This window comes from Ahaetulla prasina, chromosome 4 (assembly GCF_028640845.1).
Source record: "Ahaetulla prasina isolate Xishuangbanna chromosome 4, ASM2864084v1, whole genome shotgun sequence".
NCBI classification, from domain to species: Eukaryota; Metazoa; Chordata; class Lepidosauria; order Squamata; family Colubridae; genus Ahaetulla; species Ahaetulla prasina.
In genome coordinates, this window is record NC_080542.1 from 120,657,539 (window position 1) to 120,729,627 (window position 72,089).

Sequence of the window (72,089 nt, forward strand, 5' to 3'; positions counted from 1 at the left end):
GTTAGAGCTGCCTTGGGTTTTTGCCTGCATGGATGTTGCTTGCTTGGAGGGGGTTGGGGGGACAATTAGATGAGCAAAGAGATGCCAAAGTGGCCTCAGGAGAGGCTAGGCGAGGCAAGGAGTGGTGGGATGGGAGGTGCAAGCTGTGAGGTAGGGCCAGGCATGATGATTCAGCTGATTCGCCTAACTGCACACAAAGTAACTACTGGTTCAACTGAACTGGTGCAAACTGGCTGAATTCCACCACTGCTGTGTTGTAGTCTTCTAGTTTTCTGTTTATTACATCATATCCTAAGTGGGCAATATTGGATGTAAACAGAACACTACATCAAAGGAGACCATGATTACATCAGAGGCCATATAAAATATAAGCTTTGTAGTTGTGTCAAAAATTATGTGAATGATGTGATTGTGGTGTTCAAGGGTAGAGTCAGGAATCTTAAGATTGTGACATCATTTAGCTAGATTGTAGGTAGGAGTATCTACAATAGGTCTGAGGGGGGCTCCTATTTTGTGTATATTGGGGAGTCCATAAAATCTTGTGCGACAGCATCTATCCTTTCTTTTTCATCCATTCCTTTTCTATTATACAGTTACTTTGTTTAAGTTGCGTCGGCAGATAACCGCCCGGCCGCCCTGTTTCGGGTGACCCGCTCCCTCCTTCATCAGGAGGTGCGGGATGACCCTCTGCAGGGACGTGCCGAGGAGTTTAGTGGTTATCTATACGATAAAATTGCTCAGCTCCGGGATGGTCTGGACCGAAATTGAGATGATCCAAGCGAGGGAGAGGAGGCACGTCTTGTCGAATCTGTTTGGGATGAGTTTGACCCTGTGGCTCCTGAGGACGTGGACAGGTTGTTGGGGAGGCTTCACGCCACTACATGTTTACTGGACCCGTGTCCTTCCTGGCTGGTACTGGCCACTCAGGAGGTGACACGAGGCTGGCTCCAGGGGATTATCAACGCTTCTTTGTTGGAAGGGGTTTTCCCTGCCGCCTTGAAAGAGGTGGTGGTGAGGCCCCTCCTCAAGAAGCCTTCCCTGGACCCAGCTATTTTGGGTAATTATCGTCCAGTCTCCAACCTTCACTTCGTTGCGAAGGTTGTAGAGAGTGCTGTGGGGCGACAGCTACCCCAATACCTGGATGAAGCCGTCTATCTAGACCCATTCCAGTCCGGCTTCTGACCCGGATACAGCACGGAGACAGCTTTGGTCGCATTGGTGGATGATCTCTGGAGGGCCAGGGCCAGGGGTTACTCCTCTGCCCTGGTCCTATTAGACCTCTCAGCGGCTTTTGATACCATCGACCATGGTATCTTGCTGTGCCGGTTGGGGGGATTGGGAGTGGGAGGCACCATGTTCCGGTGGTTCTCCTCCTATCTCTCTGAGCGGTCGCAGACGGTGTTGACAGGGGGGCAGAGGTCGACCGCGAGGTGCCTCACTTGTGGGGTGCCGCAGGGGTCGATCCTCTCGCCCCTTCTGTTCAACATCTATATGAAGCCGTTGGGTGAGATCATCAGTGGCTTTGGGGTGAGATACCAGCTGTACGCTGATGACACCCAGCTGTACTTTTCCACCCCGGGCCACCCCAGTGAAGTTGTCGAAGTGCTGTCCCGGTGTTTGGATGCCGTACGGGTCTGGATGGGGAGAAACAGGCTCAAGCTTAATCCCTCCAAGACGGAGTGGCTGTGGATGCCGGCACCCCGATTCAGTCAGCTGCAGCCGCGGCTGACTGTTGGAGGCGAGTTATTGGCCCCAAAGGATAGGGTGCGCAACTTAGGTGTCCTCCTGGATGAACGGCTGTCGTTTGAAGATCATTTGACGGCCGTCTCCAGGAGGGCCTTCCACCAGGTTCGCCTGGTTCGGCAGTTGCGCCCCTTGTGCACAGTCACTCATGCGCTCGTTACCTCTCGCTTGGATTATTGTAATGCTCTCTACATGGGGCTCCCCGTGAGGTGCACTCGGAGGCTTCAGTTAGTCCAGAATGCAGCTGCGCGGGTGATAGAGGGAGCTACGCGTAGCTCCCATGTAACACCGCTCCTGCGCAGACTGCACTGGCTACCTGTGGCCTTTCGAGTGCACTTTAAGGTTTTGGTTACTACCTTCAAAGCGCTCCATGGCTTAGGGCCTGGGTACTTACAGGACCGCCTGCTGTTACCGCATGCCTCCCACCGACCCGTACGCTCTCACAGAGAGGGACTTCTCAGGGTGCCGTCCGCCAAGCAATGTCGGCTGGCGGCCCCCAGGGGAAGGTCCTTCTCTGTGGGGGCTCCCACACTCTGGAACGGGCTTCCCCCGGGTTTACGCCAAATACCTGACCTTCGGACCTTCCGCCGCGAACTGAAGACACATCTTTTCATTCGCGCGGGGCTGGCTTAAATTTTATCGATTTTAAATTTTATCGATTTTAAATTTTTTAATATTAATTTTAATGGGGTTTTAGTTTTATATATTTTAAAGTTTTTTAGGCCAATTATAAAATAAGTTTTTTAATTTGTATTTTAAATTGTATATTGTATTGTTTGTTTTTACTTTTGGCTGTACACCGCCCTGAGTCCTTCGGGAGAAAGGCGGTATAAAAATCGAATTAATAATAATAATAATAATAATAATAATAATAATAATAATAATAATAATAATAATAATAATAATAATTAATAATAATAATAATAATAATAATAATAATAATAATAATAATAATAATAATAATAATAATAATAATAATAATAGTAGTAGTAGTAATAATAATAATAATAAAAATAAGAAGAATAAGAAGAAGAAGAAGAAGAAGAAGAAGAAGAAGAAGAAGAAGAAGAAGAAGAAGAAGAAGAAGAAGAAGAAACAGCTGCGATCACACATTGCTCCCAGAAGCACGAAGCTGAAGCCTGAAGATGACGAATGAGACTTCATCAAAACGTCGCCAAGACATTTCCAATTTTACACGGGAGAAAACCCGAACAACCAAAGACCTATACACAAACACCCGTGAAAACCTCAGAAAACAAATATATATATATATATATATATAATTTATTTTTATCAAGTACATATTAGATAATACATATAAGTATAAGCATGAATTGAATACATAAAATGAACACAAATAAAGGGAACATTAGGACAGGGACAGTAGGCATGCTGGTGCTCTTATGCACGCCCCTTACAGACCTCTTACGAATGGGGTGAGGGCAACAGTGGACAGTCTTAGGTTAAAATTTTGGGGCTTTGGGGAAGAACCCACAGAGTCAGGTAGTGGCATTGATCACTCTGTTGCTGAAGTCGTATTTTCTGCAATCGAGTTTGGAGCAGTTCACTTTAAGTTTATCTATTGTGTGCTTGTGTATTGTTGTGATTGAAGCTGAAATAGGATTGACAGGTAGGAGACATTGTAGCAGATAATTTTATGGGTTATCCTTAGGTTATACCGAAGCAGCATAGTTCTAAGTTTTCCAAGCCCAGAATTTCAAGTCTGATGGCATAAGATATTTTGTTGCGAGCAGAGGAGTGGAGGACTCTTCTTAATGAAATATTTTTGGACACGCTCAATTTTATTAATGTCCAAAATGCAGTGCAGGTTCCAGACAGATAAGCTATATTTGAGAACTGGTCTAGCAAATGTTTTGTATGCTCTGGTTAGTAGTGTAATATTACTGGAGAAGAAGCTATGCAAGATTAGGTTTACTCTTAATGCCTTTTTGGCAATGTTGTTACAGTGGGCTTTGGCACTTAGATTATTAGATATGAGCACCCCAAGGTCCATGACAGAGGGAGGATCATCTACAAGATCCACTCAGCTTGTATTTTATGTTCTGATTTTTTTTGCCAATGTGTAGGACAGAGCATTTGTTGGTTGAGATTTGGAGTTGCCAATTTTTTGATCATTCCGACACAAAGTCAAGGTCTTTTTGAAGGGTAGCAGCATTGTCATTGGTGTTAAATAGTTTTTCATCATCGGCGAAGAGAATGCAGTTGCTTATAATATGATCACAAAGGCCATTTTTGTATAGTATGAAGAGTGTTGGTCCTAGAACGCTGCCTTGGGGGACACCGCTATTACCAGGTGCAGGATTTGATAGGGCACTCCCTATTTTGAACACTTCTTGTCTGTTTGACAGAAACGCGGCTATCCAATTATGTAAGGGTCCGGAGATGCCATAGGATTTTAGTTTTAGAAGTAGTTTGCATGTACCACTGAATCAAAGGCTTTACAGAAGTCTATGTAAATTGCTTCTATTGCTTTGCCCTAATCAAGATTTGTAGTCCATGTGTTTTTGTAGTGTAGAAGCTGTAGATTACAGGATATTTTTTTTCTAAAATTTTGAAATGAGATAGAATGCGATACCATCAGGAGAGGCCAGGAGGATGGGGCAAGGGATGGCAAGAGAGCAGCAGAGCTGCTGTTGGCCAAGTTCGAAAAGCAGACCCTCCCTCTTTTTCATTCCTTCCTTCCCTCCCTCCCACTCCCTCTCGGTATATTAAAGAAACCATTCTTTAAAAAAACAAATTAACTTTAATTTGAAAGTACACTAAACAGAATATATTTTAACTCAGTAACTATAATAAATTCAATATTTTCATATCATGGATCTGGCCAATATATATTGTTAATAAGGTCTAATTTTTTCCAAATACTTTGAAGTATTAATTTATGAACAGTGTGATTCAAAACCTTGAATTTTAAATGCATTGTATCCAATGGGCCTTATCCACAGCAAGGTGCCAGTTATATTTGTTAATTTAATTCTTTGTTGTCTGCAAGAGATTGTGAATCCTTATGAAGAATAATCACATTGTCTTTATACAAAGAATTGTCAAATCCAGCAGAGACTTGTTGTGGTCTGTTTCTTCTTCTATAGAAAATATAGGCTGCGATTCCTGCACCGATAACTATGAAGATAATTGGGATAACTAATCCCACAGCTGTGCTATGTGTTGGTAGAGGTGCCACTCTTTTCTGCGCTAAATACCAAAGAGAAGAAAAAAGCACTGAATATAAGTTATATTATGATAAACTTATTTGTTAATAAGTTTGTTTATTATTTGTTTAAAACAAAACTTATTTGTTTTAAAATTGAGAAAAAAACGAAGAGAGATTGCATCCTATCTAGTAGTCTAATAAAGGCAGAGCTAACAAGACTCAACTACCAATCCCAGGAATTTGTGAACTGTAACTCAGTAAAAGGAAGTAACTGTAATGCACAATCTTTTCCCATTCATTTCAGATCCCAAAGGAAAGTGATACGCGTTGCCTGTGGAAGATAAGGACTGAATTGACAGTCTTTTGATGTAAAGCTCAATGTTAGAAATGTGAGTTTTTCCACAGCAAAACCAGTTACAAATTACTATGGCTATCATTTATTGCTAATTCTTTATTTGGGAACTGAAAATAATCACAATTAACTGAAAAATAATCATAAATATTCTGTCACACTAACTCAGTGTTTCTCAATTGTGACAACTTGAAGAGGTATGGACTTCAATTCCCAGAATTCTGGAAGTTGAAGTCCACACCTCTTCAAGTTGTCACAATTGAGAAACTCTGCGGACTAACTGAAGAAGGACTTTCAAGACTTGGTTTCATAAATATCATCCAAGTGATCTCATCTATGGCAGGGGAAATTAGGAATACAATTTTGGACTTTTGACAGTGTGGGAAACAAAATCCGTTAGACATTTAATGAGATTTTATATTATCTTTTGCTGGCTTATTTTTTTTTATCTCCCTGCCCCCCTCTTTCTTTCTTTCTATTCTGCAATAAAACATGTTAGAGAGCTGTCATTTTATTTTATTTTTTCTAATGTATAATGGTAATTTGATGATATACTGTATCTATAAAAATATAGTGGTTTATGATTGACAGGAATGATATTTGGGTAGCAGCTGCCAAAATCTCAAAGTTGACTAGAATAATATTATTTCTGATCCATTCTGAGAAGAAAAGAAAATGGCAACTGGCAGCCACCTCAAGGATCTTCATGGCCTCTATTCTATTAATATAGAAAAATTATGTAAAACAAATTAACTATTGTTACTTAACAATTTAGTAGAGATGAAGTAAATCTTTCCAACGATGTTGAATACATGCTGTTGTCATCTAAATCTTTTAATCTACAAAAATATGTCTATCTATATTTGAGCTATTAGAATATTCAGCTCACAACTTTGGAAACTTTATTACTTAACTTCAAAAATAACATTCTTACCACTTTTAAAATTACTTTCTTACCTGTTTGTGTAGTGTTTACAGCTGATTCTTCAATAACTAGAAAATAATTAAATACGTTTTCAGTACATAACAACTGTATATGTATTACTGCACACCACTAAGATAACAATGAAGAAGGATTTGCAAAGCAAATTTAAAAAATGAATTCTATGAATCACAGCATATTTTTATAGTGAACCTTTATGATTCTTGAAGAAAGAATTATACACTATAGGACAATGTCAGGGTTTTCCCCCAGAAATATTTGGTTTTTCATTAACAGTTGATATTGTTTGATATGAATCTGAATTCATGGGATATTCATTAGCTTAGTGAAACTTCATGACTGTATTTAAAGCATCTTTCAGAAATGTTAAAGAATGAAAGTAATATTTTAGTCTATAGGTAGAATAGATAACGAAAAATACAAAATGTCAGAAGTAATAACAGATACAAAGCAATCCAAAGTTTCCTACTTTCAACATTTGCCTAAAATTTTATGAACTAAACTTTGGGTAGCCTCATCTTTGGCTATTGATAATAATTTTATTCAATTCTGTGTCCTGTGAGTACAGGATCAATTTTATTAATGCTATAAAACAGATGACATAATAATTAAGAGGCAGCAAATGATGCAAAATAAATTTGTTTAAACTTTTTTCAATTGCTAAAATTATAATTATCAATTTTAAAATATGATATTCAATCACTTTTGAATGTCCTTTTTATTCCTACTATTTTATTTCAGATAACATATTATTCGAAACAGAAAACAGAAGCTGCAGTATTTTAGGAAACTGTAATTTAATGCAGAGATCCCCACTTTTGGGGCATGGCCAACTACCGGGCCTTGAGCCATTCAGAACCAGGCCATGGAAGTGGTGGGCTAACATGTACACCCAAATGCACCCAAATGCATCCCTCCTTGCATGAGCGAATGGCGGCAGAAATGGAGTTATGTGTGTGCACATGCTTGCTTGCCACTCATGTGGAACCAACTACTCTCTCCCCCTTCTGGCCAGTCTGCAAAGCCAGAAAAGTTGGGGAACTCTGTTTTAATGTCTATTTAGTACACAAATAATGTTTTCAATCTAATATTATGGTAATGATAATAATAAGGCTTACTTTTGTTTCTTTTACAAATAAATGATCTTGATGTATAAGAACCACAGTAGCCTTCAAACCAAAATCCAGATTTACTATTCACATAAATGCATCTGTTACTTAAGGACTCGATTCTATCATTTTCTCCGTGATCATCCGGTTTATTCCAGTTGACAAAAGCAATGTTACTTTTATCTTGCCATATCCATTCTCCTAAAGTTAAAATAAATATATAGCATAATGATTAAAAAGAAAAAGAACTGCACTGTGATGAAAAGATATATCCTATAGCTTTTCCCCCTAAAATTCCTGTAAACTCTGAAAAATTGGCCATCCATAGACATATAGACATAAACATCATCCACATACTGTGCAATAGAGACAATTGACAAGCTAACAAAAACACCAAAACCCTTCCCAACAGCAATCAGTGCCTAGATTAACACCAAGATTAATAATAAACACACAACCAAAAACCCTCAAGACCAGTCCCACTAATTCTGATAGGACAAGCCATTAGAATATAAACTGAGAGCAAACCCCATCCTTAGTAGCACTGATTGTGTTACCTATTTTGGGTAAAATGAAAGGTCTGCTAGAAAACAACCAAATTTTCTCATTTTAACTCTGAGCTACAAATATATAACTTTATCAAGAGCCTCTGTTATATTATTTCTGTTTCTGGATGTTGTTCTTTCCAGAACTGGACATTCTTTTTAGATATCTTCTCTTGGGCTTAATTTGTGATATCAGTTCATTTTTTGTTTTACAAAGGGTACATTAATTTCACCAGGCAACGCTGCAGCAGTTGACTCTGTCTGCTGAATCCTGAGTCCTATAGTCCATTTGTCACGAGATAGCCAGGAACTTTACAACTAAATATGCAACGGTCTTTTTTTGTCCAGGGTGATGACTGATCTGGTATGGGTTTCTGTAAATCACATCTCACCATATTTTTTATGGGAGAGGTCTGATGAGACCTGTCTCGCATGACTGAATATCTGGCATACCTCTCATCTTCTCCAGCACACAAACCCCACAATCATGTCAAGATAATGTTTCACTGGGGGGATTATTATTACTAGCTACATAGATAAATATTAGTTAAATAATTACCTTCCTGATTAGTGTATAAGCCTATCCAAAACTCCATAGAGCCAAGTAAATCCATTTCTTCCTTTAAAAAATGTAATTCAGCTGAGTCTTTGATTGAAGTTAAGGCACCACCTATGAAACATGAGATGATCAAAGAAGCTCATTAACAGATTCGATTCCCACCCCACCAAAACTGGGGCAATTTCACAAGGCATAACCAATGAGTCATTGTCATCACAAGCAATAATTTCAGGTTTGAATCTCTTAAAGAAGAAATTAGTCCTCTGTTTCTAAAACCTATTAGATGTGTGTATTGCTTATTATGTTTATAGTGAAACACCACTGCAGCTTATCCTTGAGTATAATGATACAGAAGTTAAACCTAATAATTTAAGCAAACATTATGCAAAAATAGTATTCTACACAATGTACAGAAAAACAAACTTCTGTTCTAAATCTTCCAAAATGTTTGAGAGGCCCCACCGCAAAGAGAAAGAAAAAAGAAAATGATCAAGTCTTCCAAAGTAGCTGATATTTCAAAATATTCTATTTTTATAAGATGCTTTAAAAAGAGTTAGAATTACTGCTTTCTAATATAATATATGCAATTCTTCTTTTAAAACAATATTGAAATAAATCCATTTTTATATCATCTGCAATTTGGAGAACAAATGTGTCATTATCTATAGAAAGAAAACAAAATTATGGTGAACAATACAAGATAAGTACCCAGGCACATTCTATGTTTTGATGATCAAAGTATTTCTCTTGATTCACTCTCTGAAGGTGAACAGCAGTTATTTGAAGTCTCAACACAGATGTGTCATAGAATCATAAAATAAAAGTGCTGGAATGGACCTTAGAAATCTTCAGGTCCAATTGCCTGCCCAAATTTTATATCATTCTGGACAAATAAATGTATAATATTTTCTCCTCCAACAATGGAGCACCTAAACTTTGGGAGGCAAGCTGTTCCAATGGTTAATTGTTCTCACTGCTGTCCTTAGGATCTTTCTCTAGCAAACTTACACTCATTGCTTCTAGTCCTAACTTCAGGTGCTTTGAAGAATAAGTCAACCCCGTCATCTCTGAGACTGCCCCACTAGTACTGGAAGACAGCTATCATGTCACCCCTTATCTTTCTTTTTGTTGGGCTAGACATACCTATTTCCCTTAATTGTCCATCAATTTAAGGTTACATCAAGGTCTTCTTGAGCTCAGCTAAGTATATGAGAACATGCCCAGAAGATTCTACCAGGGCTGCTAGTAAGATAAAGCTGCTACCTCTTTGCTTTCTGAGCTGTCATGTGCAAATGTTTTCTAGGCATGTCCAGACATATTGAAGACCCTTAAACAACTATACCAAGAGTCAATTGACTACACTTGCTATGTGGCTTCAAGAAATGAATCTAATGGTAAATGCTCATCCCTATCTTTTCTTTATAATAAATAACTTTCTAGTACCATGGAATTGAAAGAAAGTTTCTGTGTGGTGAAATACATAGCTTTTCATCCCATCAGATTATTTTTCTCAGTGGAAATCTTACTTTTAGTAATTATTTTCAGTGCATGTGAAAAATAGAAAAGTATTTATTTCTGTTTGTATTATACCCATTCTATAGGGCATCTTCCTACATTCTCAGTTTGTTCTTTCAAGAGCTTTATATGGAATATGATATGATAAAAAATGGAATTGCTGGCTGAATATGACACATATTTGTTTATTCAAATCATTGTAAATTTAGACACTAGCAAGATTTCCCTAGTATGGAAAATTTCTGTTATTATTATGTAGCTCAAAATGATACTAACCTTGTTGGCTACACATCAAGGCTGCTCGTGGCCAAGATTCCCCTGAAATGTAAAATTTATAGCAATGATCTCCAAAAGGAATCCAAGGTTCATGTCTGTTTTTGGGAGTTTGGCATTTTCCTGCTGATTGTGGCCTCTCAGTTGGTATTATACCTGTTAACAAACAAGTTTTCATTATTAAAAAAATCCATACATTAGTAACTAGCCACTAAGAACAATATTAGTAATATTAATAAAAAAAAAGTTGTAACATTAATAAATAAACAATAATTACAATTACAATTCAATTTTTAATTGAAAATAATTAGGCATATACTATTTTTTTTAAATTTAGCTTATCACTTTTAACATGCCACTTCTTACTAATTTGGCACTAACTGAAATTAAAATATAAACTCTATTAAAATAGACATATTAATTTACTTACCACTATATCTCTCACAAACAGAGAAGTGCTTTTCACTGCAGTTTCCTGTTTTCCAATAACCATCAATATCTAGGTAGACACAGGCTGTCTTATACCTTGGTTCTTCAGCAGCCCAGTTAGTATACGCTAGCCTCCATTTACTTGCCCACTTGTACCCAGGATCATGCTAAAACCAAAATGCATAAGGGAATAATTACAGGAAATGCAAAGAAAAGTATTATTCATTTAATTTTGCTATAACTAGTCCTAACTTAATAACTTTAACTGGGACAGGAATTGAAGCAAAGCGCTCATTAGGTGAAAATCATGTGAAGTATTAGTACCACTTTATAAAGCCTTTATAAGATTATACTTGGAATATTGCATCCAGTTTTGGTCACCACAATATAAAAGAGATGTTGAGGTTCTAGAAAGAGTGCAGAGAAGAGTAACACAGATGATTAGGGGACTGGAGGCTAAAACATGTGAAGAATGTTTGCAGGAATTGAGTATGTCTTGTCTAGTGAAATGAAGGACTAGGAGTAATATGATAGTGGTGTTCCAATATTTGAGAGCCTGCTGTAAAAAAGATGGGGCGGGATCAACTATTCACCAAAGCACCTAAAAGAAGGACAAGAAATATTATATGGAAACTAATCAAGGAGAGAAGCAACCTAGAAATAAGGATAGGTTTTCTGACAGTTGGAATAATTAATCAGTGGAGCTTTGCTTCAGAAGTTTTGGATCGTTTGGGATGTTCCATTGCTGGAGATTTTTAAGAAGAGATTGAACAGCCATTTGTCTGAAATGGTACAGTCTCCTGCTTGAGCAAGGGTTGGACAAGAAGACCTTCCAACTCTGTTATTCTGTATTCATGTGAAGACATCACTCAGCAGCAGCAGTTCTGACAATCCTAGTTGTGGTCATTAGTGAGACTGCATCATTGTTAGGCAGCAACCTCATATTTTTCCTACCCTGCCACATGCATCTCTGTTTCTACTCCTCACATACACTCTCTCCCTCTATTCTGCCATTTTGACTATCCTGCACTCATCCATTATGCCATTACCTACCCTCTCCAGATCAGCTTCACAGAAGGCCAACAACTGCCCCAGCCAGATGGACCTTATCAGCAGCAGAATGAAGAAAAGGAAAGGTCTGCTGGGATAGTGAAGGGTAGCAGGGATAGATGTGGGCAGGGGTGGAGCCCAGGGCCAAAAGGGCAGGGAGAGATACAGAGGTAGGGTGATGTTGAAGTACTTTCTGTCATCTGAAAAGAAGGCAGGCTGCCAAGAACATGAATTTTGATTACGTGACCATGGGGATACTGCAATGGACATAACTTTGAGGACCGGCCATAACTACCATTGAGCACTATCATAACTTCAAATGGTCGCTGAATGAACGGTTGCTAAGTGAAAACTACCTGTATCCTGTTTTCATTGCCAACTGAACTCCATGTCCTCTTCCTTAACTGTGAGAAAAAGCCACCCAGAGCTGCTTAAAATAGGAACAATATAAATCTTTTACAGAAATAAATCAATTCTGTGAAAGCACTTAGTCTTCAAGGTTCATTTAGAAAATTGTCACATATATGTCATGTCAGGGACCTCATTTAGTGACTGTGGACACTTATAGCAGAGATGAAAAAGGAACTTCATCAGTCATCTTTGCATTTACAACCTTTGCAGATCAATAAAAACCAAGGAAAGCTGAAGTAAGTTCATAAGCAGAGTTGCAATTTCACTTAGTGGCCTCTTTGTTTAACAATAGAGTTGCCAGTCTCAAATATGGTTGCTAAATAAAGACCTCCTCTACCCATAACACTTTCTACTCTTAGAAATCCCATTCTTGAATTCTTTATGTATATGACAATTTTTCCAAGTGGACAATTTTAAATATGGGGCTCCATTGTGAACGTATAGATTCTGTTCTTACCACTTCGCTGCTTAATCCAATCCATACAGGCTCCTTGTTTCTGAGCACTTGCAGCCATATGAATGATTCTGCATAGGGGTCTGCAATGGTGGCAAGTTTTGAATTTTCAGATTCACATTTCTTCCTTGCTTCTTCCCATGTCATCTTGGAACCAACCATAGAGTAGCTGCTATTTCCGTAACTGATATAGTGAGATGCTGGAACTGTTGCTTCAAAGTAAGGTTCAGGACCTTAAAAAAAATCAGTCAAGATCACACAAGTTCTGCTCCTTTTTTTTATTCTGAAAACCCTTAATATTTAATTTCAAACTTTTCTTAAAATATCCTCTCAGTTCCATACCATGACCAAACTTTATACAAAAAAATCAAGAGCACATTAAACAAATTGGCACAGTGAGTCAGTTTAAGGAGATCTTGGGTATAATATAAATGTATATTTTTAGTTATCCCAAATATGTGAACTTATGAACTCAGTACATCCGTTGAATACCTTTTGCTCAAATAACTGATTCAATGCTACTAAAAGCCTTTATACTGGGCTTCAAATAGTTGGCATCACAATTATGTTTGTTAATTCACTTTATTTAAATACTTCCTGAAGTTGATGGTATTGATTTAAATTTACAATTTCCAAACATTCCTGCACAATATATTTTCTTGGTTACCATAACTGGCTTGTTGCAATCTTATTTGGATCAAACATGTTTGTTCACCCAGGTTTTTCTTTTTATATCTACAATTTTTATTAAAACTTTTTAAAAAGATGATAAAATATAACACAAGCTAACATAAAGTAGGGAAGAAAAAAGAAAAGAAAAGTAATCAAGCAAAAATAAAAATTCAAAAAAAGAAAAAAGCTGAAAAAAGAAACAAAAAAAAAGAAAAAAAGAAAGAAAGAATCCAATGTTCTTTGTAGCAGTTATAACTAGATATATCGAAGTAGTTATATGCTTAACCTCTCTGACTGTCCTAAATTGCATCATATTGATCTTCTTCCTAGAATCTATAATGATCAAAATCATAGCTCACAAATTCACTTTTTTCAAATTCTGATACTGATCTGTAGAAGATTATCTAACTCAGAGTTCCCCAACATTTCTGGTTTTGTGGACTGGTCGGGAGGATGGGTCATGCAAGCACCAGTAAGCATGCGCGCATGCAGCTCCATTTGTGTGAGCAGTGTGCATGCATACCTGCTGTGTGCCCATGCTCACCTGCTGCTCACACAAGTGATGTTGCAAATATGCGTGCACACACTCGCTGCCATTTTCATGGTCCAATTGCAAACCTCTCACAACCAACTCGTGGGCCATGGCCCATAGGTTGGGGACCCCTGAAATAAATTACAAGTCCTTATTCTCAGAAACTGAATTATTTTCCAAGATTTCTACAAACATACCAGTATTTTTTTGGCAGATGTAGGTCATCTTAGTAGAACAGGATCCAACTCTCCAATATCCTGCAAGCCTTTCAGGTTTTGTCACCATAAAAACGCAGTCACCCTATAATGTTTTTGCATAGCAAGAAAGCCAATATAGTCACTGATATCATGATTGGAATAGTCTTTATGGAACCCTTCCTTTATAATCTCAAAAGAAAAGAAATGTGTTTTTCTGTTTCTGGTAACTATAGAAGATGATCGCCATGTCAGGATCTGTCACTTGCCATTATGTCCTATAGAGTCTAGCACAGAAGCATCCTGAAGCGATACAATAGAAACCTATTGGGCTTCCATGAAATCTTTTCTTCAAAGGAAGATGCTGCCACTGACTATGGTATAGAATGGAAGGGATAGAAGGAAGTCAGTGGTCAATAGTTTCAATGAATCTTTATAGTCAGGGTACTTCATGAATGTTAGCGAATAACATGCTAAGGTTGTGCAGAATATATGCCATTTCAGGCAAAGGAACCATTTAGACAGCAATCTCTTCTTTGCTCGTGTCACCAAGCTTTGACCTTTGGGATACTGTACACAACTCATTGCATACATCAAAGGTAAGCAGCCATGAGAATCAATTCACTTCTGTGAATTTGAAGGCTCTAGCAAGATTTATGAATCAGGCATTCTAAACCCAACAGGGTCCTTTCTTCTCCATACTTATTTTAATTTTATATATTTGTATTTTTTACTTCTATAGATTTTTTATTTTAAATTTCATTTTATTGGATCTTTTTTTTTCTTTAACCGAGTGTTGGCAATAGTAAAATTCTCCAAAACATAATATTCATGGCATATTTTTCATTCATAAAAAGAGCAACAGGAGTAAGAATTTTTTTCAGTATTATATCACCCTCTACTGATGAGGAGAAAGCACAACAGACTTTTCTTATTTAATAAACAGAAAAGATCTGAAATAGTATCTGTTTTATTGATTTATTCATTCATTCATTAAATTTATATGGCCAGTCATATAACAAAAAAGGACTCCTTTCCATATAGATTTTATATAATTGCAGGAATTCAACATTAAGGAGATTAATGTGTAATTCCTACACATTTGTGGGGAATTAGAACAGAAAAAAACCCAAAAATTGGACTTACATGGTATGAACGAGGTGACCCTTTAGCCCAATTTGTAAAATAGACTCCACTCCCATCAGTCCAGAGGAAACGTCCGTTCCAATTCTTGTCAGTCAATCCAGTCCAAGTATTACCACTAGCACTTTTTAATTGCACTGTGAGAAAAGCTAAGGGTAGAAATACAGATATATTTTACAAAAATGTATTGTCAGACTCATGACCAATTAAATTTTGTTCCAACTTTTCAAACGTTTACTTTGATTACGTTAGATTTTAAAAAGTACCTCAGGATATCAGAACTCTGCTCACATACAATATTTATGACAGCCATTTCTATGTTCCCATCTTAAGAACGTCCCAGGTGATCATCCATAAGGCCTTTCATGGCATAGGGCTTGGCTATCTGAGGAACCTGCTATATCCAATTTCTGCCTGCCAGATATATTCTGGCAGGAGGATTCCTTCCTTTTGGATACTAGAAGGTACCAAGACCATTAACAGAACAAAACAGAACAGAATAAAAGGAGGATGGCAGAAGAAAAGATGCACAATTTAAACTGCTGCCATAAATTGAGTTATCCAGATTGTAGCTTTCATGTTCCTGATGTTTTAAGAGGCAAAACCCATGCCTATTCCTCTTGGTTGCCAGTATTTGGAGTAAAAGTTGTTCATATGCTGATTAGCTAAACTATGGGATAAGTAATTTTTTTCTTCTGATTAGTTGGCAGATTAGTTGGCATACATTTAGAAGAGTTGCTAACTTTATTACAATTGTTTCTGCCATCAGATGCTCAATTTTTAAATAAACTTGGCATTTTAGCTATGTTGGTCATGTTATGGTTGCCCACTCTAGCAGACACTGAGTGGCTCCATCAAAAAAAATAAAATAAAAACAGCACAGCACAGCACATGAAACAGCACAGACATATCCACCCAAAACAATGAACAATAGCAATAACATGAAACCACAGCACCTGCCCCACAAATTCATGAACCAGGCTTGGGATGAGAATTAGGTCTGAAGGGCTCTGGTCTGAGTGTTGTCAGTAGTTCTGACAAGCTGCTGTTCCACAGCGGTTAGATGGAGGGTGGGCTGCAATACAGCGGGCAAACTTCCTCCACAGGATGACATTTAATAGAAGGGATCTGGAATGAATCCTCCCAATAGAATGTGCTTGGCAAGCAGAAACCATCGGATCCAGGCAATTCCACAGATAGCCAAGCACCATGCCATGATAGGCTTTATAGATCCCCAAGCACTTAAACCACACCTGGAAGCTTATTGGCAACCTATCTAGAAATGTCTTTGATCAAATGGGGCCAAATGACTAAACAGCCATAACTACTTAGTCATATCAGAATTGAACTGAAATCTGTGTTGCCCCACCCAGGCTCAACAGGCCTCCAGATACTGGTCAGCACATCAACAGCTTTTCCTACCTAGAGCAAGGTTGAAATATAATGCTACCAAAATGTACTGACAATGAACCCTGAGCCAATGAATGAGCTCACTTCATCATATAACCCATATGTTTTATGTAAGTTTCAGTTTATAGCTTCCAGATAACTTTTGGGGAAAGGTTGGTTCTTCATTAATTTGACCATTGAATGCAATAAATAAATATATACTGTATTTTTTGGAATATAAGATGCTCTGGAGTATAAGAAGCACCTTAGTTTTTGGGGAGGAAAATAAGAAAAAAAAACTACCTCTGCCTACCAGCATCCATCAATATTTATCTGGATAGTATACTGTCAGTGTGTGAGAGAGTTGAGGGATGTTTGGAAACTAAAACAGTATTTGCTGTGTGAGCAACAAGGAAGGAAACAGCAAGGATCCTGGATGTGGCTTAGCTCAACTGTTCTAAAGCTGAATGCTGTGCTAATCTCTGAAACTAAAACTGAAATTCATCTCCTCTGCTTGTGTTTTGCTTGTATTTACTACCATGTTGAAAAACCTGCTTTTGGTATTGTATATTTACTTCATGTGTAATATTACATATACAGAGAAGTTTCTTGTGGTCTGCCAGCAGCCTGTGGAGCTGGCAGTGGAGTCGGACAGTGAGGAGGCTGGGGAGGACAATGGGCCAGTCCTGGAGTCAGGGGAAGGCCTGGACGAGGGCTCTACGTCGGAGGCAGAGATGAGGCCATGGCCATCTGGAAGCGATGCGTGGACTCCAGAGTCTCCAGAGGCGGATAGCAGAGAGGCAGAGGAACAGGAGGAGCCTGTTCCTAGTGCATGCATGCAAAGAGCTGCCAGAAGGCAAGCACAGGTAAAGCAAAAAGGGCGACTCAGGAGTAAGGCCAGGAGATGATTGGTCCCTCCCAGAAGACTTAAAAGAGCAGTAGCAGCTTTTGGGATCTTTGTAGGAAAGAAACATTACTACATTTTGTTTCTTGTCAGCGTCTCTTGCTTCTGAACTTCATGAGTTCTTGCCAAGAAAAGCGTTTGGCAGGGTGCCAAAGAAGACAAAGGTTGGTTATAAAGCCGAAGGACTGTTTATGAAGAATTTGTTTTGGGATTAATTTGGACTGTTTGAATAAAATATGCTTGTTTAAGACTGATTGTGTCTGGTAATAACTACTTGGGCCTAGGTCACAACAAAGTTATTGAATCCTGCTGAATCAGTTATTTGTGTGTGCTTTCTGGATGTGATTGCTGCTGCAAACTCTGACAGTCCTTGCAGCAAATAGCGAACAGCCAGATCAGCTTCAGCACTTTACTGTAGCCTGATTTAGCATGAGCAGCTATTGGCAGGTGGATCAGTCTCCCAGAATACCCACAATCAGTTGTTCCAGGCTGCAGGGATTGCCACAGATCATTGCCTCCTCTGTGACTTGCATTTTTGGCTTCATTAGGTGTATAAGACGCACCCAAATTTTCACCCTCTTTTAGGGGGAAAAAGTACATCTTATACTCTGAAAAATACAGTAAGTGCTGCCCCAAAAATGAATATTTTATCAAACTCTGCTTTGAAACAATCCAGTTACACATTTGTAACTGCTTTAAACTCATACTTAACTCATATATTATTACCGATGCACACTTTTTATATTATTGTAAAATTACTTTGAAATCTTATTGCCTTTATATTTTCAGCATGGCAACCTTTGAATTGGAAATGAGATAAGAAGGGAATGAAGCCAGGGAGAATGAGCATATCCTAAGGATTCTGGCAACATTTTTGTATCAAGATTTGAAAAGCATCTAGAAGCTCCAGTTGGTTCAGAATGCAGCAACTCACATTGTTTTGAGAGGCCTTAGTATGCACATGTGTCACCTCTCCTTTGGGAACCTCACCAGTTGCTGATTTGCTTCTGGATATAATTCAATGTTCTGGTTATCACCCTTAAAGCTCTTCATGGCTTGGAACTAGGTTATCTGAGGGACTGTCTCTTGCCAGTCACATCCACACAACTCATTAGAGGGGGGAGGTATTGTGCAGGTCCCATCCCCTAAGCAGATACATCTGGTGAGACCCAGAAGAAGGGCCTTCTACATGGTAGCTCCTTCCCTCGGGACTCTTTCTTGAGGCCCTGAATATGAGGTTTTTCTGGGATGAACTCCATCCCAGAGTGGGATGGAGTTCATTAGATGGCTCATTTGAGTGTGTGTTGTCACTGAGGGTGGGTGGGTGGGGTAATTATTTTATTTTATTATTACTTTATTATTTTTAGTTTTTCTACATTGTGTTTTTATTGTCTATAAACTACCTAGAGTAATTGTAAGCAAATAGGTAGCTATATAAATTTAAGTAATTAAGTAAGCAAGTAAGTAATAAATATCTTTCACCTTTTTCCAAGTGGCAAAAGATTATATATGCTGGAGTTAGAAAGAAGATTGGGCATAGAATTTTTTATAATTAAAGTAAGAAATGGATTTTAAATTGGTTTTAAGAAGTGATTGTACCTTGAACAGCTTTGTCTGGTATACTAGCCAGGTTTCCTCCTAGGTACCTGCAGTGATCACGTGCATCGCTCCAGTTTTTCTTTTCCTCTTCTATGAAGCCAAACATTTGGAAGCACTAGAAGGATAAGAAGGGATTAATTAATCCCTTGGTTAATTAATTAATTAATTAATCAATTGATCAATCAATCAAAGCAGGATTAATTAAATAAAAGAATAGAAACGACCAACATAAAATCATCAATCATGAAATAAAATCATAATTTTTTAGCAGAACTTATTAAGTAATTCTGTTCTAATAAAATTAAATACTCCACTTTTTTGGGGGAAAAATATAAGCAATAATAAAAGTTAACATTTTTTCTTGGTTATATGCATCCTTATCTATTCTTTGTGATGTAATTGACTTCTTAATATTTTTATATTAATGATAGTTATACAGCCAAGTTTGTAGCTGCCATCCTAGTTTTGATAATACCCAGGAGAGAGGGATTGATGAAAAAAGAAAGTGCCCAAGTCTTTCAAAATTTTGGTGGCCTGCCTTGGAGATACCATTCAAGGATACAAGACTTTTCAAATGACATTACTTATGGATATGTCCCCCAACATTGTAACTTACAGCAAGACCTTGACACACTATATAATCTGTCGCATAGTCACTGTTCAAAGTTATGAGAGGCCCACAAAAAGGTAATTATGATTCAGATTCAATGTTTCGATGGATGTCTCCCTCCCATAGTCATGTGTTCAGATTTTGGGCATTTGGTAATGAGTCCACACTTACAGACATTTGCAGTGTTCCACAGTTACAAGGCCAAAATGTATTACTTTTTTTTTTTTTTTTTGCTGAAAACTGAAGTTTATTTCTGTTTTCCATGAAAAAATTGCCCATTGCAGACAGTGGGTTTATTTAATGACAATGGCATTTGCTTAATGATAGCTACATTCACTTTACAACTGTCACATTTACTAAACAATTTCTGCATTAAAAAAGTTGTAAAATCAAGTTGATCACATGATAACCTGCTTAATGATCAGCACTACTTATGACAGTAATTCCTTTTATAGTTGTAGATTGAGGACTATATTATAACATTATATATTATTATTATATTATATAAATAATATAATAAATATTAATAAAGGGAAAACATTTAAAATTCCATTTACATTCATGGAAGCAAAAGTAAAAATGGCATTTACCTGAAATGTTAAATCTATTTCTAAGAATCATGACATGTTTTTTTACTGGTAACATACATATTTTTCACTTTTACTGTTACAGATATTTCTGTTTTGTGGCACAGTTACTCTGTTCAAATATTGTACCTAATACAATAGACGTAATGTAGGACATGAAGATATTTTTCCCTGGATTACGTGTGTTCACTGAGAGGTCTGAAAAGAACATTGGCTACCTGTGGCAAAATTCATGTATTTTGAATACATACAGGTATTCCTCAACTTGCAACAGTTCATTTAAAGACTGTTCAAAGTTACAACAGTACTGAAAAAATAACTTACAATATGACCATTTTTCATTCTTATGACCATTGCAGCATCCCCATGGTCACAAGATTTATATTTGGATGCTTGGCAACTAACTCAACTAACTCAACGAACTGTGATGTCCTTTTGCGACCTTCTGACAAGCAAAGTCAATGGGGAAACCAGATTCATTTAACAATTGTGTTACTAATTTAAGAACTGTAGTGATTCACTTAACAAATGTGGTAAGAAAAGTCATAAAATGGGGCAAAACTCACTTTAACAAAGTTTTCACTTAGCAACATACATTTTGGGCTGAATTGTGCTTGTAAGTTGAGGACCACCTGTATTGCCTCTAAGATATTTGAATAAGGAAAGGATCCTTTCTCAATATATTTACAATTGCTATATTAGTTACCTTGTCATTAAACCAAAGCCAGCCTTCACTGCACCCTTTTGGAGTTGCAGGTAATGTGGGCGCTGCAGTTGAACGAACAGAGCTATTGTGTCTCTCACAGATGAAGCTTTTCTCAGCACCACAATTTATATCATTCCATACACCTGGTCAAAGAAATTATATTGTCATCTGGGAAGATTAAATTATTCTTAAAATAAATAGCAACAGCTCATATATAATAACATATCATATATAATAACATATCATATTATCTATCTATCTATCTATCTATCTATCTATCTATCTATCTATCTGTTTTCTGAGGTTTTCGCGGGTGTTTGTATGTAGGTCTTTGGTTATTCGAGTTTTCTCCCATGTAAAATTGGAAGTGTCTTGGCGACATTGACAAACGAGTCCCTAACACGAGGAATGACAGCAGACCCACACTCACGAGGTCCACACAGGATGTCACCACCACACATCCACCCAGAAAGCAGAACCAAACCCACACTGATGATGAAGCACGACCAAGGACCAGAAGCCAGACTGCAGCTGCAACATTAGCCATTTCAATCCCCTCCAATCCATACATGCAGCAGACTGACACCCACTATGAAGATGTAGCACGACCACGACCTCAAATCCAAACAACAGCAATGCAGCTCACCAGCTCAAATCCCCCTGCAACTCAGACTAATCTGAGCACAAACAAGCCCCCACCCAAACAGGACACACCCCCAGCCAATCAAAGCACAGCCAAGCTCCCACTCAATCAGTTCAAACCCCCACTAGTAGTTAAAAAGGAAGAAACAGCTGCAATCACACATTGCTCCCAGAAGACCCGTTCCAGTCCGGCTTCCGACCCGGATACAGCACGGAGACAGCTTTGGTCGCATTGGTGGATGATCTCTGGAGGGCCAGGGACAGGGGTTATTCCTCTGCCCTGGTCCTATTAGACATCTCAGCGGCGTTCGATACCATCGACCATGGTATCTTGCTGCGCCGGTTGGGGGGATTGGGAGTGGGAGGCACCGTATATCGGTGGTTCTCCTCCTATCTCTCCGACCGGACGCAGACGGTGTTGACGGGGGGGCAGAGGTCGACCGCGAGGTGCCTCACTTGTGGGGTCCCTCAGGGGTCGATTCTCTCGCCCCTGCTGTTCAACATCTACATGAAGCCGTTGGGTGAGATCATCAGTGGTTTCGGGGTGAGATACCAGCAGTACGCTGATGACACCCAGCTGTACTTTTCCACCCCGGGCCACCCCAATGAAGTTGTTGAAGTGCTGTCCCGGTGTTTGGAAGCCGTACGGGTCTGGATGGGGAGAAACAGGCTCAAGCTTAATCCCTCCAAGACGGAGTGGCTGTGGATGCCGGCATCCCGATTCAGTCAGCTGCAGCCGCAGCTGGCTGTCGGAGGCGAGTTATTGGCCCCAAAGGATAGGGTGCGCAACTTAGGTGTCCTCCTGGATGATCGGCTGTCGTTTGAAGATCATTTGACGGCCGTCTCCAGGAGGGCCTTCCACCAGGTTCGCCTGGTTCGGCAGTTGCGCCCCTTCCTTGATCGGGATGCCTTATGCACAGTCACTCATGCGCTCGTTACCTCTCGCTTGGATTACTGTAATGCTCTCTACATGGGGCTCCCCTTGAAGTGCACTCGGAGGCTTCAGTTAGTCCAGAATGCAGCTGCGCGGGTGATAGAGGGAGCTACGCGTAGCTCCCATGTAACACCGCTCCTGCGCAGACTGCACTGGCTGCCTGTGGCCTTTCGAGTGCACTTTAAGATGTTGGTTACGACCTTTAAAGTGCTCCATGGCTTAGGGCCTGGGTACTTACGGGAAGTGGAAGGGGAAGGGGAAGGGCCTTCTCTGTGGGGGCTCCCACACTCTGGAACGAGCTTCCCCCGGGTTTACGTCAAATACCTGACCTTCGGACATTCCGTCGCAAACTGAAGACACATCTCTTTACTCGCGCGGGGCTGGCTTAAATTGGATTTTTAATGTGAAATTTTATTAATTTTTTAAATGGGGTTTTTAGTTTACGGTAATTTTAATTTCAGGCTAATTTTAAATAAGTTTTTTAAATGGTATTTTAACCTGTATATTTGTATTGTTGGTTTTATCTTGCCTGTACACCGCCCTGAGTCCTTCAGGAGAAGGGCGGTATAAAAATCAAATAAATAAATAAATAAAATAAATAAAGCACGAAGCTGAAGCCTGAAGATGACGAATGAGACTTCGTCGAAACGTTGCCAAGACACTTCCAATTTTACATGGGAGAAAACCCGAATAACCAAAGACCTACATATATATATGTAACCTCAGAAAACATATATATAATAATATATATATTATATATTATATTATATTATATATATATATATATATATATAATATTATATATATAATATATATATAATAACATATCATATATAATAACATATAATAATATATCATAACAAGTGGTCAAAATTGGCAATGCTCTATCAAATCCTGTTCCTGTCAAGAGTGGTGTTCCTCAAGGCAGCGTTCTTGGGCCAATACTCTTCATACTATACATAAATGATCTTTGTGACCATATCTCAAGTAATTGTGTTCTTTTTGCTGACGATGTCAAACTATTTAACACCACAGACAATACATTTACCATTCAAAAAGACCTTGATCATCTAACCGCTTGGTCCAAAACTTGGCAACTCCAAATCTCAAGCAGCTAATGCTCAGTCTTACATATTGGAAAAAAGAACCCAAACACTAAGTACATACTTGATGGACATTACCTTGCAGATGACGCCCTGTTAAAGACTTGGAGTTTTCATATCAAATGATCTAAGTGCCAAAGCCCACTGCAACTACATAGCAAAAAAGGCTCTAAGAGTTGTAAACCTAATCTTGCGTAGCTTCTTTTCCAAAAACACTACGCTACTAACCAGAGCATATAAAACATTTGCTAGACCAATTCTTGAATACAGCTCGACTGTCTGGAACCCTCACCACATATTTGACATCAATACAATTGAGCGTGTTCAGAAATATTTTACAAGAAGAGTTCTTCATTCCTCTGAAAACAACAAAATACCTTATCCCACTAGACTTGAAATCCTAGACTTAGAAAACTTGGAACTTCGTCGCCTTCGACAAGACCTAAGTTTAACTCATAGAATCATCTATTGTAATGTCCTTCCTGTTAAAGACTACTTCAGCTTTAATTGCAATAATACAAGAACAACCAATAACTTAATGTTAACCGCTTTAATCTAGATTGCAGAAAATATGACTTCTGTAACAGAATCATCAGTGCTGGGAACACTTTACTGACTCTGTGGTCTCTTCCCATAATTCCAAAAGCTTTAACCAAAAACTTTCTACTATTGACCTCACCCCATTCCTAAGAGGACCATAAGGGGCATGCATAAGAGCACAAACGTGCCTACTGTTCCTGTCCTATTGTTTTTCTTTTTCTCCTTCATATATATATATATATATATTTATATATATATATAAATATAAATATAAATATAAATATATATATGCTTATTCCTCCTAATATTTACTCTTACATATGTTTATACACTATATAATCTTTTCTGTATGATACTTATATATATTGTTGTGACAAAATAAATAAATAAATAAATAAATGTTGCAATTGAAATAATGAGGATGAGAACAATAATGGAAAGTGCAACAGTACATACTGGAATCCTACGGTATTTGTGATACAATAGAAGCAGTTCTCACTTATTGACCACTCATTCAGGAACCAATTAAAATTGCAATGATGTTAAAAAAGATTTAGGACCAGTCATCAAAGTGACAGCCATTGCCACATCTCTATGATTATATGGTTGTGATGCAGGGACAGGGTAGTTGACATATGTTTAAGTCTGTTTCAATGTCCCATGGTCACTTGATTGTCATTTATGACCTTCACAACCAGCGTTCAACAAGCAAAATCAATGAGAAAGATGGCAGAAACCTGCAAGTCACACACATGATATCATGTTTAATGACTGTAGGCAATTTCATGAACAAGTGCAGCTGGAACCACTATGGTAAGTCAGGTGCAGCCATTTGTGTTTCATCTTATAATTGTGTGGTTTAGTGATGGACTTGCCAGTTCCAGATGTGGACAGTAAGTGAGGACTTGTTTCTTATTTTTGTAGTCTGTATATTAATAATTCCAAAATATGGTTCTATAGAAGAGATAGATGATTGTCTATCTATTTTGGAATGCAATTGCCTTAATCCCTGACCATTAACAAGACTAGTTGAAGTTTATGAGAATTGCAAATTGGAAATTGGTTTTCCCTGGGATAGTATAATACAGTAACTAAGTGAAATAGGGTTGGATCTATGGATAAAACTTTAAATTTTTGTTGGAGAATATTCTACAATATTATAAAGAATTTTGTTAATACATCATAATGCTAAACATGCTAATTAGAGTTATAAAATAATAGTTTTCCAATATATTAATGATAGGATCTATGATAATGTTAGCTCAAATTAAACAATGCTGTGCCTTATCCTGAACATATACATACAGAGAACGGTTAAAACGTGAAGTTTTTATTTACTTGCCTAAATAATAATACATAAGTACACAGTTTTCATCATCATTTGCAAAGTTGGGTTCACCGGGGGCCCAGGCTTCATATGTTACTGGAGTACCATCCATCCAGCTGAAGAAAAATAATTGTCATTCATCTACAATGCATGAATTTATTAAACTTACTTTTTCTTTTATGCCTTATTAGCCAAAGAGATAGCAGGATGGCGGGGTGGGAAGGTTAGCTGTTGAATAGCTGCAAAATATTGGCCTGAAATTATTTTGGACCATTTTAAGCTTTGGAAAAGTCTGTTTCAATTCTGAAACTTCAACATCCAAGCAAAACCATTTCCGAATCACAACACTTATGAAATGGTTTGCACAGTGATAAAACATTTCTGTTGAGGTCCAGATAGTTGTTCTGAATGCACAACAACTGTTGAAAGCTTGAGAAGGGTGTTGCGAAGAAAATTAAATTTCAAATGGTTTATATACCTCCATTATTCAATCTCTACATTATTTAAAAACAATATAATCCCACCAAACAAAAGTAACTGAAATAATGCAAGCAACCCAGGACCAGTCTTGCTGGCTTCCCCACTTCTTTTCTTGTGGAAAGCCTTGAGAAAGGTGTGGCTGATACATGCCAGCTGCTATCCAAATTTTGTTCACGCAACCATGGCCAGAACTTTGAGGACCTGTTGAGAGTCTCTTCACTCAGTAGCACCCTAACTTTAAACAGTCATTGAATGAAGGGTCGATATTATAAAAGTATACCAGATTGTCAATTATCTAGATTTAAAAAAAAGAGAAAGAAATTCTGGAACTCTAATACAGGTAGTCCTTGACTTATAACAATTCATTTAGTGACCATTCAAAGTTACAGCAGTATTAAAAAGTGATTTATGACTATTTTTTACATCTAAGACCATTGCACCATCCCCATGGTCACATGGTCAAAATTCAGATGCTTGATAACTGACTCATATTTGGGATAGCTGCAGTTTCCTAGTTTCATGTGGGATCACCTTTTGTGACTTTCTGACTAGCAAAGTCAACAGGGAAGTCTTATTCACTTAACAACCATGTTATTAACTTAACAACAGCAGTGATTTACTTAACAAATGAGTTAAGATAAGTGGTAAAAGGAGGCAAAATTCACTTAACAACTGTCTTGCTTAGCAACAGAAATTTTTGGCTCAATCGTGATTGTACCCTAATAATGTTCAAAAGGTTGAAATATCACATGGCAACATTCATTGTTGCATAGAGTTAAATGTCTGTGTTTGGGTTTTTTACTATCAAATCTCTAATGGCATGTTGGGGGCTTGAGAGAGATTCACAGCTTGCCTACTTGCACATTCCTTGGTGAACTGCTTCCTTGCTGGCTCAAAGATGGCAATTAGTAAAAACTGAAGAAGTGCTTATTTTAAGACGCAGAATGATAAATTGTGCTCCAAAGTGAAAATATTGCAATAAAAGCTGATTTTTTTTAAAAAAAAATCTTATTGCTTTCCCTTTCAGTAAATCTTCTTAAAAAAAAAAGCCCTATCAAAATCTTGGCAAAGGTTTTGCCAAGAGCTTAATAAAATCTTTCTTATTTATATTTATTCAAGCTTATTATTAAAAATAATTTAAAAACAGAATTACATTGCACACTGCAGAGTTTTGTTAAAGTTTTATATATGTTGTTTACCTACCCAAATTTTTTGTCAAGACCCAAGGTTAAACCAATGTAAGTACCATAATAACTTCCATGATGGTAGATCTAATACATAAAAGAAAGAATAGGAAATAAGAATAATTATTTACTGCTTTAATATAAAGTAATAGTGATTTGCAAATCATTTTGAATGGAAGCAGCTAAACATAAACTAAATCACATAATTTTGAAATATGTTCTGCTTTTTAACATTGTAGTACTTTTGAATATTAATTTGAGTAAAAAGGGGGCATGTAAATTATTGTGTTTTTTAAATAAATTTTTTCCAACTAAGTTGAATGCATTAAACTTCCATTGATGTTAATTTAATGGGCCTCATCTTAATATATATTTCATCCAAGAGTTAAAAAGAAATTCTTGAGTTTTTGAAAACTTCTGGCTCTCACATAACACACACGTGTATTATACATTTACACACTAGGGGTGAAATCCAGCAGGTTCTGACAGGTTCTGGAAAACCGGTAGCGGAAGTTTTGAGCAATTCGGAGAACCAGTAGCAGAAATTTTGAGTAGTTCAGAGACCTGGCAAATACCACCTCTGGCTGGTCCCAGAGTGGGGAGGAAATGGTGATTTTGCAGTATCCTTCCCTGCCACGCCCACCAAGCCACACCCACAGAACCAGTAGTAAAAAAATTTGGATTTTACCACTGACACACACACACGTACATTTTCTTAAACCCCTTATTTTGAATAAGTAATTTTTGCATATATTTCTTACATATTTCCACAAAAAAATATTTTCTTCTTTACTGTCAATGGTGGTAAGATCACCATGATGTTGTTTGCAGAATTTCCGGGCTTTTTCTGCAGGCATTGTTTTTTTACTGAAATAATACTCATTGTTTCCATATGCAATCCAGCCATCTTCAATTTTTATATAAGAATTTTCTGCAAAAGAAATAGAAGAAATGACTTATATGTCTAGGATTCTTTTGTATCCATTCTACAAAATCACAAAACAAACAGAGAAACTTGAAGATTATGTGCTGTCCTTTGGGGCAAAGTTCTTCCTTCCAAGATCTTCTGAATATCAATAAGCACACGCAAAAGACACATTCATGTAATAGCTGGCAAAATGACCTCAACTGAGTGCTTTCAATAACTGGAAGAAGCTTCTATGCAAATGTTCCAGAATACCCAAAAGTGTCTTGTGGGACAAAGCAGTGTAAAGTGAAGTAATGAGAGGGCCATTTTAATTTGCTTTCAGAACTAGCTGAAAGAGAGAGAAATGGGTTGTTGCCTTATGCAACTATTTAGCTCATGTGATTCAATCAAATCATTATCAAATGCAACCACTTCATCAAGGCTTTGCATATTTGGGAATGTTTTCTAAACTTGTCGAATGATTTCTTATGGATATGAAAAGTGCCCTACTTTTTAGTAACTCCTCTTTTATATAACCATATCTAATATGGTTATATTTCTATGTATGCTTGGGAAACTCCCTCAATTAATGTCTATAAAGAGAACTATGGCACCTTCCTTTCACTTAAAGAAACTCACAATGTCTGTAGTTTACACTATGCAGAGCCAACGTCTGGCTTTCTTCAGTGCTCTGAGAAATTGGTCTGTTTACCAACTCAACCATCACACATCACATTTTAGGAATGCTCCTTTTTTTCATACAGCCAAATTTAGCTCAAAGCGGTCTGATTCAAATCAAACTAAAATGCAATGCACAGCCATAGCTTCTAGTAAATACTACATTTTTGACATTAAATTGCCCAACATACCAAAGTTGTCGACTGGTTGGTCTGTTGGTATGGTTAAACCTGCAAAATTAAACACTTTAATTACAAGAAATTCAAACCATTCTTATCACATTAGTCCATTTTTCAAAAGGCAATCCACAAAAACTGAAATGTTGTACTTACTTAATGCATTTCTACATTTACAAGGAAATAAAATCATAGAAATCTAGACTCCAGCTTTGCCCAAAACCCAAATGGCCAATTTTGAAAGAGGTATAAAGCCCTGGCCCTTCACTAATGCCTTTGGCAAGGAAGAGTAAGATCTCTCACTTCATTGCACTTGCCATCTTTTATCTTTTTATTGGTTTTACTGTAATATCTTTGATTCTTATGAGCCCAGAGTGATTGAAAGTCAGACAGTGTATAAGTTTAATAAATTATTAATATTATTGCTATTATTATTACAGAATAATTTTTGTCATCAATAATGCCATCAGTGTACTAAATTCTTGGGCATCATATAGATATATTTGACATTCTATTGTGTTACTTAAGTCGTATATACAAATATAAAATCTGCAGTAAAAGTGAAATTGTATTTAAGACTCCCAAATTTCTCCCTCAAAAGAAAGGGGACCATCACCTAAATGCTAAAAAGACCAAGTTTACAGTTGTACAATGAATAAATCTCTATTGTCTGTACTAATACACTATATGAGAATGAAAAACATATTACCTCTTTTAATTTGACAGATCCAATATCGTAACAGCCCGCATCTGTCTCCAGACCAAAATCTAGTATTTCCCCATATTGCTTTGCATCTTTCATCATTTTCACTTTCTGAAAACCAACTTAACATTGGTTCATAGTTTACCTACGGTAAAATTAAAATGTATTTACCTATTTACTTTCTAAAGCCATAAATTTTAATATTTGGAAAATATTAGCAAAATTTTACCAATATGATTTTGAGTACTAAAATTGAAGAAGAAGAAGCTAACCTGTACTTCCATATTAGCCTGATTCACTGATCTAGTGTATTTATATACAACTTCACATATTTTAACACAAAATATGGTGTAACTCTAAAAAATATTTGTAACTTTTATAAGATATCTTTATGGCTTTGTTCTTATATTGTTCCAGAAGTCCTGGAATAGGAATCATAGTATGCTTATGAAATGTTGTTGGTTGCATCTTGAAGGTAGGATAGAACAAGGAGAGAGGACAAGGGTTTGAGGATAGGACAAGAATCAATAGGGGAAGCTTCTGTATAGTCCTTAAAAGCAGCCCCGTGTACAGCACATTTCAGCAGTCCAAATAAGAAAACAAGATAGGTGTGACTTGGATAGTGTCCCACATTCTAAGAAAGGCTGTAAATGGCACAATAGATGAAGTTGTGCAAAAGTCCCTCCTCATCATAATTGCAGCATGATTCCTCAGAGGAGCATGATTCCATCCATAATTAGAGATGGAATCTCCCTGCAGTCAGTTAGCTTCTTAACTCCAAACTGCCTCAACTTGCTGGGATTAAGATCCCTAAGGTTTTATCTAAGTATTCTCAATTTTAACTGTTGTTATGTTTATCTTTTTACCATTATGTAAGTCACTCAGAGTAGTCTTATGGATACAATGAGCAGCATATAAATTAAATAAATTAATAAATTAAAATGTTTATCCCCTCCAGAACCTAGAAAACACCAGACATCAGGAAAAGGGGCTCGAATGAATCACTGGTTCATTCAATGGCTGATATATATATATATATATATATATATCCCTCATTGATCATATTTAACCTCATGTCAATGAATCATATTCCCAACCAGTTTTAGGTAGAGGCTAAATAAAAATGATGGACCAGTACACATGCCTTGCACTGGTCCATCATTTGGAAAGGGTATCAAGTTCTGAGACAAACCATAATCTATGGCTTAGAAATTGACAGCTGTGCCAACTGAAATCCCTCCTTCAGAAAAAAGGATCATGACAATAGAGTGTTCCTCTTTCCCAGTTCATGGAGTTGATCCAGAAGGATACTATGGTTGATGGTAATGAAAAGCCACTGAGAAGTCAAGTAATATCAACAAGGGTGCAATCCTCTGTCATGACCCTGTCAAAAATTTGCTATAAGTATGACCTGTGTGTCTCCACTTCCAAACTTAAAGATATAGTTCCATGCAGTGGTACTATTCAGCTGGTTCTATTCGGTTCAGGCAAACCGGTAGCGGCGGCTGCTAGAGGCTTTTCCCACCCACAATGATGGATGTCATCACGTTCCATTTTTGATGCTTTGCTCATGTGCAGAAGGCTCTGCTCATGTGCAGAAGTGCACAAGTGTGCGCAAGCACACTCATATTTGTGAATCGGTAGCAAAGGTAAATGAATACCGCCACTGGTACCATGTAATTAACTTCTTCCAGAGTTCTCTACTAGACAGCAAAGAACTAACAAAATAAAGTTGGATATAGGACAACAATTGTCTAATATCTTCGGATCAAACTATTCTTCTGCAAAGAACACACTTCTTCAAGGCATGTGCATTGGTCCATCATACAAGAGTGCATTCATCACTCCCCCTACACTGAATCCTTGTCACTTTTCTTTTGTCCTCCATAGTGATAGAGATTTTTCTTCTAGGAGGGAAAAGGAACAAGATGAGTGAAATCTAGTACTTAGAAACATTGCTTGCCATTCACTCCTTCCTCCCCAAAGCGGATCCATCTTTCTTGCATTGGTCGTCTTTCTGAGTCACCACCACAGTGATGGACTTCCACCTATCTCCTTGATCTATCTAGATCTTTTTTACTCTTCAATTGCTTTGGAGGTTTTCAGTCTTTTTTCCAGGGTTTCAGTCATCATCATGATACTTGGTCAACCACCATACTGTCTGCTTTTGCTAGGGATGCTTTGAAAACTATCTTCTTAATCTGGCAATAGCATCATCAATATCAAATGGCTCCAATAGGCCCAATAGCAGCAACAGCAGTATTCACAAACATACAACATAAACTACCATGATGACTTGTATTCCACCTTACCATCCCCCAATTGCACTTTTATGACCATTGGGAATACATGATTGGACATCCAGCTCAAAGTTGTAGGCATTTGAAAATACTCAACATAATACTTAGGAAAAGGACCACTCAGCTATTCTTAATTAAATGGAGGTCCTCTCACATTAGCAAAAATGGATACAGAAAAAAATAGCAGGATGTGAGATGAAAGATTTCAAGTAGTTTGTAAGTTCTGTAAGAACAATGCAATCAAACCTTTTTTCAATAGCAGCCTGAAGTAAGTCCATACAAACTCAAAATAACCTGAAGCAAGTCACATAGCAACATCGTGTTATATTAAGATTTTAATACTTGGTTTAACTGTTAATTAAGATAAAGGTTCCCCTTGCACATATATGCTAGTCATTCCTGACTCTAGGGAGTGATGCTCCTCTCCGTTTCAAAGCCGAAAAGCCAGCGCTGTCCGAAGATGTCTCCGTGGTCATGTGGCTGACCTGACTAAATGCCAAAGGCGCTCGGAATGCTGTTACTTTCCCACCAAAGTTTGGTCCCTATTTTTTCTACTTGCATTTTTAACATTCTTTTGAACTGCTAGGTTGGGACAAGTAACGGGAATTCACCCTGTTACGTGGCACTAGGGATTCAACCACTGAACTGCTGACCTTTCGATCAACAAGCTCAGCATCTTAGCCACTGAGCCATCGCATCTCTAACTGTTAACTAAAATACTGTTATATTTATTTATTTTGTAACAACATCATATAAAAAGATTATATAGTATATAAACATATATATGAGTAAATATTAGGAGGTATAAGCATATATATATATATATATAGGAAGAAGAAAAGAAAAACAATAGGACAGGAACCACATCTCTGACATCAATACAATTGAACGAGTCCAGAAATATTTTACAAGAAGAGTTCTCCATTCCTCTGAAAACAACAAAATACCTTATCCCACTAGAGTTGAAATCCTAGGCTTAGAAAACGTGGAACTCCGTTGCCTTCAACAAGACCTAAGTTTAACTCATAGAATCATCTATTGTAATGTCCTTCCTATTAAAGACTACTTCAGCTTTAATTGCAATAATACAAGAGCAACCAACAGATTTAAAGTCAATGTTAACTGCTTTAATCTAGATTGCAGAAAATACGACTTCTGTAACAGAATCATCAGTGCTGGAATACTTTACCTGACTCTGTGGTCTCTTCCCATAATCCTAAAAGCTTTAACCAAAAACTTTCTACTATTGACCTCACCCCATTCCTAAGAGGACCATAAGGGGCGTGCATGAAAATCTCTACAAAAAAATTACTAATACTTGCATTCGATTAAATATTAAGAATACCAGCAATTCCAGTTAATATCTGTGTTTTGCACATTAATTATATACTTACAGGAGACCCATCAGTCCAAGTGTATCCTGGGCTAGAATCCACAATTCTTAAACCAATCCAACTCCATTGATATTGTAGTCTAAAATGTAATAATTAGCAAGTATATTAAAATATAATTTATGTATATCTCTTGCTTAAATACAACACTGAAATTTTCTTTCTATGTTTTTTTCACATACAGAACATAAGCAAATGAATAGCCCCAAGAAATATCCAAAATCTCAAATATGGCCTTTACAGCTGAAATATACCCATTTGAATGGAAATAGGATAATCTAAAAGCCATGTTACTTTGATGATAATTATAACTGAATCTATATTTTTGACCATTCATTATTATTTCTGTTGTAACCACTTAAGGATTTTTTTTAAAAAAAATAGTGATACCTACTGATTATTGACATAAATTGAATCTCTAATTCTGAGGGCCCTGAGAGAAAACTTAACTATACGCAAAGTACTTCAGAATGAATATATGTAGGATTATGAGGTTTACACTAGTTATATATTCCATGATAATGAATTCAGTGCTCCAATAAACCCTTTGCCAAGTGTTTCTGCTTTGACATATAAAAAATAAATTTTATTATACTCACAGTTTGTTTAATAACTGAAACTCATGTCTATTATGAAAAGAAGCCAGGTCTCCTCCAATTGATTTACAAAAGGCATGTGCCTCAAACCAAGTTTTTTCATTTTTCTTCTCTGTATATGCCTAAATGCATATAAATACACCTCATTACAAATGAACATTAACCCTGCAGTTGTCTATTTCCCTTCTTGGCTCATATTTGATTATTGTTTCAATTAACTATCCAAATTTTGCTGTTTGATACATTCATTCTTTACATTTTTTAAGCAATAAATACCTATTCATCATCATCATCATCATCACCATCACCATCATCATCATCATCATCTTTTAACAACCCCATAATCCCTTGTGGGGTGGAGTCTGGGCAACTGAATGGAGCTAAGTGTTTACTGGCCAGATGCCCTTCCTGTCACCAATGCAGAGTTCTGTTCAGCAGATACATTCTCATTGGGCCCAGAGAGAGAAATATCTGCTTCTACCTAGGATCGAACTCACAGCCTCCTGATTGTGAGGTGAGAGCTCTACCTCTAGACCACTACACGACTCCTAACAGAATACTTATTGATGTTAAAGAGAAAATGGGAGACATTAAAGAGAGAGGGTTTTTTTGCTGCTGCCATAAATAGAGCTATGCAAATTGGATGTAAAAGAACACTTGCTGGATTTTCTACACATATTCCCCCCTCTCCTTTCCATGCAGGATGATGATAATGATAATAATGCTTATTTAGACATGAGATGATTTAGACATGTGTCTAAAATACAGTTTAGGCAGCCAGTTTGGTGTAGTGATTAAGGCATCAGGCTAGAAATTTAGAGATAGTGAGTTCTAATCTCGCTTTAGACATTAAAGCCAGCAGGATAACTTTGGACCTCTCAGTCCTAGGAAGAAGGAAATGACAAACTATTAATCAAAAAATTTTGCCAAATTAATTGAAGGAATTTATCCAGGCAGACTCTGATAAACAAACACAATTGAATGGTAGAAAAAAGTTATCACAAATCCACACAAATGAAGTTGTAAAGAGTTAAAAATATATGAAGCATTAATTGCAACAAAAATGCCAACTTGTAACATTTCTATTAGGGCCATAACTGTCTTAGGTTAATTCAATAATAATAGTCATCATCTTGATTGGATTGCTTAAACCAGGATTTCTTGGGACATAATAACCCAAAGTGTCTCAAGGCAATTTATGGGGATTTCAGAGAGAGGGCCAAAGATATCCTGGCTGCAAAGGAATGTGACCAGTTTCCATGTTCTCTATGGTTCCATCCTTGTTCTTTCAGTCACTCTATTTCCTTTTCAGAGGAGGGTTAATCATGACTGAAGGGTACCAAATTCACCCTGGAAGGCACAGGAGGAGAGGCTGGGATGCCAGCTCCTATTCAGTGTCTGCCTCTTGACCTGACCTGTCTCAAAGGGCTGAATCTGTTGAGCAAGCAAATAGCAATAGCACTTAGACTTATATACCGCTTCATAGTACTTTACAGCCGTCTCTAAGTGGTTTACAGTATGAGCATATTGCCCCCAACAATCTGGGTCCTCATTTTATCAATCTCGGAAGGATGGAAGGCTGAGTCAACCTTGAGCCTGGTGGCAGTTGATCTGCCAAATTGCTGGCAGTCAGTGATCAGCAGAGGTAGCCTGCAATACTGCATTCTAACCACTGCGCCATCGCGGCTCCAACTCCGAAACGGGCTGACCCACCTTGAAGCAGACATTCCTGGTTGGACTTGCTGTCCATCCTTCAGGACATGGGGGAGGGGGTGTTGGTCCTGGAATTGTAGGAAGCATTACCCCTTCAGCCAAATGCTTACAAAGGAAGGGGGCTCTCTCCTCACAATTGACAACATCCCATAGTCCAGCAGCATTTCCTGTTCTCATGGCAACGCAGCCGGGATTTGGGCCTGGTAGAATGGAAGATCAGAGTCAGATTTAATGCATCTTCTTGGACAAGCTAAACAGGATAAAAGCTTTCCTGCCAGAGTGTATTTGCTCTGACAGACTCCATACCAGGCATTTTTGCATTCCAATGAGTGAATTGAATGGGATCTCCATTGGTCCAGTTGAAAGTCCCTGGGTTCGCTACATCTGAAAGGCCAATCCAGAAATATTTTTCAGGACGGTGTCCAATTTGGCTAGTCAGGAAGGCCTGCTCAAATCTGTGGTAAAAATAATTCAAATCAGGATGGTCTCTGATTTTCTTTATTTCCAGATTCTGCAGAGGATTAATCTTAGGTCCAATTTACACTTTTACTAGTCAATCCACCTCAAAGGATTGTTGTTGGGAAAGTAGGAGGCAGGAATATTTGGTACATTTCTATATATTAAAAAGGTAGGATAAAATTATCACTATCATCATTCTCTCAGATCTGAAAGTACAGATTTACAGATTCCTGATCAGAGCTAAGGAGTCTGTTCCCATAACATACATTAAGGTTAGCAGGACTGGAGTTGAATCTTTTTTACAGCAAAGACTACAGGTCAGAATTTTCTTGAAGATTTAGGATAAGGACAGGCCTCCATCTTACTGAGGTCTCTTAGTAAATGGTGCCTGAGGCAACCATCTCCAACCATGGCCATTGGTAGAACCTGCCCAATTCCTGCTACAAATAAAAAGCCTCATTCCTATACACTCTGAAGCACCCTTTGGAACCTGGAAAAACTGAAGAGCTGAATTAACTTTAAAATATATTCTGGAAAACATTTATTTTGAAATATTCATTAATCACAACAGTAATCAGTAATCCATATAAAACTCAGGGAAGTAAAGCAAGCTTTAGATGATATGTCAAATGAACTCATGTAAAATTAATATGAAAAATTAGGCATAATTCAGAAAAATGAATAATTCACAAACATCAGGATAAAATAATAAACAATCAATTTAGAATAAAGGAACAAAATTTGTGAAAACATTTTCCATGGCTAGATTTTTTTTTTCATATGTGTCACTAGGTATACTTTAATGTAAATTAGTTTAAAAAGCAGATAAACAGATAAACTGTTTTCTTTCCTAAGTGAAGTGAGAAAAAAGTGACCAATCCTCTTCAAATAGGCAAAGGTAAAGGTAAAGGTTCTCCTTGCACATATGTACTAGTCATTTCCGACTCTAGGGGGCGGTGCTCATCTCCGTTTCAAAGCTGAAGAGACAGTACTGTCCGAAGACATCTCTGTGGTCATGTGGCTGGCATGACTAAATGCCAAAGGTGCACGGAACTCTGCAAATAGTTGGCCAATTAACTTGAGCTCATTCGTAAAGATGATAAATAGAGAGAGAGATAAAGGAATAGCTAGATAGAGATGATAGATAAATAGAGAGAGAGATAAAGGAATAGCTAGATAGAGATGGACGGCTAGGGCCGTGGATAGCTCAGGCTGGTAAAAGCCTGTTATTAAGAACACAAAGCCTGCAATTACTGCAGGTTCAAGCCCGGCCCAGGGTTGACTCAGCCTTCCATCCTTTATAAGGTAGGTAAAATGAGGACCCAGATTGTTGGGGGGGCAATAAGTTGACTTTGTAAAAATATACAAATAGAATGAGACTATTGCCTTATACACTGTAAGCCGCCCTGAGTCTTCGGAGAAGGGCGGGGTATAAATGTAAACAAAAAAAAATATATAAAAATAAAAGATAGATAGATAGATGATAGATAGATAGATAGATAGATAGATAGATAGATAGATAGATAGATAGATAGATAGATATAATGAATATTTTTTTCTGTCCCTTTCAACATATTTACCTATTCTCCACAGAGATCAGAAATCCTTGGTTTGTTTTACAAGATGTCTTTGCTTCTGAAAATGTTCCAAGTGTCTTTCCAATTAAGTAACAATAGAAACCATATCTTTTCCAGCCCTGTAAACATAGCATACATACACACAGAATAATATTAGCCTAAATTTATTTATTTATTTTACACTTTCATCTTGCCCAAACCAAAGATTCTCAGATTCACCAAGTTATCTTGATCAAAGAGTGAGTATTAATTATTTTAAATTCATATTTTATGTGGTATATAATGATAGTCTCAGAATCTAAAAGATGTTGTGAAATCAATAAATGTTGATAGATATAAATTCATAGAATTCAAATACTGTGTCAACAGCTTCAGATTTGTTTAATTTTGTAAGAACATTTCTGAAATTTGGAATATTTTCATACAAATCACAGCAGTTTACTTTAAAGTAAATTTGTACTTGTGCCAGTACAAATCAGCATTTTTCAGTTTCAGATTGAAAAATAATAAAAATGTGTTCCTTCTGTTTAACCATTATCTCAGGTAGTTTTGGGTTTTTTGTCATATGGTAAAAGTGAATAAATTGTCTTCTTATAATATTACAGAGAAAATTTTTCTGTCTATGTGATTGCTAAGAGTTGACACCAATGTTAGGAGTGGAGGGGACTATTCATCTGAAGGCAAAAGTAGCTTTCTGGTTGATATTTTCAAAACTTCATAAGAAGATGAATAACTGTTATAAAAGATCAAGAGCTACACAGTTCTTTAGGCTTACTTTCTGGCATTTTGGATCAGCAACTTCATCTGTTCCAGGAAGAAATTCTGAAGACTCTTTTTTACAGATGTATCCTAATTCCTCTTCACAGAAATGATCTGCCATGTATCCATTCTGAGGATGGAAGGATGAACAAATCTCACTGAAAAGGAATCCATTACTTTTACCCCTATCTATTTTTTTTATGATTTGTATTTTTGCTTTTCTTTTCTTTTTCATGAGCTGGATTATTGCACAATACTTATTATAGCTTCATTTGTCTAAACTCTGCAGCCATACTAACATCTTCCAAAAAGATGTAAATGTTTAAATTAAGTTGGGAATGATAAACATAGTTTTTAGCCTACAAAAATTAAGTTATTTCAAAATATAATTCATTAATATTACGTCAGGTTTCCAAAATATAAAATATAATTGCATTGGAGTTTTTTTTCACCAAATATACAGCACACTTAATCCAAATTTAGCACACGTAAATAAGTTTTTGTTCTTCAGTCAATGCAGATTAAAAGTTTATTCCCAGTCTTCTGAAAAAAATGCTCAATTGAACTCAGAATGTATTTCTTCATTTACTTACTTATTAGAATGTACTATACATTTTAAAGCAAAGAATTAATTACATAGTAACAATCCGTTTCAGTATGAATGGACAGTTAAAGGCTCCATGAGAATTCTGAATGTTTGTTTGTTTAATAGCTCCGAGAGCCCTCTGTAATTACCAAACTGTAGAATAAGCCAAAAAGTAGGCTTTATGTTGCTTTTATAAATGAAATTTCTCCCCAAAATAATGTTTATGAATGTGATTAATCATGGTTACTTGACATAATTAATCACTTTAGTACTAACATTCTTGTAATGTATTTGAATTTCAGGAGGGAAATTTGGGAGGGAAATTGCACGTTGCTGATTGGCTGATGCCTCAGCCAAAATACTATTTAAAGAGGGGTTTTGCCTGTTGGTTGTAGCTGGGATCACAATAAACCAAAGAGCTGTTGTTACTTGTATTGTCTCCTGCCTCTTCATTGCCCGAACTTAACATTGGCGACGAAGGTGGGATTTTGAAGGCAGTGAGACTAGGAAAAGAGCTGAAGGAGCAATGTAACATCAAACCCAGCCAGTATCAAGGGCGGATACATAGCGATGTCTAGCTATACGCCGCCAGTGCCATTCGACTCAGCCAAGGAGAAATGGGGGTTGTACATGGCTCGTTTCGAGTGTTTCCTCGAAGCTAACGAACTGCAAGGAGTATCGGATAATCGGAAATGAGCCTACTTCCTGAGCCACTGTGGGCCAGAAGTCTTCAATACCGCCGAATCGCTGTCAGAACCAATGCCGGTACAGTCGGTGCCATGGCAAACGCTACAGATGACGCTACAAGCACACTACGCGCTGGTGCCATCGAAGTTTGTACAATGGTTCGAGTTGAGGCAAAGAGTTCAGCTAGAGGGCGAATCGATAAGCGTGTACATGGCCGCATTAAGGAAAGCCGCAAACCACTGTGAGTATAGAGACTTGGAGGACTCTTTATTAGAACAACTCATTTGTGGGGTCAGGGACATCCGACTACAGAGGCGGCTGCTGTCGAAAAGCAACCTAACCCTGGTGATAGCCCTGGATGAGGCCAGGGCACATGAGATGTCCACCAAAGCGGCGGAATCCTTACAAAAGCCGAACATGCCAAATGCCGCGGCGAAAGCAACGCCTGTCTACAGTGAAGAAATCCAGGCCGAATCGGACGGTGAAAAAGAGGAAGAGGTCTTCCACACCGGGAGGCTGGAGAGAGGCGACCGGGATGAGTGCGGGAGTTGCGGAGGCCAACACCAACGACAGAATTGCAGGTTCAAAGACGCAATTTGTCGGTGGTGTGAAAAGAAAGGACACATAGCTCAGGCCTGCCGAGCCTCTCAACCTTCCCGCCCAAAATTCAAACCGGCCAATCAACAGGGCGCCGGATCTGCGAGGCGGCCAGGGATTGGTCAGTTCAAAAAGGGCGCGAAGTTGAATCAGATCACTGTGAGAGTGGGCCACGCATCGACACTGCTAGAGAAGAAAATATTCACCAAGACACACATCGAAGGAGTGCATTGTAAAATGGAGGTGGATACCGGCTCATCAATCACGATTATGTCTTGGGACACAATCGCAAGGGACCTAGCAGACGTCGCGAAACGCCAGCTGCAACCCCAAAAGCTGAGAGTGCAAGACTACCAGGGGAATCCCTGTTCGAGGGGTCACGTCCGTCAGAGTGAAATATGGACAATTTAAGAAAACCCTGCCGATCACCATCGTAGATGGAAACCTGCCCAGTTTGCTAGGTCTGGACTGGTTCAGAGCCTTGGGCATGGAAGTAACCGGGGTTCACAGAAGCGGAGTCAACCTGAAGGACGAATTGTTGAGAGAGTTCAAGGACGTTTTCCAAGACTGCCTGGGCAAGTACGTGGGGACCCCCATTTCATTCAATTTGGACCCCCAAGTGGCTCCCATTAGATTAAAAGCTAGGAGGGTCCCGTTCGCCCTCAAACCCAAGATTGACAGGGAACTAGATAAATTAGTAAGCCAGGGAATACTAGTCTCCGTCGACCATGCAAAATGGGAGACACCAATAGTGACCCCAGTCAAACCGGACGGATCAGTCCGGATTTGCGCTGACTATAAGGCAACGCTTAACAAAGCATTGCAAAAGAGTGCTTACCCCGTTCCCGTAGTGCAACATTTGTTGCACTCGTTAGGGCAGGGACAGGTCTTTGCCAAACTCGATCTGGCTCAAGCCTACCAACAATTACCGGTTGACAACGGAACGGCCGAAGCGCAGATGATTGTCACACATCGGGGCGCTTTTAAATGCACTCGACTTCAGTTTGGAGTGAGTGTAGCCCCCGAGTTATTCCAAAACCTAATGGAACGACTCCTACAGAGTCTACCGGGAGTAGTTCCATATTACTGGTAACAGCAGAAAACTTGGAAGAATTAGGGGTCAAATTGCGGAAGGTTTTGGCATTTTCAGGTCTGTGGGGCTTAAGGTTAAACTCAACAAATTCCAGATAGGAGTTGAATCTGTAGAATTCTTGGGTTACCGGATAGATAAGGAAGGCATCCACCCAACTGAGAGCAAATTGCGAGCCATTAGAAAGGTTCCAACCCCAAAAAACAAAACAGAATTACAAGCATTTTTGGGGCTTGTAAATTTCTATGCGATATTTTTAAAAAATAAGGCAACGATAGCCGAACCGCTACATAAACTGCTAGCGAAAAAAGCTGTTTGGACTTGGGGCAGGGTTGAGGCTAAGGCATTTGAAGGAGTTAAGAATCTCTTGTCCAGCGATAGCCTTCTAATTCATGTACAATGGGACACTAGTACTAGTTTGTGATGCATCACCTTACGGGGTAGGGGCTGTCCTCAGCCACAGGTTACCGAACGGTTCAAAAGCCCCTATCGCATATTTTTTCCCGCACGATGTCCACAGCGGAAAGGAACTATAGCCAACTGGACCGGGAAGCCCTGGCTATAGTTTCTGGGGTTAAAAAATTCCACGAGTACCTGTTTGGGCGGCAATTTGAAATAGTCACAGACAACAGACCTTTATTGGGACTCTTGGCGGGGGACTGTCCAACACCAGTTGCATTATCACCCAGGCTGACCCGTTGGACTATTTTCCTGGCAGCATATTCGTACAAACTGTCTCACCGTCCAGGCAAGGACTTGGGACATGCGGACGCTTTAAGTAGATGCCCGTTGCCAGAGACTATTGAAGACCCGACCCCAGGGACGCCCGTCTTGTTAATGGACTTTTTGGACTCTGGCCCAGTCACATCTACGGAAGGGACTAGGGCATCTTACAAAGACATTGTCGTAAGAACTGTGATCGGTTGGGTGCAGAGGGGATGGCCTGCTGCACCGGGGAATCGTTTCAAAGAGTTTACAAAAAAGCATTCAGAACTGTCGGTACAAGGGGGTTGTCTATTATGGGGGGATAGAGTGGTTATTCCGGAGAAATTACAAGGGCATGTGTTGGAACTATTGCATGTGGGCCACCCGGGGATTGTGAGGATGAAAAGCCTAGCGAGAAGTTACGTGTGGTGGCCACAAATGGATACAGACATTAGCGACCGGGTAGGGAAATGCCAAGCATGTCAAGAATCAAGGCCACTACCCCCAACAGCCCCCATAAGGGATTGGGAGAAACCCCAGGGTCCTTGGTCCAGGATCCACATAGATTTTGCCGGGCCGTTCCATGGGCAAACCTTCTTAATTGTGGTAGATGCCTACTCGAAGTGGTTAGAAATTTTACTCATGAAAACCACAACAGTGGAAGCTGTAATCACAGTCTTGAGGCATCTATTTGTGACACACGGGTTGCCCAACACTCTAGTGTCCGATAACGGCCCACAGTTCACGGCCACCCAGTTTGAGGGGTACTTGGCAGAAGAGGGCATCTTGGCACCTTTCCACCCGGCGACGAATGGACTTGCAGAACGTTTCATACGCAGTGCCAAGGAAGCGCTATCTAGAATTAGCCCAGGAGACTGGCAATCCAAAATTGATACCTTCCTGGCAGTCCAACATAGAACCCCCTGTGTGACCACCGGCCGCAGCCTAGCGGAGTTATTAATGGGTAGAAGACTCCGGTGTCCCCTAGATCGGTTAAACCCAACATACTCCCCTGATGGGTACCAAAGCATAAAGGGAAGAACCAGAACAATGACAACAGGTGACCCAGTATGGGCACATAACTATAGTGAGGGCCCAGCGTGGCTAAAGGGAACAATTGTAGGAGTGACGGGCCCAAAGTCATACATAGTGGACATGGGGGACGGCCGAGTGTGGAGACACCACGTAGACCAATTACGAAAAAGAATACAAGACAATCCAGAAACCAGACAGCCAGACCCTGACTACCCAATATTTGAACCAACAGCTAACTCAACCCCGAGGCGATCAGAGGACTTAGCTGAGTCTGAAGAAGTCCAGCGACGCCAACCGGCTCCTCCAGAGGACAGCAGGGACAACTCTGCCAATAATCCAGGGCTGGATGGCTCAGAGGAGGAGCTGGGAGGAACAAACAGTCCCTCCGACCAGCTCGACTCACTCCCAGGGAATGAAATGCACAGGTCAGAAAGAGTTAGGAGACGCCCTGTCTACCTGCGTGACTACGTGGAAAAATAACATGCAAAGATTATGCAAAAAAACTATGTAAATATGGTACAATGTATTCTGGGAGGGGAGGAGTGTAATGTATTTGAATTTCAGGAGGGAAATTTGGGCGGGAAATTGCACGTTGCTAATTGGCTGATGCCTCAGCCAAAATACTATTTAAAGAGGGGTTTTGCCTGTTGGTTTTCGCTGGGATCACAATAAACCAAAGAGCTGTTGTCACTTGTATCGTCTCCTGCCTCTTCATTGCCCGAACTTAACAATTCTATCCCCCCAAGTATTAAATTATATCCTTAATCACAAAAGCCCAGCCTTTCTATATAGAGTTAAATACCCTGACATATTCAGTCCTGACTCTGATAAATAATAATGCCCTTATCAAACAATATTGTTAAACAAAGATGCAATCAATATGATCAATAAAATTAGCTCAATACTTAACAGCAACCCAGCAAGCAAATATTAACATTAAAAAAACGAACACATCAAAAAGTATTGAAAGCAATACTTTGGGATAAGCTCCAGAATATACATATCCATAATAATTTAAATCAGGTGTTAACCTAGAGCTGCCAGATAAATTAGAACAGGACATCTGTATACTAACCCATTAATCAAATAAAAAAAAAAGCCTCCAATCATGATGGCACAGTAGTTAGAATGCAGTATTGCAGGCTAATTCTGCTGACAATCAGCTGCCAGTAGTTTGGCAATTTGATTCTCACTGGCTCCAGTTTGACTCTGCCTTCTGAAGTGGGTAAAATGAGAACCCAGATTGTTGGGGGCAATAGGCTGATGCTGTAAACCACTTAGGGAGGGCTGTAAAAGCACTGTGAAGCGGTATATAAGTCTAAGTGCTATTACTATTATCAAAAGCAGTGATTCTTAAAGTGTGGTTATAGGGCCCCTGGAGCCATGAAATTAGAATTATTTCCAGCCCACATTGAAAAATATAACACAATATAAAATCTCATCCAAACAATCGTGAGAAGAACTAGCAGCAGCAAATATGTCAGATTAAATTTTTCATATGTCAATTTCAATTTTGAATAAGATAAGTATCAGTTATTCGTAAAAACAAAAACTGTTGGGGTTATCTCTAATTTTAAAAGTGTAAAGAGGAAAAAAATTAAGACATGTTGATCTATGGAATAAATTATATTATGTAAAATAGGTTGCATTAAACAAATTTCTAGACACAAATTTTATCTAAGAGAGACCTGAAGATAGGGGGGAAAAATATCCACCAGATAGTTAAGAGTTCTTATTGTTACCTCCCCAGTCATGATGACACAGTCTTCCTGTACGTTGCTTATAAGTGTGGGTTCTCCTTTCTTCCATTTGATGAATCTCACAGTAGTACCATCACTCCATTCAAAATATGAAGAAACCTTCTGGTCATTTAGTCCTATCCACAAATTATCTGTTGGTTCTAAAAAGATAAATCCATTTAATTAATTTGCTCTCAAATTTAATGAATGAAGTCCAGAGGTTGTATATAATGGTCCAGCCCATAAAAATCTCTGCTATGTTGGTCAGGATATAATTTGGATGTTTGCAGCAGGATGTGCTAATCTGTCATGGATGTATGCAGCAGTTGTAGTGTCATTTAAACCACACAGGCTCAGTAGATTTTTTACAAATATTTTTACAAATATTTTAAATAAATACTCTTTTTTTTTCTTGTGATGGCAATGTCAGCAGCTATTCCTTTATTTTCTTTTCCAGAGTATACGAAACAGGAAATAAGCCTTCTAAATATACTTACTGTAGCCAAGCTGAGAAAAAACAAAGCTGTATTCCTCAATGTCATGTATACTTAGTAAATGTCCACCATCCTTTTGGCAAGAGACTGAGGCATCCTTCCACGTTTTGCGATCTCTGTTCAGACGGTAACAGTGCTTTGCATATCCAACCCAGCCATCTGGACATTTAACTGGCTTAAGATCATCTTTAAAAAACAACAACAGTAATTATATGTAAACAATCAAGAATTGGGACTGGAGGTAGGGGGTATATCCTGATCTAGTATTACGATGTAATTAATTCAATAAATAGAATTTATTAGAAGCAAATTTGAAGCAATGCATCTTAAAGATAAGATATTTTGTCCACTGTTTTGAGGATATTTTCCTGAAGAATCATCAGGATTTATTGTAACCAGATCTAATTTTTCAGTCCAATTTTTCGTGAATCAGGCAGGTATACTAAAGAAGCAACTTTTTATGTCCTACATGATTAAACAAATTAGTTGGAAATTATTAATGCTTTTTTACAGTGTATGTTAATTGGCATAACTATTTTTACCAGATAATTGCTTTTCTTCAAAACTTCCATCTTATTTTATAGAAATTTATAGAGAGCAAACTAAAAATAAATTTGGCAGCAGCATAAATACATATATACGTACATATAGATATAGATACATATGTACATGTGTGTGTGTATGTATATAGTGTGTGTGTGTGTGTGTGTAGTGTGTGTATCTATCTATAGTGTGTGTTTAACACACACACACACACACACATATATATATATACACACATACATACAGAATAGGGGGAGAAGGTAGCCCTTGAGTTACGATCACGGTTGGGGGCAGATTTTTGGTTAAAAGTTATTATAGTCATAAGTTAAGTTATAAGTATCCACATGATGAAACTTGATTTTATCACATTTTTACAGCATTCAGTAAACAAATCATTATGTTAATTAAGCAAATGTATAGCCATAAGTGATTATCCATTCTTTCACAAAAAAAAAAAGAACTCAGCAAAAATCATGTTCTGTGATTGTGGGACATAGCACTGGTCCTAAAGGTAAACTAATTGCCAAATCTTCCAAAGACAGTTACTGTACATAAACTCAGGAGTGCAGCTGAGGGATGGGACGACATTTTATGATGGCTAGAGATGTTTTACAGAACCTGAGTTCTGGATCTGTCTTAATTCTGAATGATTGTTAAGTAACTTGTCATAAGATGAAGACTGTCTGCAGTTTAGGATCTTTTCTATGCATGCAGTTGTATTTATTTATTTATTTATTTATTTATTTATTTATTTATTTATTTATTTATTTATTTATTTATTTTGTCACAACAATATATATAAGTATCATACAAAAAGATTATATAGTATATAAACATATATATGAGTAAATATTAGGAGGTATAATATTTAGGAATATTAGGAGGTATATATATAGGAAGAAGAAAAGAAAAACAATAGGACAGGAACGGTAGGCATGTTTGTGCGCTTATGCACGCCCCTTATGTCCTCTTAGGAATGGGGTGAGGTCAATGGTAGAAAGTTTTTGGATAAAGCTTTTAGGATTATGGGAAGCGACCACAGAGTCAGGTAAAGTATTCCAAGCACTGATGATTCTGTTACAGAAGTCATATTTTCTGCAATCTAGATTAAAGCGGTTGACATTAAGTTTAAATCTATTGGTTGCTCTTGTATTATTGCAATTAAAGCTGAAGTAGTCTTTAACAGGAAGGACATTACAATAGATGATTCTATGAGTTAAACTTAGGTCTTGTCGAAGGCGACGGAGTTCCAAGTTTTCTAAGCCTAGGATTTCAACTCTAGTGGGATAAGGTATTTTGTTGTTTTCAGAGGAATGAAGAACTCTTTTTGTAAAATATTTCTGGACACGTTCAATTGTACTGATGTCAGAGATATGGTGAAGGTTCTGCATATAGTTCTGCACCCCTTCAGGATTTAACTCATCTAAGAGGTGTGCAACATTTCATATTAAAATTTTCTGAAATTAAAATTATGCTAAATGATTTTTTTCCTATTTCTTCAGGATCTTGGATCATCAGAATAGTGATGAGAATTCTTCAGCTCCCCATTCCCATCCCCAGCTGTAAGCATAAGTGTGTATATAGGGTTTTTAGGCTGCCTTACCTTCTGCCATTTAGTCCTAAGCAAAATTGTTTTTGCATAATGTGCATTCAGAACCTGAATCTTTGTATGTTCTCCAGTTCAGATATCTATTATTTCACATTATTCTAAATAGATTCCTCTGGGACCAAAATCATCAATAGGAAAATAATTTTAAAAATGTAATCTGGGGCATGTGTGTCATACATATCAGTGAAAGAATATTTATTCAGTTAACTTAATTTACAGTTTATAGCCTACCTAAAGAAGGTGCAGATGCCTGTATGGAAGAGTTCATTCTTTTACAGATGTATCCATGCTTCAGATCACACAGATTATTTTCCCATTTGCCATTCCTATCCTGCAATAATCCACAGGTTTTTCCTGTTTCTGAAGAGGGGCTACCTGTAACAGAGAGTGAACGAGATTATCCTATCACTGCTTGATGTCCAAGATGATAACACTTTTTTATCTGTAAAAAAATCATAATGTTTTTCTGCCTTCTTCTTCAATTGTATCTCATGATACAATTTTATCTGCTATAATAAATATATATGAGCTTTCCTATATTTACTGTGGAAGTCTCCCTCTGTGGCTGTACACCTATCATTTGGGGAAAGCATTGTATTTTCTATCCAATTAGACATTGTATGATTTCATATGTAATTGACCAATTGTGGCCTCCGACAAATCCCATTTTTCCAATTGTTATAATGCTAACTATTAGAACAGTGTAGTGCTTTGAAAGGATGCTTCATTTCAACAAAGCTTCAATGCAATCCCTTAGAGCAAATCAGTCAGTCAAACTAGTATTTTCTTTGATTAACTGGACCAGGGGTCATCAACCTTTCAGATCTCAGGGACCACTAAATTCATAAGTTTAAATCCTGTGGACCACTAATATGAATTTTTTAAAAAGAAAAATAGTATTTAGTGCAATATAAAAAATGCAAATAATTTTTCTGTGGACCACCAAAATTTTCTCATAGACTACTGGTTGGTGACCACTGAACTGGACTGTAGTGGCTGCCTACCTTCAATCAGTGACCCTTTTGACCAGATCAAAGGATCCAGCCAGATCAAATCTGTATATGAGGTAGAACAATTTTTCAAGTCAAGGCACAGCTTCCATCTCAACTGTCATGAGTGACAGGAGTTAGGTGGCATATCAGTAAGGAATGGAGCCACCTTGCACAGGCCTACAAAGGCTATAGAAGAGGATTAATTTACTTTATTGTCATTGCACTTCGTACAACGAAATTAAATGCCATCTTCAGTGTTCATCATACTAAGAAAATTATAAAAATAAAACAAAAACACACATCCTTCACATTCTATGCAATTGAATTGAAAACCCCTGATACTGCATTAGTATTACACTATACAGTATTACATATAGAATTACACTATACACTATACTATAATTATCACATTGAGCTAAACATAGCTACTGAGTCTCTTTTAAGAATTTTTTGTCAGGATCAAAGGCATCTTTGGGGTGATGAAAAAAGTGAAAGTGACAATACAGTAAGAATCAATGTTTATATACTTCTTATAAACTTCATATAAGAATGCTAGAGTATTTCTAAAGAAAGTGTCAATTAAATCAAAAATATAATAAATATATCTCATTACAAAAAAGAGTACAAAAATTTTAAATGCTACCCTGACCTAATTAAGAAGAAGAATTGTGGATAATAAAATAAGAATTTCCAAATATTCTAATCTTATTATCCTTAAATGTTTACACTTTTCTTTATGAAATATCCATGGCCTTCTAACTATAAACACTTACTCACCTGGAGCCCAGTTTAAATATTTCAAAGGTTGGTCATTAATCCACTGCCATCCACTGTCAAAATCTGGATTATTAAGACCAATCCAGTAGTTGGTTTCTGAACTTTGTGTTAACCCTAGTTGAGAAAGAAATTCACATATTGATCAACTCTTTAACTCTGACATTGAAGACAAAATAGACAAAGTACAATTGAATCTGAAGTACAACTATCATTCCCTTCTGAAGCTATAACATTAATACACACACACCCACACACACACACATACACACACACTCACACACATATAATGTCAGGGTTCCAAGTAACCCCCCCAACAAAAGAAGACTCCAAGGCTGGAAGTTTCTCAAAGTTCCATTTTATTAGAGATGTCATATTGGCACATCTGGGAAAATCTGAATTTGAAAGATGTCTTTCAAGACTGACACATATACATATACATACCCTGTTTCCCCCAAATAAGACATCCCCTAATAATAAGCCCAATCGGGCTTTTGATCGCAAGACAATAAAGCCAAGCACTTATTTCAGGGTTCAAAAAATATAAGACAAGATCTTATTTTTGGGGTAACGAGATATACATCTACATAAAAGGGATGTGGCATCTCAGTGGCTAAGATGCTGAGCTCGTCGATCGAAAGGTCAGAAGTTCAGCAGTTCGAATCTCTAGTGCCACGTAATGGGGTAAGCCCCCATTACTTGTCCCAGCTTCTGCCAACCTAGCAGTCTGAAAGCACGTAAAAAGTGCAAGTAGAAAAATAGGGACGACCTTTGGTGGGAAGGTAACAGCCTTCTGTGTGCCTTTGGCATTTATTTATGCCGGCCACATGACTATGGAGACATTGCTGATTCTTTGGCTTTCAAACGGAGATGAGCACCACCCCCTAGGATTTGTAACCCGCCTCTGGTATGTATGTATGTATGTATGTATGTATGTATGTATGTATGTATGTATGTAACAGCCACTAGATAGGATAGACAGGCAAAAGTGCAACCATAAACATCAACTAGCATTCAGAAGACACAATCAAAACACAATGAAAACTTCACGGAATACATTACCTAATCTGCATGAAAACAACCAAGTTCAGAGTGCACCAAGGAGTCCTCAATTTGACCATGACCTACTTATATTTTCTTCTATTTGTACAATGAAAACTCCTTAATCTCACAACACATAGACAGACTTAACCATGATTTTCACTGGGAAATATGAGTATTTTAGCTCAAGATAAATTTAAAAATGCTAAGGAACTTTTTGAATTTGGCACTCAGACATAATTGCATGATGTTTTCTCCCTGTTCTTTGGCAACAGTATTATTTTCTGCTTAATTATTTGGTCTTAATGTCTCTTTATCTGGGTGTTAGGTGGTTGAAGGGGATGTGTTCTGATTTTTTTGTTTCCTTTTTAGCTTTTTATTTGTCACTTTTGAATGATATGTAAATCTATATTGATATAGACGCATAGAGGTAACCACGTTTACACCCTATTCAAAAGTGACAATTAAAAAGCTAAGAAGAAAACAAAAAATTAGAACACATTCTCTTCATTCACTTAACACCCAGGTAAGGAGACATTAACACCAATAATTAACCAGAACACAATACTTTAACCAAAGAACAGGGAGAAAACACCACACTGAGGATGTTGCCTAGTTAGGTAATGAAACATCTTTAAGCAAACAACCAAGGTTAGAGGGCACCAAGAACTCAACATTTCAACCTGAGCTACAAGTATTTTCTTCTATTGATATTGATGTATTAATTTCAAATCAATCATATAAATATTCGTCTTTGGAATCCAAATTCAGTTATTCAAAATACTTGTTCCTTGAAAGTAGATAATTCAAAGAAAGACTGTTTCAAAGCATCAAATATTTTTGAGAAGATAATTTCTCGAGGAAAAATTTTGTTTGTTATATGAAGCCTTTAAAATTGCTTACTACGTATGAGAACATATTTCTTATCAGGAATGCTTTTAGAAGCCTTTTAAGAAATGTTTTGTTATGTGATACCTGTCAGATATGCTTGTTCATATAGTTCGTTGATGCTCAATAATTCTGAACTTTGTTGCTGACAGCTTTTTCTTGCTTCATCCCATGTTAGAGCTGAGTCGGAATTGATCTGGTAGTAGTCTCCTGTCCAATGATTTTTGGTCCAGAAAAAGTTATCATTTTTATCTGTAAGCATTATGAAAAATAGAGTCAGCTCATTAGTAACAAAGTCCAAGTACCAAGTAGAAATGTTTTTTCATTGCATTACTTTTCATTGCATAGTTTTAGTTAATAAGAATTGCCAAAAATTGAACAAGTAGTGTGCAGATTTTGAATGGTGTTTTGCTTCATCAAGCCACACAGTGAAGTAAATCAACTCCCCACTTCTAAACAGCAACATTGTCATATAACTTCACCGGGTAACAGAGACTTCTATCCATGTTTACTAAGAGTAAAGCCAAGGAGCTTTAGATATTCTCCTTCAAGACACCCTTGCCTACCATTGAACCACGTAGCTAATTTTTAAATTAGATGTTTATAGAGAAACAAAATGATCTCAATCATCTGGGTCGTAGTTGTTCCAAGGTACTTTTTTTAAAAAGGCAATTGAACTTTGATGGTTTTTAATTTAAAAACATTTTCCTTCTCATTCAAGAAGCTTCTTTAGTTCAAAAAGCTTCAGAACTGAATCAGCTTCTTGGATGAGAAGTGAAATGTCTTCAAAGAAAACAAACCAAGAAGGTTCAGCTGCCTTTTGGAAAAGCAGAATGGGACACATTTAGACTACTGCAACATGCATGTATGTGGCTTTCTGTGTAAATGGGTGGTAGCAATTGGTTGAAATTGCATTGACTTTATTACTAATGGATGGAAATAGTTTTAGTAGCATTACATCTATACTGAGATTCCTCCATTGATTTCCAACAGACTTCTGGCCCAATCTAAGGTGCTGTTTTAATTTTTAAGTCTTACATTGCTTGGAATCCATATAGTTTTGTTTAAAATTTCTCTTAACAGTTATGTGCCTATCCATATATACACCCTGAAACTGTGGTGAAATATAAAATTTGTTACTACTGGTTCTGTGGGCTTGGCTTGATGGGGAGGTAATGTGACTGGGTGGGTATGGCCAACTTTTTTTTTACTTTTAAAAGCATTTTTTCTACAACCTCTTCGGCTGAACAGGTTGTTTAAAATGCTTTTAAAAGGCTCTGATAATCCCAGCTGAGTTGCCTGATCATCAGAGGCTTTTGTTTTCTTTTTTAAAAAAAATTTTTTGCCTTTAAAAGAAAAAAAAAGCCTCAGACGATCAGGCAACTCAGCTGGGATCATCAGAGCCTTTTAACAGCATTTTTTAAACAACCCCTTCAGTCGAAGAGGTTGTAGAAAAAATGCTTTTAAAAGGCTCTGATGATCCCAGCTGAGCCGCGTAATTATCAGAGACTTTGTTTTTTACTTTTAAAAGCATTATTTTGGCCGAAGAAAAAAATGCTTTTAAAAGAAAAGAAAAACCTCTGATGATCACGCGGTTCAGCTGGGCATGTGGGGGTCAGGGATTTTTGCTACTGGTTCTCCGAACCACCTGCCACCATCGCTACCAGATTGGGCGCTCCGGTCCAAACCGGGAGCATTTGACCCCTGCCCTGAAAGCCCACATATAGTAAATGGGTTAGAAATCCATGGGTATTCTTCTTGTGGTAGCCTCTCATTATGCTCCCAAACCATCACCCACTTTACTCACACTTTGCAAAACTATTAAGATCATTCTTTCTGATAGATTTTTGTGCAAGAAATGGATCCAGGCTGCATTTGTTATAACACAACTTTATTATGTTCAACTAGTTTTTGTTTTGTTTTGTTTCATTTATTTTATTATTTGATTTTATTTGATTTTATTTTCACCTTTTTGAGCCACCCAACTCCCTCAGAGGTTTTTATGTTTCTTCAGCATAATGTGTACAATAATGTTACTACAAATACACAACATGTAAAATAAATAATGAGACTCAGCCTAAGTCATTCTGTGAATGGACATAAAGATAGCAGCCTGAAGTACCATCATCCATTTAGAGGGAAAAAGGGCCATAAGACTCCTAGTTTGACACAATTATTTTCTCTTAATGCCTAGATGGCTGCCTTCATCACAGCCATTAAGAGGATGACGATATTACCTAGTTTGGGTAGTCTGCAAGAAAACAGCCAAGCTCGGAGAGCACCAAGGATCCCTCACTGTCTCTTTTAGCCAAGCTTGTTAGGAGGAGAAAAATGTAACCCTTATAGCTCCAATTATGAGTATTTTAAAAAGAGGTAAGGTAGTAGTTTTTAAGAAACTACTAATAAGGAACTTGCTGAGTAAATGTATGAATGTATGACTGACTGTGGTTTTAGAAGTGTTGATTTTGGAAGTGCTAGCTTCCTTTCCACTTCCCATTCTATGAGATAGCAAACCAGAACAAACAAATAAAGAAACCACCGACTGGAGAGTTCTTAAAGCAGTCAGAGAAAATTCATTTGTAAAGGTTGTCATGCTAGCTTTTTCCTAGCAAACATGCTTGCCTGGCTTCTTCTGCCAGGCATGAGAATAATTGTGCTAGTGGGGTTCATGTGGAAACATAGGGATCCATCCAGGCAATCAGGAATCCCCTGAAAATATTAGCATATCACTATATACTTTGATTCCAAATTATATACAGGGACTCCTCGACTTACAACAGTTCTTTTGGTGACCATTCAAAGTTACAACGACACTGAAAAAAATGACTTATGACTATTTTTCACACTTATGTCCATTGCAACTTCCCCAATGGTCACATGATCAAAATTCAGATGGTTGGTAAGTGGTTCGTATTTATGATATTGCAGTGTCCTGGGGTCATGTGATCAGATTTTGTGACCTTCTGACAAGCAAAGTCAATGGGGAATCCAGATCCATTTAACAACCATGTTACTTACTTAATAATTGCAATGATTCACTTAACAGTGGCATGAAAAATCATAAAATGGGCAAAACTCACTCAACACATATTTCACTTAGCAACATAAATTTTGGGCTCAGTTGTGGTCATAAGTCGAGGACTACCTGTATATGTATTAAAACATAATAAGACTATATAAAAAATTAAGATTCCCTGAAGAGACGTTTCATCCTGATCACTGAAAACAGAACAAAAGTGCTTTGTGATTTACTTCTTTTGGGATTTTTTTCTAACATAAAGAGATTGAAGAGATCCATATTCCATTACATGAGAGCCAGTTAAAGCATTAGGCTAAAAGAGAGAGATTGTGAGTTCAAATCCTGCCTTAGCCATGTAATCTCCCATGTAACACCGCTCCTGCGCAGACTGCACTGGCTGCCTGTGGCCTTCCGGGTGCACTTTAAGGTGTTGGTTATGACCTTTAAATCGCTCCATGGCTTAGGACCTGGGTACTTACGGGACCGCCTGCTGTTACCACACGCCTCCCACCGACCCGTACGCTCCCATAGAGAGGGACTTCTCAGGGTGCCGTCCGCCAAACAATGTCGGCTGGCGGCCCCCAGGGGAAGGGCCTTCTCTGTGGGGGCTCCCACACTCTGGAACGAGCTTCCCCCGGGTTTACGCCAAATACCTGACCTTCGGACATTTCGTCGCGAACTCAAGACTCATCTTTTTATCCGCGCAGGGCTGGCTTAAATTGGGATTTTAATGTTGAATTTTATTAATTTTAAACGGGTTTTTTTTAACATGGTAAATTTTAATTACTGGGCTAATTTAAATAAGTTTTTTAAATCGTATTTTAAACTTGTATATTGTATGTTCGGTTTTATTATGCCTGTACACCGCCCTGAGTCCTTCAGGAGAAGGGCGGTATAAAAATCAAATAAGATAAATAAATAAATAAATAAATCTAATTGGTGACTTTTGGCCAGTTACTCTCTCTCAGTCCAACCCACCTCAATGAGTTGTTGTAGGGAAAATAAGAGAAAGAAGGTATGTTTGTTTCCTTGAGTTGTTTGTAAAAATAATAAAGGTAATAATAATAAATAAATACGAAGTAAATAAATATCATCAAATAAGAGTTTACCTTTTATGGGACAATATCCAAATAAAGAGTCTTCATCCATATCTGAAGTTGTTGCACACCAAAGTCGTTGGTGTACATCATCTTTAACTGTGCATTCAGCATACCATATATTCCTATACTTGAACGGAAATACGCAGGGTGCTCCAAAGGCATTGCCCTCTATAGTAAATAGAGCTATTAAAAAAATCAAACATATTTCTGTTAGATTGAGAAGTACTAAAATGAGAATAGAAATGCTATACAAAAATATCTCAGGATTTATTTCTAAGGAATGCGTACAGTTTGTGTACAATACATGTAACCATGTTTATACATTTTTCAGAATTTATATCTTAGAATATGGTAATCATGCATTCATTTAGTTATCCATTCATTTAATGTTTGAAGTTACTACAGCACTGAATAAAGTGACTTATGACTGTTTTTCACACTTATGACTGTTGCAGCCTCTCCATGGTCACATGAGCAAAATTTGGAGCTTGGCAATTGGTTCATATTTATGATGCTTATAGTATTCTAGTGTCATATAATCATCTTCTGACAAAGTCAATGGGAAAGCCAAATTCACTTAATAACCATGTTACTAACTTAAAAATGACAATGATTCTATGGCAAGAAAGGTTGTAAAATGGAGCAAAACTCATTTAACAACTGCCCCGCAAAAGAAATTTTAGGCTCAATTATGGCCATAGGTTAAAGATTACTGTACATGCCATTTTTTTTTCAGATGATGTAAAAGACAACAACACTAATATGTTAAAGGACAACTAGGTAGTAACATAATTTGAAATTATACCTTTAGTATCTAATATATTTCAATTTTCAGGTAAAGAGATTCAAACTCTTCCAACTCTGTTGTTATTATTCTTCCAACTCTTCCAACTCTTCCAACCCTTCCAAACTCTTCCAACTCTGTTGTTATTATTATTATAAAAGAGGAAGAGAATTTAGGTAAGCAAATTCAGGAAGAAGGATTAATGTTTGGATATTTACCTTCATATTTCTGGGCACATAAGCTTTTCTTTGTTCCATAGATCTTCCAAACACTTTTTTGGGTGGAGTTTGCTGATAGTATAACCCTATTCTCATGCCCATTAGCAGGATTTAAAAACAGATCTTCTGTTGCAAGGGCAAGCGTGTCATTTCTGCATTCCCATTTTTGTACGTCAAGGGTTTTGTTGCATGGTGACACTGTAACTGGAATCATGTTTGTTTTTGAGGGCACACTCAGACATAACCTCACCGCCATATTCAATAACTGATGATCGGATACCCACTTAAAATTTTGCTGGTCACTATACTTGTTGCAGATCTCAAGGGAGAAAGAATGAGATTCTTGAAGTTTTAAGCAAAGATGAAGATTTTCATTGTATATCAAAAAAGTTTCACTGTCTATAAAATGAACAAAATAATAATAAATATAGAGTAACCACATTCATACTGTGTATATATGTACGAGGCTATTATTTTCCCCATAAAAATATATAGTTTTATACTACACCGTATACTATTTTACTTTTATATTATACTATTTATATTGTTACTGTGTTTTCCACCTTCTATGCATTGTAATATTGAAACAATTCTATTGTATCTCAGATTCAGCTATTTAAATTTAACATTTTCTATTATTAATTATTAAAATCAACTAGTGGAAAAAAGTATTTTTTTTAAAAAAGGTATAAAAAGTAAAAAAAAGAACTTTTATATTGTTAATCTCTAAAAGATTATTTAGATATAATCAGTAATTATAGAGAATGCATCCATACATTAGTGCTGAGGAAAAAACAAAAAACAACTAAAGAACTGTGACAGAATAAAAATAAATTAAATAATTGAATATTTAAATAATAATAGAATTTAAATACATATATTTTAAAACAATTTAAATAATTGAATAAATTTTACCTGATAATTGAAAAGCTGGTTGAATGAGAGATAAAAAAATTAGGAACAAAAAAATAGGCATTGTAAACAATAAAACATTCCAGAAAAACTACCCTGAGATTAGGAAGCAACTGAGGTAGCTTCGTTTCAGGAACTCCTTTATATATAAGAGCAAAGAAGACAGCAATATTTACTTCTGCCTTCAGTGTTATGAAATGTGTATTGTAATAACTAGGGCTATAAATAATATTTGCCTTCTATGTAAAAGAACTATTTCCATAGAAATTTCCTCAGGAATGTACAGTTAATCATTAAACACTCATCATTCTCCTTTTTCTTCTCTCTTTGATTAGTTTCTATCTATCTATCTATCTATCTATCTATCTATCTATCTATCTATCTATCTATCTATCTATCTATTATCTATCTATCATTGTTGTGTTTGACCTTGGGGGGCCGGGTTGGGCTTGGCCAGGGTGGGTGTGGCCAGCTTGACACCTGTGGAGGCTTGAGCGCTCTGCCAGAGAAAAGAAGGGTCCCAAACTCTGTTTTCACCTGTGACGGCTTCCTGCAACCCCCTGCTAGCGTAAACAGAGCTCAGGAAGGCCGCTCACAGGCTTCATGAGCTCCAGTTTTGGCTGCGACAGGATCCTGCAACCCTCTACTAGTGAAAATAGAACTCAGGAGGGCCACACAAGCTCCTTTTTCACTAGCAGAGGCACTGTGGGCCAGTCCTTCACTATTTCCAGGGCAACCCCATGGGCCAGCTCTAAACACTGAATGGGCCGGCTCCAGCTCCTGGGCCTTGAGTTTGACACCCCTGATCTATTGCTTCTTGTCTTGTGCTCAGGGTGCTTTGGAGAACAGGTTGGTTATCATGTCATCCCTAATCCTTCTTTTCCTTAAATTAGACATATCCAATTCCAGCAACCATTCTTTATATCTTTTAGCCTCCAGTCCACTAATCATCTTTGTTGTCTGCACACTATCTTTTTTACATTGTAACCAAAACTGGATGCAGTATTCCAAATGTAGACTTACCAAGGTATTATAGAGTGGTATTAACACTTCACGTGATCTTGATTCTATCCCTCTGTTAATGAACCTAGAACTGTGTCGGCTTTTTTGGCAGCTGCAACATACTGCTGGCCCATATTTAAGTGATTGTCCATTAGGATTCTAAGATCCCTCTCACAATTACTACTATTGAGCCAGGTACCACCTGTACTATATCTGTGCATTTGTTTTTTCTTGCTAAATGTAGAACCTTACTTTTCACCATTGAATTTCATTTTGTTAGATAGGGCCCAATGTTCAAGTCTGTCAAGATCCTCCTGTATCTTAAGGCTATGTTCTGTAGTATAGGCTATTCCAGCCAGCTTGGTGTCATCTGCTAATTTGATGAGTTCCCCATCTATCCCCTCATCTGAATCATTGATGAAAATGTTGAGGAATACTGGGCCTAAGCAGAGCCTTGGGTACCCCACTGCATGCTTCCTTCCATGTACATGCAGTTTCATTGAGGAGTATACATTGAGTGTGATTGATCAGCCAGTTACTAATCCACCTGGTGGTTATGCTGTCTAACTCACATTTTACCATGTAGTAGGTTGTGTTCTACTACCTTACCTTATGCCTTACTGAAGTCCAAGTAAATTATAGCCACCATAATTCTCTGGCCCACTAATTCTGTCACTTTGTCAAAGAATGCAATAAGGTTAGTCTGGCAAGAAGGTGAGAATTAAACTACAAGAGGCTAACTGGACTGACACAGATAACAAAAGCATTCAAAGACTTTTTTGGAATTACTATACTAATTTATAAAAGAAACAGGACATTTCCTTAGAAAGTATTGATGATTATATATCAGCTCAAAATCTTCCTAAACTATTGGAAAACTATTGAAAAAGCAAGTTCTGAACAGTCCAATAACAACTTTTGAAATAACAGAAGCAATTAAAAGAGCCAAAACAGCTAATGCTCCAGTTGGTGTATGGTGTATACATCATCAGCTGTATAAAATATACACTTGATGGTGTATTTTATAAAATCTTTGAAGATCAATTACTTCCCATTGATAAAACATAATAAATAGATACATGAAAAAAGTTTCTAAGAAAGACAAAATGGTCTTTTTTTCAGATATTAGCCACATTTTGTTTGTCTGTAATCTGATATCTTGTTGCTCTGTGTAACTTAACAACAATAAATAAGAGTATAAGGAACAAAGAACACTGAAGCAAAGTGAAGAAATAGATAAATGGGGACATATTTTCTGAATATTTCTATCCAAAGTTAAAATAAAAAATAAAAAACAAGCTACAAATATTTTGCAAATTAATAAAAATGCAAAAACCCTGTGTTGAGAGTCCAATATAAATGTAAATCAAATAGAAGCACTTTCACTATCCAAGGACACAGCTGTGTTTCCTTATGGAAAACAGGTTATTCAAAACAACAATGTAAATCAAAGGGAAAAAGAAAAAACAGAACTGATAAAGTCTATCAGGGATTAAAACAAATCAGCTAACCAGTCAACTTTTAAAGAAAAAACAAACCCAATATAAAATGGAAATTGAAAAAGTTAAAGTTAAAACCCAGGCATGATTAAGAAAATGTATTGCCAAAAGGAAGATGGATGACCAATGACTTTCTGATCACTCCCCCAGGGAACTGGAATCTTTAAGATTCCCTCTTCCAGCATGGTCCACAGCCATTTAAAAACCATATTGGTTCATTCCTAATTGCTCCCATTCAAATCCAAGGAGCAGCACTGCTAGAGAACCAGTTTTGGCAGGAAAATCAGCAGATTGTCAACAGGAAAAAGAAAAATCCCTACTATTCAGCACACATCTTGGGGAGGTGTCATTAATATGTAATAAATCTGAAGTGCTAAATAAAGTGTTCTACATAAAAGTATCCATGAATATATAAAGTATAGTAAACAATCAATAACATCAATACATTAAAATTCTTATTTTATTCACTTTTTAGTGACAATTTCTTTACTAAGCATTTTCTTTATTATCCCAGACTTGCATCATACACTGTTTTTACCTCATTCAGCAATCAGATTTCTATAATTCAAATGCAACTTCATTTTTCATCTTCATATATTTCCTTATGATGCACCAGAGTAAAACTTTGATTTCCTATCCCTGCATGACATAAAACTAATGTACAATTTCCAAATCTCATTCATTCAATTTATATTCTGTAACTTTTTCAAGCAACTTATCCAATCATAATTATGATTATCAATATCATAAATACATAAGTATTAACAAAAGATTAAAAATGGAATGATTAATGAGAATTATAATATAAAATATCTAATAAACCACTCCTTGCAAACTCTTTATTTCCTGAAGAGCAGTACATTTCCTGGTTGGTAGGATGCAAACAACAGTGTTTTGGCTCAAAATGTGTTTTCTAAGCTAAAGAACTTAGCTTGCATAGAAAAAATGGAATATACTGTACTGGCCAAAATATCCCCAAACTGATTATGGTTGTTGTTACTATTAGCAGTAAATGAGTCATGTGGAATAATTACAATTAAGGTTGATAATCTGGTCTGCTCTTTCTTTACTAAAAAGCATTATATGATAATTATCCATATGCAATCATATCTGTTCTCTTGGATTTCTATTCCTGCTACTGATTCAATAGAAAGAGAAAAGAAAAAAACAAATACACTATTGAGCTCCACTGAACCATGATCCTCTTCACACAAACTACTTTGATCATCCCTCCACCCTGGGACATCTCTTGGGGAAGAAGCAGAGATGAAATCCAGCAGGTTCTGATAGGTTCTGGAGAATTGGTAGCAGAAATTTTGAGTAGTTCGGAGAACCGGCAAATACCACCTCTGGCTGGTCCCAGAGTGGGGAGGGAATGGAGATTTTGCAATATCCTTCCCTCAGGAGTTGGGTAGGAATGGAGATTTTGCAGTATCCTTCCCCTGCCATGCCCACCAAGCCACTCCCACCAAGCCATGCCCACAGAACCAGTAGTAAAAAAAATTGGATTTCACTACTGGGAAGACAGTTTGAAGGGGCTTTGAAAACTTTGCCTTCAATTGTTTATTCTTCATTCTTACGAATGAAGGCAAATATACATGGCTGTTGTTTCCTTGTGCTGCCAAGACTTCAGCTCCTAAATACCTGATAAACTGGTGGCTTTCCAGGTTTCAATAATTTTCCTGGATAGCTTTGTTCCTGCAAATTCAACAATCTTAGTTGTTGTGAAATTGAATGTATGTCCTTATTCATTACAATGTGAGGCTATCAATGAGTTTGGGTCTTCTCATCTGAGAGCTTGCTTATGTTCTTTCAATTTGGTCATTAGCTTCCTACCTGCCTGTTCTATATAGTCACATGGGCAATCCATGCAAGGGATCTGGTAGATTACATTAGAAGTATCTCTCACCTCCAAGCAATCCATGTAGCAGGACCAAAGTTAGGTGTGTGTAGCATTTAAAAATTATGTGTCTAAATTTTGGTGCTGCTACATGGGAGAAACATAGAATATGTTCTTCGGGCTATTCTGTGAGTTGTATTTTTGTGGTGTCTTCCTATTGGTTGATTGGTATGTTGGTGGCTGGCGATTGGTTGTTATTTCTTTCTGCTGCCAGACCTTCGGTTCCTAAATACCTGATAAGCTAATGGTAAATTGCCAATTCCTGTTGACTGACAAGGGACCCATTTCCCAGGCTTCAAATTTCCATGTCTATTTTTGTGCCTGCACAGCCAACAATCTTAGTAGCTGCAAAATTGAATTAATGTCCTTATTCATTGCAATGTGAGGCTGTTCTAGCAGGGAGAAGTTTGCTGAAGATAGGCTCCAGCATGAGTCCAAAAGCTCAGAAGACTAAACTTCTGGTCCCAGTGACCAAACCTGATTCAGTCTTGTTTATTCTTTCTCCTTCTTTCCTGGGTCAGCGCATGCAATTTAGTGAGCTCTTTTTACCTCTTCTGCTGGGTGTCTTTACACAACATAAACATTCTGTCATTGTAGTTTGCAGGGTGCTTTGAGAAGTATCTGCTTCAGAACATCGCTCTCTTTTTCTTGGTTGAATGGAGTTTCAAATATGATCACTTTCTAGCTGAAAGTCCCTGGGCTGCCTGTTGTCTTTCGCTGGGTTCACTATAAACTAAAGAGCTGTTCTCACTCACTGGTCTCCTGCCTCTTCATTGCCCAAACTTAACATTGGCGACGAGGATGGGATTTTGAGGCAGTGAGATCGGGAAAAGAGCTGAAGGAGCAAAGGAATTCGCGAACCCAGCCAGTTTCAAGGGCGGATAGTTAGCGATGTCCAGCTACACGCTGCCAGCGCCATTTGACCCAGCCAAGGAGAAATGGGGGTCGTACATGGCTCGTTTCCTCGAGGCAAACGAACTCCAAGGAGTCTCGGACAATCGGAAGTGAGCGTACTTCCTAAGCCACTGCGGTCCAGAGGTTTTCGATACCGCAGAGTCACTTTCAGAGCCAACGCCGGTACAATCGGTACCGTGGCAAACACTACAAACAACACTTCGAGCGCACTACACACCGGTACCCTCAAAGTTCATCCAACGGTTCAAGTTGAGGCAACGGGTACAGCGAGAGGGCGAATCGATAAGCGTGTACATGGCCACGTTGAGGAAAGCCACGAACCACTGTGAGTACAGAGATTTGGAGGACTTCTTACTCGAACAACTCATTTGTGGGGTCAGGGACATCAGGCTGCAAAGGCGGCTGCTGTCTAAGAGCAACCTGACTTTGGCAATAGCCTTGGACGAGGCCAGGGCTCATGAGATGTCCACCAAAGCGGCGGAAACCTTGCAAAAGCCGAACGCGCAGGGTGCTGGAGCGAAAACAACACCGGTCCACAGCGAGGAAGTCCAGGCCGAATCGGAAGGTGAGGAAGAGGAAGAGGTTTTCCACACCAGGAGGCCGGAGAGAGGTGACCGGGACGAGTGCGTGAGTTGTGGGGGCCAAAACCAACGACAAAACTGTAGGTTCAAAGACGCGGTTTGTCGGCGGTGCGAAAAGAAAGGACACATAGCTCAGGCCTGTCGAGCCCCCCTACCTTCCTGCCAAAAATTCAAACCGACCAATCAGAGCACCGGACCAATGAAGCGGCTGGAGATTGGTCCATTCAAAAAGGGCGCGAAGTTAAATCAGACCACTGTGAGAGTGGGCCACGCATCGACACGACTAGAAAAGAAGATCTTTACCAAAACTTACATTGAAGGGGTACTGTGCCAAATGGAAGTAGACACCAGTTCATCAATCACAATTATGTCCTGGGACACCATCGTGAGAGACTTGCCAGCCATCGCTAAGTGCCAGCTACAAACCCAGAAGCTAAGAGTGCAAGACTACCAGGGAAATCGGATCCCTGTTCGAGGGGTCACGTCCGTCCAAGTCAAGTATGGACAGCACAAGAAGACCCTGCCAATCACCGTAGTAGATGGAACTCTACCGAGTTTGCTAGGGCTGGACTGGTTCCGAGCTTTGGGCATGGGAGTGACCGGGGTCTACAGAAACGACGTCAACCTCAAGGATGAACTACTGAAGGAGTTCGAGGACGTCTTCAAGGACTGCCTGGGCAAGTACGTGGGGACCCCTATTTCTTTCAACTTAGACCCACAAGTTGCCCCTATCCGGTTAAAGGCTAGGAGGGTCCCATTCACCCTAAAGCCAGAGTTAGGAGTTAGACAAACTAGTAAGCCAGGGAATACTAGTCCCCGTCGACCATGAAAAATGGGAGACACCCATAGTGACCCCAGTCAAACCGGACGGATCGGTCCGGATTTATGCTGACTACAAGGCAATGCTTAACAAGGCATTGCAGAAAAGCGCATACCCCGTCCCGGTAGTGCAACACTTGCTGCACTCGTTAGGACAAGGGCAGGTTTTCGCCAAATTCGATTTGGCTCAAGCCTACCAGCAACTACCTGTAGATAGCAGCACAGCTGAGGCACAGACAATTGTCATGCACCGCGGTGCTTTCAAATGCACGCGACTCCAGTTCAGAGTTAGTGTGGCTCCAGGGCTGTTCCAAAACCTAATGGAACGACTGTTACAGGGTCTACCCGGGGTGGTACCATACTTCGATGATGTATTGGTATCGGCAGAAAACTTAGATGAACTAGGGGTAAAACTAAGGAAGGTATTGGGCATTTTCAGGTCTGCTGGGCTTAAGGTTAAGCTTAACAAATGCCAAATTGGGGTAGAGTCAGTAGAGTTCCTGGAATACCGAATAGACAGGAAAGGGATCCACCCCACCGAGAGCAAGGTACGGGCCATCAGGAAGGCCCCAGCTCCCAAAAATAAAACAGAATTACAAGCATTCTTAGGGCTTGTTAATTTCTATGCGGTATTTTTAAAGAATAAGGCAACAATAGCCGAACCGCTACATAAATTACTAGCAAAGAAAGCTGTTTGGTCCTGGGGCAGAGTGGAGGCTAAGGCATTTGAGGGGGTAAAAAACCTTTTGTCCAGCGATAGCCTCCTCATCCAGTACAATGGCACGTTGCCACTAGTACTAGTTTGCGATGCTTCTCCCTACGGAGTGGGGGCTGTGCTCAGCCATAGGTTACCGAATGGAACAGAAGCCCCTATAGCGTATTATTCCCGAACAATGTCCTCAGCTGAAAGGAATTACAGCCAGCTAGATAGGGAGGCATTGGCTATAGTCTCCGGGGTGAAGAAATTCCATGAATACTTATTCGGGTGAGATTTTGAGATTGTCATGGACCATAGACCCCTACTGGGACTCCTAGCGGGCGACCGCCCAACACCTGTTGCACTTTCACCCAGGCTGACCCGATGGACTATCTTCCTGGCAGCATACTCTTACAAACTGCTCCATCGCCCGGGAAAAGACTTAGGGCATGCGGACGCTCTTAGCAGGTGCCCTTTACCAGAAACTATCGAAGACCCGACCCGGGGGACACCCGTCTTGCTCATTGACTCTTTGGACTCAGGCCCAGTCACATCTAAGGAAGTGGCTAGGGCATCGTACAGGGACATTACAATAAGGACTGTAATCGGTTGGGTGCAAAGGGGATGGCCCGCTGCGCCGGGTGAGCAAAAAAACGATCGGAACTGTCGGTTCAAGTGGGGTGTCTGTTATGGGGGGATAGAGTGGTTATCCCAGAAAAATTACGCGGAAATGTGTTAGAACTGTTGCTTGCGGGCCACCCGGGGATTGTGAGAATGAAGAGTTTGGCGAGAAGTTATGTATAGTGGCCCCTAATGGATAAGGACATTAGCGACAGGGTAGGGAAATGCCAATCCTGCCAAGAGTCAAGGCCACTACCCCCTACAGCCCCAATTAGAGAGTGGGAGAAACCCCAGGGGCCATGGTCCAGGATTCACATAGATTTTGCTGGGCCATTCCATGGGCAGACCTTTTTAATTGTAGTAGATGCTTACTTAAAATGGTTAGAAATCATCCTCATGAAAACCATGACGGCCGAAGCAGTAATCACAGTCCTGAGGCATCTATTCGTAACACACGGCCTGCCCGACACCCTAGTCTCCGACAACGGCCCACAATTCACGGCAAACCAGTTTGAGGGGTACTTAGCGGGAGAGGGCATCAGACATGTCCTCTCGGCGCCTTTCCACCCGGCGACGAACGGACTTGCAGAACGTTTCGTTCGGAGCGCCAAGGAAGCGCTATCTAGGATAAGTCCAGGCGATTGGCAAACTAAAATCGATACCTTCTTGGCAGTCCAACATAGAACCCCCTGTGTGACAACTGGCCGCAGCCCAGCGGAGCTATTGATGGGCAGGAAACTCAGGTGCCCATTAGATCGACTAAACCCAACCTACACCCCAGATGGGTACAGGAGTATCCAAGAAAAAACTAGGGAGATGTCAGCGGGTGACCCAGTATGGGCACACAACTATAGCAAGGCCCAACATAGTTAAAAGGGACAATTCTAGGCATAACCGGGCCGAAATCATATGTAGTAGACATGGAGGATGGCCAGGTTTGGAGATGCCACATAGACCAACTAAGAAAATGAATACCAAGTAATACAGAAACCAAACAGCCAGGCCCTGACTACCAAATGTTTGAATCTACAGCTGACTCAAACCCGAGGCGAGTGGAGGACTTATCTGAATCCGATGAAGTCCAGCGACGCCAACCGGTTCCTCCTGAAGACAGCAGGGACGACTCTGCCAATAATCCAGGGCCGGACGGCCCAGCGGAGGAGCTGGGAGGAACAAACAGTCCCTCCGACCAGCTCGACTCACTCCCAGAGAATGAATTGCACAGGTCAGAAAGAGTTAGGAGACGCCCTGTCTACCTGCGTGACTACGTGGAAAAATAACATGCAAATTTTATGTAAATATGGGTACAATGCGTTCTGGGAGGGAAGGAGTGTAATGTATTTAAACTTTTGGAGGGAAGTTTGGGCGGGAACTAGCACGTTGCTGATTGGTTGGAGCCTCAGCCAAAATAGTATTTAAAGAGGGATTTTTGCCTGTTGTCTTTTGCTGGGTTCACTATAAACTAAAGAGCTGTTGTCATTCACTGGTCTCCTGCCTCTTCATTGCCCGAACTTAACACCTTCAGTATGGTATCCAGCATTGTATCCCTGGACAAACCGTCAAAGCTGCCCGGGGACTTAATAGGGAATAGTATACTGGAGGTGGCTAGAATTAGTCTTCAGGATGTTACAGATAGACAGATGGATGGGAGCAAACTTCTCCCAGGGGTCAGTTCCAAAGGATTGGCATCGTGAGAGAAAGCTCATCTCCTGGATTCTTCCTTGATCGATGGGATACATAACAGGCCTCCTATGTCGGCATGAGTCCTAGAGCCTGTTCTAGTCAGATGAGATGGTTCACCAGATAACCTGAGCACATGCCATGGAGGGCTTTAAGGATCAAAACCAAAACCTTGACCTGCACCCAGAAGAAAACCAACAGGCAGAGCAATTTGAGGAGGAACAGTCTAATAAGAGCTCTTCTAGGGGCCCTAAAGACTGCTCAGGCTGCCACACTTTATACAATCTAAAGCTTGGAAATAGATTTCAGAGGAAACCCACGTACAGTGTGTTGCAGTTGTCCAGGTGATGATTAGCACTTGAGTAACTGAACACAGGGAGACTGGAGTCAGGAAAAGCTGCAGCTGATGCACAAAGCATAGCAAAGGTTCTCCTAGCCATCGCTGCCAACTGCTCTTCAAGCAAGAGTCACATTCCAGGAATTTTCCATTAAAAGTTCTGTCTGAAAGAAGATTTGCTTAAGTTTAGGGCAGCAAGTTCATTGTTTCAAAACTATTCAAATTAAAGAACAAAAAACAAACTTTGTACAAAAAGCATTTTGTAACAGGATGTAGTCATTTGCAACATCATGGGTGGAGCAGATTGCAGCCGTAAGCATAACATGCTTCCTTTGCTGTTTAAACTTCAATGATGCTTTCTATCAAACACGAATGTGAAAGTCCTGAAAGGCATAGAAAGGCCTTTATTATTTATAATAAATAACTTTATTATTAAATACAATGCGATTAAATAAATACAATGATGTGTGTAATACACTATCTTGCTTCCAATTTTTAAATGACATGTTAATTTAATGAGTTTAGAGAGCGTTGGAAAATATCCAAAGTGGTCTTGGTCAAGACATTCCTATAATATGGGACAACCAGGCAGTGAACTGAAGGTTTACCAATTCTAGAGCTTTGGTTTCCCAATACTGACAAAAATGGGTTTGTTGATTATAATTGACTCTTGCTATTCATTTAAGCTTTCTGGGTCTGTAATAAAATGGGAATAAGAAGACCAGCCATAAAGAATCTAATCAATCAGTTTGTTTCAGATGGGAGGTTGATGGTGGACTTTCTTCCTTCTTTCCTTCCTTCCTTCCTTCCTTCCTTCCTTCCTTCCTTCCTTCCTTCCTTCCCTCCCTCCCTCCCTCCCTCCCTCTCTCCCTCCCTTCTCTTCCCTTCCCTTCTCTCCTCTCCTCTCCTCTCCTCTCTTTTCTTTCCTTTTGCATAATTGTAAAGAAAATCCATCAGGCTGAGAAATTGCTACAATAGGCAATCGTTGGTTAGGAAGATAATCTACTTCTGTATGATCCTGCAGATCTTCTTTAGCTGGACTTCTAGGACCCAACCGAAAATAAATTATTGTATTTAGAATGCAGAGTGGAATGGCTTTACACTCCCCACAAAGACAGAGGATGTAATGTATACAGAATCACAGCAATTGGAAGAGTGGCCTGATGCTGTCACCCCAAAAAGGGGCAGTGGGAAGAAATTTTGTTCTAGGAATTATCTGCTAGGAAAACCACTCATCTCTAAGTACTGGGATTACTATCTCTGCTTTGTATATATTTTAGTTTTAATTAATCTCAGTTTTTACTGTTGGTTTTTATATTTTATATGCCTGTTTTTATATATGCATTATTTTTAATTGATTAGTGTACACCAACAAGAATAATTTCTTCTGAGATCGCTGTTTATATTAGAGAGAGAGAGAGAGACAGAAAGAGAGACAGAGAGAGGGGGAGAATTTCAAAATAGAATAGGCACAGAGACAATAATTTATATATTGGTTAGAGAGTGATTAAAAATCAGGAAAAATCTGATACCGTTTTCCCCAAAATAAGACATCCCCTGTTTATAAGCCCAGTTGGGCTTTTGAGCACATGGCAATAAGGCCAAATGCTTATTTCAGGGTTCAAAAAAATGTAAGACAGGCTCTTATTTTTGGGAAAACATGGTGATACTTTTTAAGGCATAAACTTTTAAGGGATGCCATTTACCTCATCAGATATAAAGTCACAAAAAATTATGCCTTTTAATAAATTGTGTTAGTTGGAAAAGATGCCATCAGACTCTTCCTGATTTTTTGCCACTATGGAATAATTTTTTTGTTATCTGTAGTTCAGATTTCAAGCTGAGATATACTTTTGAAATTAAGCCTGCGCTCACACGGCTGCACCTACACAGCTGCCTTATGAATACCTCTTCATAAAATTTTAGTAAGACCACAGCTGGAATATTCATCCAGTTTTGGTCATCACATTACAAAAAAAGATGTTGCGACTTTGGAAAAAGTGCAGAGAAGAACAACTAAGTTGATTAAAGGCCTGGAGACTAAAACATGAATAATGGTTGCAGGATTTGAGTATGGCCAGTTTAAAGAAAAGAAGAACTAGGATTGACTTGATAGCAGTATTCCAATATTTGAGAGGATGCCACAAAGAAGAGGGGGTCAACCTATTTACCACAGCACCTGAAGGCAGGACAAGAAACAATGGATGGAAACTAATCAAGGAGCGAAGCAAATTGAGGAGAAACTTCCTAACAGTGAAAACAATTAACTAGTGGAATGCCTTCCATTCAGAAGTTGTGGGTGCTTCATCACTGTAGATTTTAAAGAAGAGACTGAACAGCCACTTGTCTGAAATGGTATAAGGTTTTCTCCTTAAGCAGGAGTTACTAGAAGACCACCAAGGTCCTTTCCAGCTCTATTCTGAATTGAATTGAATTGTTCAGTGTTTGCTTCTGAACTAGGTAGCTTTATATATTTGTATTATGAATTCCATAAGAAATAGAATAGGATTAACACTTTAAATTAGATACAGATTAACAGAGTTGGAAGGGACCTTGTAGGTTATCTAGTCCAACCCTCCACTCAAGTAGGAGACCCTACACCATTTCTGACAGTCCAGAAATGGCAGTCTAGTCTCTTCTTGAAAGCTTCCAATGATGAAGCTCCCACAACTTCCAAAGGCAACTTCAGTTCCATCGGTTGATGGTTCTCACTGTCAGACAATTTGACTTTGTAAATATACAAATAGAATGAGACTATTGCCTTATACACTGTAAGCCGTCCTGAGTCTTCGGAGAAGGGCGGGATATAAATGTAAATTAAAAAAAAAAAATTTCTCCTTATTTCCAGGCTGAATCTCTCCTTGATCAGTTTCCATCCATTATTCCTTGTCTAACCTTCGGGTGCTTTAGGAAATAGCTTGACCCACTCCTCTCTGTAGCAGCCCCTCAAATATTGGAAGAGTGCTATCCTGTCTCCCCTGGTTCTTCTCTTCACTAGACTAGTTCCTGCATATGTTCATCATATGTTTGAGCTCCAGTCCCCTAAAATCATCCTGGTTGCTCTTCTCTGCACTCTTTCTAGAGTCTCAACATCCTTTTTATAGTGTGGTGACCAAAACTGGATACAATTATTTTGTATATTGTTATTGATGTTGTTAAGTTGCATTTTCTTCCGTCATTGTATGTTGCTATGTTATAGAATTCTCCAAACAGAACTATCTCTGGTTTTTTTCATCTTCCTAAATTTAGATAAAAAGTAAACAATTAAACACCAGCAAAATAAATAATAGCATAAAAATCAATAGAAAGAAAAAATAAAATAAAATTTAAAAACCCTGGGAATATTGCAGTCAATGGCCCAAACTAAAACACTTTTGCTCATCAGTGGAGCAGTCATAACCTTCCAGCCCCTATGGCCATATGAAATATCATGTTTAATGGATTTTCCAGATGTAATTGTCTATGAGAATGATCTTGGGAGATAGGAGGAAGAGCCACAGACTAGATAACCATCATGCAAATGGTATCTCACCCCACAGAAAGAAAAGGAGCATGGACAGTGTCTGTGAAAGGACCTTCCCTCATTTTCAGGAAAGGAGGGGAGAAGGGCTTTCAGCGTTCAAGATTCTGCTACTGTAACATTACAATGAAGATAATGTTACTACTCATGGTTTGTGCATGTTGTCTGGATTACCTTGAAGAGCTGCCCCCAATGAAGGTTGCAAAGAGTTATTGTATTTACAATCTAAGGTGTGGCACAGTGACAGATATGGAATAAAGATACTTAATTCTCAGTATCTGCTCTGATACAAGACCATCAAAATTATGAAAAAGAAAATGAGTAGTTTTAAATACTCCAAAATCTGTCTGGCTAACATGATAGTTGTAAAATTGCATTCCATTAAAGGAGGATGAATTGCTAGATAGGCATTGTGGAACCACGCTACTTGTTCCTAGGCAAAGTGAAGGGAGAAACAAAGGTGCTTTTTGAAAATTAAGATCTTAATCTGCACATAAATGTCCTTCTGTTACTGAGCACAGATTAATTCAGTAAGAGCAGATTCTTATTGTCAGCTACAAGAGAGCCAAGTCTGGTAAGAAACTAGAAGAAGGGCTCCACAGATTTCTAGCAGAATGGAAAAAATGAGTATAAGGTGAGTTGTAAACTTAGAAATATTCTGCATGTGCTGAGGACTACCTCTTGAAATACAGGAGCCAACCTCAACTTATTACCGTAACTGAAACAGAAAATTCCATTGCTAAACAATGTGGTTGGGTGAGTTGCACCCTTACAATCTTTTTTGTTGTGGTTGCACATCACAGTGCGGTTGTTAAATGAAGCTGGTTTCTCCTATTGACTTTGCCTGATGGAAGCCAGTTAGGAAAGTCACAAATGGTGACTACGTGACCCTGGGACACTGCAGTTGTCATAAATACATGCCAATTGCCCATGCCTGATCTTTCATCTTCAGTGATCATGTGAGAATCAGTTGCAAGTCACTTTTTTCAATCCTGCTGCAACTTTGCGCAGTTACTAAATGAGTGAATGTATGAGAAATATCTGTAATATATTAAAAAGTCAAAAGGCGTAAGTGAATTGTATCTATCTGATCTCTGTTGGGTAAGCTTCTAAGGAATCTGTGGTTTGTGTATTTTATTATTTATTTTATTGATCACATTTGTATACCGCCCTATCTCCCGAAGGACTCAGGGCGGTTCACAGGCAAATAAAAACATATAAATACAGATTAAAATAAGAATTTAAAAACTTATTCTAAAAAGGCCGAATTGTTAAAACAATATAAATAATAAAACCCATTTAAAACTAATAAATTTAAAATCTAGTCCAGTCCTGCGCAGATGAA

The 72,089-nt window shown here is 38.4% G+C and overlaps 1 protein-coding gene across 1 annotated transcript; it reads right to left on the reverse strand.

The window, feature by feature from the left end:
• Nucleotides 1–4,506: 4,506 nt before the first annotated feature.
• LOC131198791 (macrophage mannose receptor 1-like) lies at nt 4,507–57,296 on the reverse strand. Its single transcript, XM_058183839.1, has 30 exons — nt 57,177–57,296; nt 56,262–56,660; nt 55,269–55,442; nt 51,228–51,392; nt 49,215–49,328; nt 47,677–47,820; nt 45,297–45,479; nt 44,803–44,960; nt 38,377–38,490; nt 37,605–37,720; nt 35,872–36,020; nt 35,566–35,765; nt 33,856–33,974; nt 33,260–33,338; nt 29,572–29,710; nt 28,878–28,916; nt 27,863–28,032; nt 27,121–27,188; nt 25,453–25,553; nt 20,892–21,034; nt 18,989–19,103; nt 15,100–15,245; nt 13,957–14,059; nt 12,559–12,788; nt 10,642–10,807; nt 10,215–10,367; nt 8,424–8,534; nt 7,329–7,520; nt 6,225–6,260; nt 4,507–4,956 (listed from the first exon to the last, which is right to left on the reverse strand). Exons 1-30 carry the CDS (start codon nt 57,235–57,237, stop codon nt 4,730–4,732), a joined length of 4,314 nt encoding a protein of 1,437 aa, XP_058039822.1. The 5' UTR covers nt 57,238–57,296; the 3' UTR covers nt 4,507–4,729.
• Between the last annotated feature and the right edge of the window lie 14,793 nt (nt 57,297–72,089).

Bases quoted from the DNA above. Each gene is read 5' to 3' on its own strand.
- LOC131198791 (XM_058183839.1), bottom strand. From the start codon at position 57,237: ATGCCTATTTTTTTGTTCCTAATTTTTTTATCTCTCATTCAACCAGCT. The intron at 45,480-47,676 runs GTAGGCTATAAA...TGTTTTTTAAAG, and splicing joins GGCATCTGCACCTTCTTTAG to ATGATCTTAAGCCAGTTAAA. The intron at 19,104-20,891 runs GTAACTAATATA...TTATCCTTCTAG, and splicing joins GGCTTTGGTTTAATGACAAG to TGCTTCCAAATGTTTGGCTT.